The 72089-nt window shown below is 34.9% G+C and overlaps 4 protein-coding genes and 1 pseudogene across 5 annotated transcripts; 1 reads left to right on the top strand and 4 right to left on the bottom strand.

Moving 5' to 3' along the window:
- The first annotated feature begins 14274 nt into the window (after window positions 1–14274).
- On the top strand, window positions 14275–21184 carry LOC107878132 (protein ROLLING AND ERECT LEAF 2). 2 transcript variants are annotated; one of them, XM_016725032.2, is made up of 5 exons: window positions 14275–14527; window positions 15617–16873; window positions 17501–17712; window positions 18175–18398; window positions 20259–21184. In XM_016725032.2, the coding sequence occupies exons 2-5, from the start codon at window positions 15745–15747 to the stop codon at window positions 20971–20973; spliced, it is 2280 nt and encodes a 759-aa protein (XP_016580518.2). In that variant the 5' UTR covers window positions 14275–14527; window positions 15617–15744; the 3' UTR covers window positions 20974–21184. The 2 variants fall into 2 exon arrangements, with proteins under 2 accessions (XP_016580518.2, XP_016580519.2); XM_016725033.2 differs by having other exon boundaries at window positions 14280–14645.
- A 1616-nt stretch (window positions 21185–22800) lies between these two features.
- Window positions 22801–24181, bottom strand: LOC107878136. The gene is made up of 2 exons (XM_016725036.2): window positions 23951–24181; window positions 22801–23214 (listed from the first exon to the last, which is right to left on the bottom strand). The coding sequence occupies exons 1-2, from the start codon at window positions 24064–24066 to the stop codon at window positions 23013–23015; spliced, it is 318 nt and encodes a 105-aa protein (XP_016580522.1). The 5' UTR covers window positions 24067–24181; the 3' UTR covers window positions 22801–23012.
- A 1708-nt stretch (window positions 24182–25889) lies between these two features.
- On the bottom strand, window positions 25890–28685 carry LOC107876671 (annotated as a pseudogene).
- A 6393-nt stretch (window positions 28686–35078) lies between these two features.
- Window positions 35079–36925, bottom strand: LOC107878133 (chlorophyll a-b binding protein 5, chloroplastic). Its single transcript, XM_016725034.2, has 2 exons — window positions 36439–36925; window positions 35079–35841 (listed from the first exon to the last, which is right to left on the bottom strand). The coding sequence occupies exons 1-2, from the start codon at window positions 36582–36584 to the stop codon at window positions 35190–35192; spliced, it is 798 nt and encodes a 265-aa protein (XP_016580520.1). The 5' UTR covers window positions 36585–36925; the 3' UTR covers window positions 35079–35189.
- A 462-nt stretch (window positions 36926–37387) lies between these two features.
- LOC107878131 (nuclear pore complex protein NUP133) lies at window positions 37388–46986 on the bottom strand. Its single transcript, XM_016725031.2, has 8 exons — window positions 46543–46986; window positions 46330–46454; window positions 44289–46118; window positions 40877–41595; window positions 40518–40670; window positions 40058–40388; window positions 39749–39816; window positions 37388–38347 (listed from the first exon to the last, which is right to left on the bottom strand). Exons 1-8 carry the CDS (start codon window positions 46743–46745, stop codon window positions 37793–37795), a joined length of 3984 nt encoding a protein of 1327 aa, XP_016580517.2. The 5' UTR covers window positions 46746–46986; the 3' UTR covers window positions 37388–37792.
- Window positions 46987–72089: the final 25103 nt, after the last annotated feature.

Here is a 72089-nt window from a genome sequence, read left to right on the forward strand (position 1 = left end):
TGCTTTTTAAAGTTGAAAAGAGATCTTTCTTATTTGATTATATGTATGCTATAGTTTTGAACAAGTGGATTATATTTTCCAATTTCAATCGTTTTTAATAGTTGTGGAGTCCTTGTAGTTATCTTACTAAGCAAATTGCAAAATACTTTCTTTATAATCATCATTGATTGCGAAAAAGGAAAAGGTTACCTTTGTTATATATTTTGTTTACTTAAATTTACTGATGGATTGGCTTATAAATAGTATTTTAATCTTGTTTTACAGGAGAGGCACAAAATGCATGTTATCTTTTTAATCTGGCTAGCAACTTGAAAAGTGACCACCAATCAATTGATAGCAAGTACATGATTTTTTTTCATCACTTATAAACTGTGAGATGTTATCTTTTGGTTCTTTCCTCAATCAATCATCACAACATAATTACTTAGGGGTAGTTTGTTACCGTCTATAACTATAATGTAAAATATTTTATAGTAATATTTATATTAGTGATATTTGTGTTAGTTATATTTGTATTTTTCTTATGTAGTGTTTGGTTTAGTGTATTAAAACTAACATGAATTGCATAATTTTATTTTAAAATAATAAATTTTTACAAAAATATCCTCCACAAATATAGTGGAAAGGAAGTAGAAAAGATTTTGAAGGACAATTATAACTTTAATCATACTAATACATGAATTGGATTCAATTGCATTACTAGTATCATGGATTTTCATGCATTGATAATACACTCCTTAATACCAAATAGAGTGAACTAATGCTAACATTAGTAATATATAGGATGAAAAGTGTACCAAACAAGATATTAATAATACACAAGCTAATACAAACATCATTTCTTTTAATACACTCTACCAAACGACTTCTTAGGGGCCGTTTGGTTGGGAAAATAGTTATCCTAGAATTAACTATTTCGGGTTGGCTATGCTGAGATATCCATCTTAAAAAAGGAATAAAAATAATACTATAATTTCAAAATAACTAATCCCAAAATGAGTTATTCCATGCATTTTATCCCAACCAAATATGATATAAGCCCATCCTAAAATTAATCTCAAAATTAACTATCTCTTATTTCTCCTACCAAACTAATCGTTAGTGTTTAAATGTAAATTTTGGCAATTAATTTTATCTTCAAAATTGGAGTATAGGATTATAATTTTGGCAATTAATTTTATAAAGAGAAATTGCTATCCTATGTCATAAGCATTAAGGGGCAGTAGAGATCGACCACGTTTGTTTCTTAAAGAAAACAACATTTTAAAATATATAGTAAACACAATACGAATCAATTAAAGAAAGCGAAAATTCTGAAAGTAGAAGTTTAGTTCATACTATGAAAAGGGGTTGTGCATGAGTACCGCCAATGTTTCTTTAAGGTAAAAAAGCTTCTTAACAAAGTTAATTATTTATTAAATCAGACTCGAATTTAAAATCTCTGATCGAGAGTGAAGAAAAACTCGTTCCGCTTTACAATGACCCTCATCGATGCCACCTATGGTAAATGCAGGAATGTAGGAGCAGAGCTACAGTGTTATAAGGACCCAGTAACTTTAGGTTAGATTCTATATTTATACTGAAAAATAAAAAAGAAACATATTAATTGATTGCATGTGAACCCACGATACAAGAGATGATTGCAGCCCAACATACCAGCACATCCTGCAGAACCTTTTATTCCTTCTGATTGTGGGTCGCAACTCACTAGCAACATTATTTTTTTTTTATCAATTTTAGTTTCGCAGGAATGAAGAGGAATATGATTCCTCTACTCCGGCACCAGATTATTGCCTCACTGTCTGCCATCTTTTATTTCTTAGCCTTTTTCTTTGTTTTGTTTGTTTTTGGTAGTACGTTACTGGCAAATGAAATGTTAGCACTTCGCAGCAATAGGGGTCCTCTAGTGCTATGTTTGTGTCAAAATTAATAAATTTAAAACTAGTATACTTACATTCAGTTTGGATAGTGGTTTGTCCTGATTGCTGATTAATAATAATTTTTTTTACTTGATTTGATAGTATGGTACTGAATCGTAACGAGTAAGTTTATTAAAATATTTTTAATTATTACAAAATTTTAATTTTATTAATGTCAAGATATGATAGTAAATATCAAGATATGACAGGTAGTAAATGTCAACATATAGTAGTAAATATCAAGATATGGCAGGTAGTAAACGTCAAGGATATAACTGTATTTTTCAGATTTCAATTATTGTAGGAAGAAACACGATCTTAGGGATCTGCTCTTGACCTTTTGTTTCTAGCTTTGTGTATATATTGTTGATGTAATCTGTCATTTTAGGCATCAAGTGAAATACACTTACATCATTAACATGGTATCAAAGCTCTCTTAATTGCAGCCACTTCTGGCATTTTTTTCTTTTCTCTTTTCCATCCATCTTCCTCATTCATTCTAGTCTTACCCATCACTCCTATAATTTTGAGCAACCAGAAAAGTTTCCAACAAAAGCAGATCTACATCAGCTGCTTTTTTTTCTTCCTGCAAAGTTATAGATCTGAAAATTTTCTACCAGGTCTGCAGTCATCAAGAGAAGCCTTGATCTCCTCATTCCTTTGTTTCGAGGTCTTTTAACCAACCTTTTTCTTGGTATTTCGTTTTGCTGTCCAAACTATAATGACAGAGAAAGGCGAATCTCTAGTAACCGATGTAGCAGAGAAAATTGAATTAAGTGATGTTAAATCAATGTTGTCTTCCATTTCAAGTTCTCATGTTATTACTACCATGAAATTAAAAAGTAGTAATAACTACACACCATGATCTTCATCTGTTGAGATGTGATTTCTGAGACAAGGATATGAGGACCATTTAATTGAAAATACTAGTGATATTGTTGCTAGTGAAAGGACTAAGTGGACTCAAATTGATGCTCAATTATGCAATCTCTTATGAAACTCTTTGGATCCTAAATTATTCAATCTATTTCAATCTTGTAAAACTTGCTATAAAGTTTGGGCTAAAGCTAAGACTCTGTATACAAATGACATACAATGCATATACAAGGTTGTCTCAGACTTGGTCCAACTTCAGCAGAATAATAAAGATATGACGAGTTATTTAGGATAGATAGAAACCTTGAAAGATCAATTTGACTCTCTCATGCCACTTTCTAAAATGTCACCACACAAGAGCAACAAAGAGATTTGTTCTTTATTGTTCTACTTCGATCTGATTTGAGTCCTTTAAGGGATCAAATTTTAGCAAGTTCATCAATTCCTTCCTTAATCGATATTTTTGCTCGATTATCGCGTATTAGTTCAGAAACAAATGATACCAATAACGTCGAGACATCTGTATTAGCTGTAAAAAATACAAATCCACAGGATCAAAATGTCCAGCAAAGGGGGAACATTAAAAACTCTACACCCTTTTGCAACTATTGCAACAGGCTAGGACATACACGACAAACTTATTGGAAATTACATGGTCGACCACCACGTACTAACAATTCTAGTACAGCTCACGTGGTTCAGACTCGTAAGACATAGATGGTCAACCGTCCAATTCCATTTTTTTGTCTGGAGTAAATTATAGTGATTACTTGCAGTATAAAGCGGCTACACGGCAATCACCTTCATCTGGCACCTCACAAACTGGCGATTTCTTTGCTTGTCTTACCAGATCTTCACCCTCCTGCCAATGGATATTGGATTCTGGTGCATCTGACTATATCTTTGGTAATCAAAATCTTTTCTCAAATCTTATTCATTTCACAACCCCTAACGCAGTTACCCTTGCTAATGGATCTTGAACTACAGTAAAAGAAATAGGGGACGTGCAACTTCTTCCCTCTATTTCCTTAAACTCAGTTTTATTTACTCCTGAATGTCCATTTAATTTGATTTCTGTTAGCAAATTAACCAAACACCTGAACTGTAGTGTCACTTTTTTGGCAGAATCTGTTGTTGTACAGGATCGGAGAACGGAAAAGATGATTGGAACAGGATATAAGTCACAGGGACTGTATCACATGTCAAAATTACCACCACCAGTTGCCTTCACTTCTGCTGCCTCGACTGATCTTCTCCGCAACCGTTTGGGTCACTCGAGTCTAGCAAAGCTTCAGAAATTAATTTTTAGTCTTTCCACTTTGTCTTCATTTGAATGCAAGTCTTGTCAACTTGGAAAACATAGTCGCACTTTATTTTCTGAAAGAGTCAATAACAGGGCCACACATATGTTTAACATTGTTCACTCAGATGTATGGGGTCCTAGTCGAGTTGTTTCAAGTTTAGGATTTCAGTATTTCGTTACTTTTATTGATGATTTTTCTCATTGCACATGGGTATTTTTAATGAAAAATCGTTCTGAAGTTTTCTCTATTTTTCAAAAATTCTATGCTGAAATAAACAATCAATTTGGTGTTTCAATTAAGTTATTATGCATTAATAATGCAAAGGAGTACTTATCTTGACCCTTTGCAGGTTTCATGTCGTCTAAGGGAATCACTTATCAGACTTCTTGTGCATATACTCCTCAACAAAATGAAGTCGCCGAACGTAAAAATAGACATCTCATTGAGACAACTCGAACTTTACACATACACCATCACGTTCCTCTTCATTTTTGGGGAGATGTTGTCCTCACTACTTGTTATTTGATAAATAGAATGCACTCCACTATGTTGCAACAACAAAGTCCTTACTCATTTCTCTTTCCTGGTCAAAATCCTTATCATCTACCTTTGCAAGTGTTTGGATGTACTTACTTTGTCTATGATCAATGTAAAAGCAATGAAAAACTCCAACCAAAATCCATTAAGTGTGTCTTTCTAGGATACTATCGTCACCAAAAAGGTTACAAGTGTTATGATCCAAAATGGAATAAATATTTTATCAGTGCAAATGTGACATTTTCTGAAACTTCTCCCTATTTTACACCAAGCACTACAAGCAGAAGTTTAATTCCTTAAGTTTTGCCCGTACCCATACTTCTTCTACAACAAATAAGTCTTCTAGACAACCCCAAACCGTTCATTCCCGGCCTCTTCAAGTATACACCCGACGTGCTTGTCCTCTTAACAATACTAATGATAGTACTACTCCTAGTCCAGATGCACCGGTAGCTTCTGATGACTCATCTCATGCTCCTTCGTCACCTGCTCCGATCATACCTTCATCAGATGCAGTGACCCCACCCATTGCCATACGTAAAGGTATACGCACTACCCGAAATCAACAACCAGAGAGATATAACTGTTTAAATTAGAGGAGTCATGCATATTAAACTTTGGACATATTAGAGGAGTCATGCATATTAAATTGCAAACCAATTGACACTCTTATAGATCCAAACATCAAACTCGTCCCTGGACAGGGGAGCTATTGAAAGATCCTGGTAGATATAGAAAACTGGTCGGTAAATTGAACTATCTCACTATTACACGCCCGGATATTTCATTTACAGAAAGTGTGGTTAGTCAGTTTCTCTAAGCTCCATATAAAGATCATTGGGATGCAGTGATTCGCATCCTCAGATACATTAAAAAAGCTCTAGGACAAGGATTGTTATATGAAGACAAAGGCCACACAGACATTATTGGATATTCTGATGCGGATTGGGCAGGTTTTTCATCTGATAGACGCTCTACTTCTAAGTATTGTGTCATGATTGGAAGTAATTTAATTTCCTAAAAAAGTAAGAAGCAAGATGTTGTTGCCAGATCTAGTGCATAAGATGAATATCGAGCTATGTCCCTTGCTACATGCGAGCTTATTGGCTGAAACAACTTCTCTAAGAGTTAAAATGTGTTGAATTCAATCAAATGAAGCTTATACGTGACAATCAGGCTACACTTCATATTGCCTCAAATCTAGTTTTTCGTGAAAGAACAAAACATATAAAGGTGGATTGACATTTTATTAGGCAGAAGATTGAGTCCGAGTGCATTGCCACCAGCTTCGTCGGTTTAAATGACCAATTGGCAGATATTCTTACTAAATCCCTTAGAGGAGCTCGGATTGAATACATTTGCGGCAAGCTCGGAGCATATGACATGTATGCTCCAGCTTGAGGGGGAGTGTCAAGATATGGCAAGTGGTAAATGTCAAGATATGGTAATAAATGTCAAGATATGATAGGTAGTAAATGTCAAGGATATAGCAGTATTTTTCAGATTTCAATTATTGTAGGTAGAAATATGATCTTAGGGATCTGCTCTTTACCTTTTGTTTCTAGCTTTGTGTATATATTGTTGATATAATATATCATTTTAGGCATCAAGTGAAATACACTTGCATCATTAACAATTAATAATTATTAATAAAATAGATTTCTTTCTACAAATTTATCACAAATTATGTCTTGTAAATATATTACGTTGTTAAATTCATAAAACTTCTAACAAAATTAAAATTTTACATTCATAAAATAATCAAGAACTAGGATTTTGCATTGTTTATTGAAGGAGACAGCAGAAGAACGAAGAAAAATGCAGAGGAGAAAAAATGTAGAGGAAAAAGGTAAAAATAAAAATATAGGGTTGAAAGTAATATAGGAAAGGGTAAAATAGGATTAGAAAAAGTATTAAGCAAGGACATAATAAAAAAAAATAAAAAATCACAGGATAGCACTAAATGATGATTCTAAAAATTAAGATATTTCATAGTTATCAAAACATGAAAAAATATCCTATCATAACTTTTAGAAAATAATCAAAACAAATGTGTTTTCCTTTTCTTGATAATCATACCACGAGAAATCACCATCCAAACAGTCACTTAATGGGTTTTTGTTTTGTACCATAATATAGATGAGTCGGGTGGTACAGGCTGGTTATAAAAATCTAGGTGGGCCAATAACATGAACGTATTTGTCAAATTAAATGACTTATCATTGGTCATTTTATTTGGCTGTTAAATAAGGGCATCTTTAGACCTTAAAAAAACGTTGAGGATAATTTGAAAGTATTTTTGAATCATTTATAATAAGTTAAAAGGCATTTATAGCCCTTTATATATATACTATATGTCCAGGGCGAGCATATGTATATATTAAATATCGAGGGCCCTGCTGTTACGAACCTAATATATATATTTTTTTAGTTTTACATGTGACATAAATAAAATTTAAATAATCAAAACATATTTTTAATATGCTTTAGATATTTTAAATTGTTAACTATCGTAATTTATAGTACTTTTTATGTAATTTTTAAATAATACTACATGTTGCTCTACTTGTTCAAACTTTTATGACATCGATAGTTAATTATATTTTTAGAATAATTTAAGTTTTTAAGTATTGATATTTATAATATCTTTTTATAATTCAATTTAAGTGACGCAAATATAATTTTTAGAGTCAATCTATTTTATATCTTAAAAAAATTTTTAAATTGCTATATAACAGATTATGTTTTTTAGATACTTTAAGTTGTTATATCGTAATTTATAATATTTTTTACGTAATTTTCAAATAATACATATTACTCTTCTCGTCCAAACTTTTGTGGCATTGATATTCAATTATATTTTTAACTATTCCAATTTAAGTGACACTGATATAATTCTAAGAGTCAACCAAATATTTTATATCTTTTAAATTTCTAAGATGTTAATTATTGTGATCTATAGTTTTTTTTTTCGTATTTTTTGGAATATATAACAAATTATTTAGATATTTTAAGACGTTAAATATTGTAATTTATAATATATTTTATGTTATTTTAAATAATATGTTTTACTCTTCTTGTCAAAAAATTTGTGGCACAGATAGTCAATTATATATTTAAAATAGTTTAAGTTTTTAATTACTCTAATTTATAATACGTTTTCTTTCATTACAAATTAAGTGCCAATGATATAATTTCGAGAGTTGATCAAATATTTTATACCTTTAAAATTTTTTATTAATTATTGTGATTTGCATATTTTTTTCATATTTTTTTGAAATATATAACAAATTTTAAAAATAAGAAAAACAATTTAAAATGGATGAAAAAAATGAAGGCAAGGAAAAAAACCAATGAAGTTGTGCCAAAGTAGGCAGATTAACCTTTAAATTTTTTAAGTTGTCAATTACTGTGATGTATAGTATTTTTAAAAAATATATGATATATTTTTTTTAGATATTTTAAGTTGTTAACTATTATAATTTATAGTACTTTTTATTAATATTCAAATGATATATGCTATTCTCCCTGTCCAAAATTTATTGACATTGATAATCAGTTATATTTCTTAAATAATTTAATTTTTTAATTATTGTGATTTATAATATTTTTTCTTCTATTCCAATTTAACTGACACAATGTTTAGATGACCATAATAATTAATTAGGGATGATATAATAAAACCATAATTGAAACAATGAAGTAGACATGTCTTAAATGACTTATAGTAACTACTTAGAAATGATATAACAAAATTATTATAAGAAAATACTTGTGGAAAAAAATTAAATGGACCTCATATAAGACGTCAAGTTAATTCAACATTAAATATTATTAATTTTTTAGTACTTAAATGATTCTATGATAATTTTTTAATATTGATTTTAATACTAAAATAGCTTCTAACAATTGATAAGGGGTGATGTGGTTAAATTATGGTTGAAGCAGCTGAAACAAACATGTCATGAATGTTTATTTTACCTTTTTAATAAATATTATTAATTTTTTAATACGTAGATGACATATAATAATTAATTAAGGGTGATATAATAAAATTACGGAGCAAGCGGCTAAACGGTCGACAAGCAGAACGACTGAAAGTTGCTCACTCCCTCTCTCATTCATTCTTATTATATAGAGTAATGCCCTTTAAATATTTTAAATTATTAATTATTATTATTTATAATATTTTTAACATTATTCAAATAATTATCTCAATTTATGCAACATCACAAAATTTTTGAGAATAAACAATCAATTTTTTTTATCATATCTTTTAAATATTTTAAAATTAATTATTGTAATATATAGTATTTTTTGCAAAAATTTAAAATAAATATAATTAATTCTAAAAAAATTCTCAAATAATAATAAATGAAACTTTGAGAAGTTTAGTTGTCATTTTTAAAAAACGATCCTAAGCTCCTCAATAACTCTTATTCATTTTTCAGACTGACTCTAAGCTCATCAAAAAGATATAAGTGAGACTTTGAGGAACTTATTTATCATTTTTGAAAGTTGATCCCAAGCTCCTCTCATTCTTATTTTTTGTATGTCTTTTAAATATTTTAAGTTGTTAATTAATATTATTTATAGCATTTTTTATATTATTTTTAAATAGTTATCCCAATTTAAGCAACAGTGCAAAAAATTTGAGAAGCAATCAATTTTTTATCACGACTTTTAAATATTTTAACATTAATTATTGTAATGTATAATATTTTTTTTACGTTAATTTTAAATAAATATAAGTAATAAGAGTGAATGAGGAGCTTAGAGTCGTTTTTTAAAAATGACAGCTTCTGAGAATTTCATTTATTATTATTTGAGGACTTTTCTAGAATTACTTATATTATTGCTAAATTAACAACGTAATATTTTGAGAGAGAGAAGATTTTCAATTGATACCAAACTAACTTGATATTTTAGCCTCCCAAAAAGTTAATTCGGACTTGGCTTGGTATAAATCACAAGTACTCCCTTCATTTTTATTTTTGTTTTTACTTTTATTCTTTGTGCGTTAATTTGATTGATTTTTAAAGATAAATTAGATTAGATTTATTTAATATCTTAAAATTAATATTTATATAAAAAGTATTATAATTTGTAAATTTTTTCAATATAATCAAAAAATAAATGTCAAAATTATTGTTAAACCTTGTATTTTTTAACTCTAAAAAAGGAAAGAAAGCATTTAAAAAAGAATGAAGAGAATTGGGAAGTTTTCACATTAGAATTTAAAATCAGTGAATTAGAAATTAATGGAGAAAAAAAAAGGGAAAAGACATTGTTTCCATCTCAAACTATACCCGAAAAGTTGAAGCCACATCTAAACTATACTAGTGACCTATTACACACCTAAACTATAAAAAAGTGAAACTATTTACACCCTGTCAGGCTATCACCACTTGCATGTGGTGTAGTGTTTTACACGCACTGTCATGTCAACACCACGTCAGTAAAAAGTATCACTTTTTTATAGTTAAGGAGTGTAATAGGTCACTTATATAGTTTAGGTGTGGATTCGACTTTTCGACTGTAGTTTGAGGTGAAAACGATGCCTTTTTTCTTAATGTTTTTAGTCGTGTACTTTTGTTATTTAATAGGCTGGACGCGTCTAAAATAAGTGTAACACACACGCCTTCGAATGGGGGTCGCGGGGAGGTAATAATATCACTTTTATATAGTTAAGATGTGTAATAGGTTACTTATATAATTTAAGTGTTACTTAGATTTTTCTTGTATAGTATGGAGTGAAAATGATGACGTATTGTTTTTTCTTAAAAAAAATTATAAATAAATGAAGAATGTCCATAGCTAAGTAGCTAGCTAGTCCTCCAAGGTGCCTACAACAACCAACTTTTTTATCATAAAACAATATAAAAATAAAATAATAACTTAATATAAACAAGTAAATTAAGTACTTTGTAGGAGTCAAAACTCCAACTTATTTCAAACTTATAGGCGTTTTTTTTTTTTTTTTTTGGCTTGTTACTTTCTTCCCTTCCAATATGCACTAGTCACTACAATGGAGTTTTTTCTTTTTTCTTTTTTCTTTTTTGAAAGAAAAAGGAAAATGTGACATAAAGTCTCACCTCGTTAACAGTTTTTTCTATTGTTTCTTCGCCCTTTCAAAAAATGAAGTCATACTAAACCAGAAGTTTATATAGTATTAATGGTTCCACTAAGGAAAATAGGTGGGTAACTATGTGGATTGTGGACTTAAAAACAATCCTCACCTTATAAACTACTCCCTCCGTCCCAAATTACTCGTCTCAAATTTTCTAATTTAATTTCTCATCTTACTTGTCTTTTTTCATTAATCAAGAAGAGACAATTTTTTTCTTCATGTTTTACCCTTTGCATTGATTACTTTTTCTTTAAATTAAAATATAAATATCATTTAATAGGGGTACTATGATAAACTAGTCATGTTATTGATTATTTTTCTTAATCAATGTGTCATCTCAATTTGAGACGAGTAATTTGGAACGGAGAAAATAGTTTAGAATTCAAGATCTATTTTTTTTACAGGGCGACAAAGCTAAGTTCATCCCAATTCTTTGTTCACCGATATTAGACCCTCATATTATATTGTCCATGTGAGGAGGCTCAAGCAGATCCGTTGCCTAACACAAAAATCAAACGGAAATCATAATTTTTTTTTTAAAATTAATTGTTTTTATATAGTCTACTTTTAAAATAATATAAGTGATTTCTTCTAATAATTTTTTTTTTAATTAATAATAGAGTCAATGCATTAAATTTTTCTTGAGACATAGTACTCTAGATTAGATATATCAAACACCTTCTAAATTTTTTTTATATAAAAAAATTATTTTTCTACAAATAGTAATTAATATGTTTTTTAAAATCTGTAATCTATTATTACTAAAAATAAATGAGGCATCTCAAATTTGGGGGCATAAAACGACTGCCTTTTTTTACGAAAGGGTAAAGCCGCCCCAGGTCCATGCTCCAATAATTGAGGTCTGAACGTGCGATGAAGTGTTAAGAATTCACATCGAATATGGAATTGGACCTTATAAACTAACTTAATATCCATTTCTTTACGTATCGGAACACTATTTATGAAAATGAATAAAAGCAGATTAGAGGGCCATCGCTATTTACCAAATTAACCCTTCTTAAGAACATCAGAACAGTTCTATAATGACCAGTCCATATATATCGAGCTTTACAATAGAAGTTTTAAGTTATTGATTCGAAATTGATTCATTGATATGATACACAGAACAATGAGAGAGCTAAATAAATTTTAATTAAATTATTAAATTAAGTAAGATCTAATTCTTTTTGGGATAATATCTACGAAAATATCTGAAGTTTGACCGGATTATCAGTGGAGCATATTGAACTTTGCGGTGGTCCAATTAACCCCCAGATTATTTTTTTTCGTATTTTAATGGCATATATCTGCCATTTGGCACATTACGTGTTAGTCACGCGCATTGAGCGCGTGAATAAAGCTAAAAACGTTTTAAACTCTTTTTTTTTTTTGCCAAATAACCTCTTAATTTTATAATTATTTAAATTTTTATATTTTTATTTATTTAAAGTTTTGCATTCTTTTTCTCCCTTTTTCTTTCTTCTTTCTTCTTGAGTTTCAGTTTCTTCTTCCTCTTTGTTGCAGTCTTTTCGTTCCGTTTCAATTTTCATTCTTGAAGATTCCATCATCGAAACTGGAAACTCAATGGAAGAAAGTTTGGGGTTTTGAATTTAAGAAAGTTTGTTGAAGAAAGTTTTCAAGAAATTTGTGTTGGAATGGACTTGGAATTTGAAACTCAATGGAAGATTCAATTGAGTTGGCGTAATTTGAAAATGGAATTTGAAAACTTTTACGGACCTGGATGAAGAAAATTAATGGAAAATTTCATCCAATTATTGAAAATTCAATGTATGTTTTTTTATACATAAATTGGAATTCAAGTGAATTCATATAAATTCAATGTGCAAGAAAATTAATGTGTAAGAAATTTTTTGATTAAACTCAAAGGAATTCAAAGTTTGAAACTAGAAATTGAATTTGGAAACTTGTGTGATAAGAATGGACTTGGAATTTGAAATTAACTCAATGAAATTATTTTGAATTTGATTTGTAGAATGAATTTAAGTTGTAGAATCTTTAATATGGTTGTAATGGTGCAAAAATGTTGAAAATTGATAAAAAGGAGAAGACAAAGCGCGTGTACCACACTTTCCACCTAAAAAACTGGGTATACGTTTTGAGGGATCAATTCCACCTTAAAAAAGTCCGAGGGGGTGGGGTGGGGGGAATTAATTCCGATTAAAAAAGTATAGGGGTAATAGAACCTCCGCAAAGTTCAATATGCTCCACTGAAAATTTGGTTAAAGTTCAGGTATTTTCGTGGGTATTATCCCAATTATTTTTCTTTTATAGTTCTTGTTCTATTATTTTTTTCTTTGCCTTATTTTAATGATTCCCCAATTTCAGAAATTACGTATCATTAAGAAATTTAGGATGTTTGGAACAAAAAAAAAAATACAATTATTTGGAAAACATCAACTACCTATGCACATGTTTATCATTATTTCGAAATATTTCAAAACCTAACCACCCCTAAAAATACACTAACCTGATGAATTAATTATCACTATAGAACCAATATTAATCAAATAATCGAGGGGAAACACACAAAAATAAAATTGATGGAAAATTAGAAGAGAAGTCCCCCCACCCCCACCCCCACCCCCACCCCCCTCCCCCCCAAAAACACACACACACACACACAAAATCATACAAAATATTATGATTTTATGAACAGCCAAAAAGAAGGGAAAGAAAAGTAAAAAATCCCAAGTGTCAAAAGGCATATGAATAGTATGCCCAGCAAGCAAAAGCATATGATCAGGTACATCAGTACATCCATCCCATCTTAACCAATAACTTTAGATAGGGTTAAATGATAAGTATTTCATTTGTTGATTCAACTCATTTTTATCTGCTTAAATTCAAATCAAATCGTTCATTTACTACCATAATGAGTTTGAAGTGCACATATAGACAATTCAGGAACCACCATTTAAGTTAAATACGCGGTGTAATTTTTTTTAACAAGTTTATTCATTTTTAAATAAATTCAAACAAAGAATGTAGTTTCATATGACTAAAGTTCAATCATTTAAATCTCAAATTCAGACACATATTATAAAATTTAGCTACTTTAACGTGAATTTCAATCATACGTGAATGAATTTAGTTATATGAACTTCAATTATGTATGAAACTAGAAATATTTTCATTAAAGATATCTAAATGAATAAATATATAAAAAATATAATAGGTACAATCAAATTGCGATATCCAAATAATCTGCCCTTGAAATGTTTATTCCTGAGTCAAGGTTCCATCGAAAATAATATTTCTATTTATACAAAGTTTTTTTTCCTATCTATATAAAGTCGAGATAAGACTTGTGTACATTATACCGACCTTTTCATATTCGACTTATGAAATTAGATAGGGTTTGTTGTTGTTTAAAAGTTTACATGTAATGACAAAATATAAGGGTAGGGGAAAAAATAGTGGCATTAGGGAAAATAAATAGAAGATGAATGGCAATGAGTATAAAAGCATGAATATTGTGAAACCTGATATTCTTTACTTTTGCCTTATATTTGCTTTTCGGTGGCAGTACAATACTATTCTTCTCCTTCCTCTTTTACGGGACTTTGCTTTTCTTCACTTTAAAATCTGTTTTGACCGTTGTTTTCTCTCTCTTAATTCTCCCCACAAGCACAACGTCTCTCTGTTTTTTTCTTTTCTCTCTCACACAGTCAGTCACATACTTATCATCCACTGATCAAACTCCCACTTGGGTTCTTCTTACTTGCCCATTTTTTTGCCAGGTACATACAGTTTCATGCAGATTAGTACCACTTGCTTTTGTCTTCATTTTGGTTATTCGTGAAGTGCGTTTGGTAGGAAAATGCGAAAATCATGAAAGGAAGTTCAGTTTAATTTTGTGTGAGCTCCGTTTTTTTTTTTTTTTTCTTTTTATTGGTGATTTGGTAATATATATATTTTTTAGTTTATACCTTTCCTGGACGCGGCGCATAATGAGAACAACAGGCTGCCTTTTTACCTCCAAAATTAGTGTTTATTATGTGAATGGATGAAATTTCTGTGTTAGATTGTTGATTGTTATGACTGATTTGGAAAATGTTGAAATGGTTTTGTTTTATTTTTGTGATTTATTAGCTGAAAGCCTGAATATAATAAACCCAACTGCTATTTATTTGCTTTAATGCGGTGAGGGTACATTGCAAACTGAATTTTTACTTCTTGGAATTAATGGGTAAAGTGTAGTTTGCTTTACAAAAGCTTAGCTAGAGTATTTTGATTGTTTAGTTGGAATTTTGCTTTAATCCTTTTATAGACTGCTTACATAAGTTTGGTATTCTATAAACAGTCGCATTCTGTTCTTTCTTAATTATTGATGGCAATTTTTGTTTATATGATTTTTTTTTCTTTTTATAAAATTCAACATTTCCTGATATGGTCTTGATCTCTTGGAGTGCCTTGTTTTGTAGCCTTGCTTTCTTCACTCCTAGTATTTTTGTGAGTCGAGTGTCTATTGGAAACACAACCTCTCTGCCTCCCAAGGTAGGTAGGTAGGGGTAAGGTCTGTATACAAACTACCATTCCTAGACTCCACTTGTGGGATTACACTGGGTGTATTGTTGTTGTTGTATCTTGATCTCTTGGTGAGAAAGCATTTCAATTCCTTTAGACCACTGTTGCAAGTACTTTCAAGTTTCCTTTTTTTTTTTCTTCTGGCTTATTAACAAGGCAAAGAACCTAAATCTGTCATTGTTTACAATAATTGTATGCATATTGAATAGCTTACTTTTTGTTTCTTTTCTTGTTGGTTATATATATCTTATGATTCTCTCCGAAAATGGAACTTCTGAAACTCACTTTCTTGTTTTGAGCAGTTTGCTGGTTTCCATATGAATCTGGTGACCATATTAAGAGGACTTAATCTTCTTTCCTGTTTCGATTCAAGCCTGAAAAATTCTTAGGCTGTAAAGATTAGAAGAGAGAAAAAGCTAATTTGAGAGAAATGGGATGTTCTTCATCCAAGTTGGATGATGAAGAGGCTGTTCAGCTTTGTAAAGATCGAAAGAAGTTCATTAAACAAGCAGTGGAACAAAGGTTGCGGTTTGCTTCCGGGCACCTGGCTTATATTCATGCCATGGAAAGAGTTTCTGCTGCCCTTCGAGATTATGTTGAAGTCGATGAGCCTCGTGAGTTCTTGCTGGATTCTTTTAAAACTCCACCTTTTACACCCATTAAGAAAGTAAGTCCTGGTTTTATCTCTATAGAACCGAAATCTTTTTCCATAACACCCTTGAAGTCTGAACCAAAACCCAAATCGACGATAAAAATAAATTATCTTAGGTCAGGTGGGAATCCTGCTGTTTCTGTTGAAGAAAGACCTCAGTCACCTGAAACAGTTAGAGTCCAGGCATACTCCCCAGTGCATCAATATGGGATGGATGGTTTCTTTTCTATGCAATCCTCACCGATGAACTCTTCGTTTTTCCAATATTCCCCCAACAACAGGCCTAATTTGCCTCCCTCTTCACCACAAACATCATCACAGTGGGATTTTTTTTGGAATCCATTTTCTTCGCTAGATTATTATGGTTATCCTATGAGAAATAATTTCGAGCAAACAATTCTCGATGATGACAATGACGGGCTAAGACAAGTTAGGGAGCAAGAAGGAATTCCTGAACTAGAAGAAGAAACAGAGGTTGAAGAAACTGATCATGGGGAGGATGTGAAAGAGGAGAGGACTAAAGTAGCTCACCATTGTGATAAAGATGAGGTTATGGTGGAAGATGTCGATGATGATGATGATAGTGATGAGGAAGAAACCAACGATGAACATGAAAATGTTCCCTATATTCAAGAATTACTATCTAAGCCCAACCAAACCACAACAGTGGCAAAGACACAGAATGCAGGGCAACTTAGCAATAAGGAGACAGCAGTTGCTGATCCTGAAGCAAAAGAAGAAACACCTGGATTTACTGTTTATGTAAATAGAAGGCCTACAAGCATGTCAGAAGTTATTAAGGATCTTGAAAGTCAGTTTGTGATTGCTTGTAATTCTGCTAAAGAGGTGTCAACTGTGTTAGAAGCTATCAGGGCTCAGTACTCATTGCAATCGAGTGATCAGTCAGGTAAGGTGTTCACATGAAATGCTTCAAACACTTTTCTGATTTTCTTGTTCTTCATGACTATGCACCCCAAATAGGAAAATAAAGAGGGGATATATGAAGACATATATCATTACTTGTGGCATGGTGCTGCACGTGATAAAATGTATGCATGAAGTGGAAACAACAGTCACATTATTTTAGATGTTCAAGATCCAGGAGTTTTAGGTCCTTGCAGGTTTCCTAGTAGCATGGAAAATGCTAGTTTTTCTATTGCTTCTAATCTGGAGTTCTCTTTAAGGTCTCTTGCCAAAAGTAACTGATATATTCTGGGAGAAATGGGCAAGCTTCAGTAGAAAAGTATACAGTCGCATTGTTAGAAGAAACCGAGTTTCTTTGTGCAGGAACAATCTAATAACAAGAATTTCTTTTTCACTTTGAAGCTCAACGTTATTCCGAATTGATGTGCTTTCTATAGAAGTTTCTTTATGCCATTTTCTCGCGCAAACGATATAGAAGTCGACATTACTAGAAGCAGTGCCCATTTTTTCTGTTAAAACAAATTAGCCCATACTTATATTTCTAATTGTTATTTGGTCAAAGTTATGAAGTATTTATGTTTGGATGCTAATCTGCTTATTTTATTTGCAGCAATGAAAATGTTGAATCCAGTAGCTCTATTTCGCTCAGGGTCATCAAGATCATCCTCGTCGAGATTTTTGATCAATCCTTCAACTTTAAGAGATGAGGGTTATCAGAGCAGTAGTGACTTATCCGATGAATCTAGCATGTTATCAAGCAGTCATCAATCAACCTTGGATAGATTATATGCCTGGGAGAAAAAACTATATGAGGAAGTCAGGGTATGTTTCTGCTGCTAAAATAAAATTTAAGATATAAATCAATTTTGACTAGTTTCTGTCTAAAAATAGGATGAGACTCTAACCTATTGGAAAAAGAAGAATTTGAATATGACTCTTGAGCAAGAAGAATAATTATCACTGTTCATTCCAGAAATAACAGGAAAATGCAACGCACACTTGTACATATAGAATGATAGGGATGCATGAATTCCATTTGTTTAAGACCTGTTGAGAAGTAGAATGAATGAATATGACTCTTGAGCAAGAGTGATAATTATCATCGTTCATTCCAGAAATAACAGGAAATTATGGATAACGTGAAATTATGGCTAAATTAGAATTTCTTTGATCATGTTAATCTGACCTCCAAGCATGTTTCTCTAAGTGTCATTATCCTGTTAACGTAATTACTCTAAGATGTTGATCTGAACATGAGTTATTCACTATCATAATGTTTGACAGGCGGGTGAGCGGATCCGGTTAGCGTATGAGAAAAAGTTGGCTCAACTCAGGAATCTAGATGTGAGTGGAGCGGATCCTTCATCTGTGGATAAAATAAGAGCAGCCATTAGGAATCTGGATACCCAGATAAAGGTTTCAATCCACTCTGTTGAATCTATCTCAAGAAGGATTGAAACTTTAAGGGATGAAGAATTGCAGCCTCAGCTTTTAGAGTTAGTGCAAGGGTATGTATATGATATCCCTCTTGCTATTTTTAAACTCCCTGTACTAACCAACCATTCCAATGCCATGTTAATTTGCTCAAACTGTCATGTTCTTGACGCTGGACCCATATCTGTACATATGTACTATCTATGCTGTACGTACTCACATAATTGTATATATATGTTACCGAAAAAGATTTAAAAGAAAACTTGGGAAGTTCCTTTAATGATAGAATCAAGTAAGACATTTTACATTGATTTCTCTATTGAAAAAAACAGGTAAAGCATTTTACATTGTTAACAAGTTACTATCATAGATCATTATGTCAGTTTTTTAGTATAAGACAAGGGAACAACAAAGAGCTCCATCTATTAATTCTAAGTTGCTCTTAGCTGTCTATAGGGGTGGGCAAACGCGAGGTACGAGTCGGATAATGGGCGGATACAAAATAGTCATGTGAAAATGGATAAAATATCCGACCTGCTCATATATGGATAAAAATGGGTAAACCAATCTATATTGTCCATTGCTTCTTTTTAAGGTAAGCAATTTCTTCTTCTTTTTCTCTTTTTAGGGCCTGGTTGGTTTGAAGGAAAATATTTTCCTCGGAAGATGTTTTCCTAAAAATATTTTGCTTGAAAAATAAGTGGTTGGAAGTCGAGTCTCGAACGGCCGGGAGTCAAAGTTGGCCAGGATCAGAGTTGTGTCGAGGTTGAGAGACGGGTCTCGGGCCTAGTCAAGGTTAGGGTCGAGAGTCGGGTCCTAAGTCAAGATTGACAATCGGTGTCAAGGACGAAGTTAGGATCGGGTCCCAGGTCGAGGTTGGGAGTTGGGTTACAGTTTAGGTTGGGGAGTCGAGTCCTTGGTCAAGATTAAGTTCAAGTTAAGAGTTGGGTCCTTGGTGGGGGCTAAGAGTCTGTTTCCAAGTCGGAGTTGGGGTTTAGGTGAGGAGCCGAGTCCAATTTGAGGTCAAGGTGGGGAGTTAGTCCTGAGTTGGTAGTCGAGTCTTAGGTTCGAGTCGGGAGTTGGGACCTGTGTCAGGGTCCAAAGTCGGGTCCTAGGTTAAGGAGTCAGCTTCTGGGTTGAGGTCGAGAGTTGAGACTCGAGGTTGGGATTCTTAGGTCCTAGGTCAGGAGGTCGAATCCCAAGGTGGTGGGTCTAGGGTTGGGGTCGAGAGTTGGATCCCTAATTGAGTCTCTAAGGATGAGGTCAGGAGTCGGGGTCGAGAGAGTCCAGGTTCGAAATTGAGAGCTGAAGTCAAGAGTTTAGGTTGCAATTTGTGACTTGGGCCGGAGTCAGGATCGATAATCGAGTACGGTGTGGGGGTTGGAGTTAGGATTCATGTCCGAAGGTGGGGTTTTTGAGGTTGGGAGTTGGGGTCGGGATTCGAGAGTCGAGTCCCTGGTTTGGATTGAGGTCATGTCAGGAGTCGGGTCCTAGGACGTGGTTAGGAGTTCGGTCCCAAGTTGGGGTCGGGGTCCGGTTAAGGAGTCGGGTCCAGGTCAAGGTCGGGAGTCAGGTCTCGAGTCAATGTCGGAAGTCGAGTCCCAGGTTGGGAGTTGGGTCTTGAGTCAAGGTCAGGAGTCAGCTCCAGATCGGGATCGAGAGTTGAGACTCGGGGTTGGCATTTGGGTCCTGGGTTAGGAGGGAGAGGAGTCGGGTCCTAGGTAGGGGTCGGATCCCAAGGGTCTATGATTGGGGTCACACACAGCTTTCTCAATTTGTTTTTGTTAGTCAATTATTGGAGCTATAGTTTGACATCAATGTAACTAGTTGCTAAAATGATTCGAAGTGAGGTTTTTCCTGCTATCCATCATAAACTGTTATTTACTGCAATGTACTAAAAACTTACGATATAGCCCTCTTGATGGCAACAACAGGTTAGGAAAAATGTGGAAGGTTATGACAGAGTGCCACCAAATGCAGAAGCGTACTCTAGATGAAGCCAAGCTCTTACTAGCTGGCACACCTTCGAAGAAGTCTGGGATAAGGAAGTACACAGTCATGTCACCTTCTGAACCTCACAGGCTTGCCCGTTCTGCTGCTAACCTTGAGATGGAACTCAGAAATTGGAGAGCCTGTTTCGAGTCATGGATCGTTTCTCAGCGATCATACTTGCATGCTTTAGCAAGCTGGCTTTTACGCTGTGCTCGTTCAGATTCTGATGCATCAAAATTTCCCTTCTCTCCTCGTCGTCCAACAGGAGCTCCACCAATATTCAGCATTTGTATCCAATGGTCCAGGTTGTTAGATTCCGTCCGGGAGACACCAGTGCTTGAAGGACTGGATTTTTTCGCAGCAGGAGTAGGCTCACTCTACGCACAACAACTAAAGGAAGATTCCCGCCGGACTCCTGGTGGGTCAAAGAGTCATGGTGGAGAATCTGTTGGGAAGATGGAGATTGTGGAAGTTGGACAGCTTGATGAGGAAATAATGACAGCAGAAAAGATGGCGGAGGTCGCCATTAGAGTACTATGTGCAGGAATGTCAGTTGCTCTTAGCTCACTCACAGAGTTTGCCATAGCTTCAGCTGATGGGTATACCGATTTGCTAAAGAATTGTGAGAATATCAAACAGCCACAAAATGCAATGTAATTTACGTTAAAATATTAGGTTAGAATAGGAAGGAATGTGCAATGTAAATTATATGTTGAGTAACTTGAGAAGTTCCTTGATATTTACTACTATTACTTAGTATTCAATCTGGGGCTTCTGATTATGCAGAACACAGAAGGAATAGAAAGTGTAAATGGCTTTCTTTTATCTAAATAGTTGTAGATTCTAATCTACACCAACTTCTCAGGAAGGAATAATCTCATTAATAACCAAACCAAGTAAGCATTCAGGTTCTTACAACTGGATGTTGTTGTTGTTGGGTTGGCTTTGCATATCAGGTTCTGACTAGACAGACATGTGGAGAGCAGTTTGATTAGCGTGTACTCCAAACGTGGTAATAAAATGTGGTTCCTTCGAATTCTTTGAGGCCGCAATAGCATTGTTCATGAAATGATGAGAAGGATGCTTTTTCTTGGAGATCGTTTTGATAGATGGCTTGTTAGAAAGTGGGAGAATTGCATTGGCAAATTTTTTTTGATAAAATGCCAGGTAAGAAAAATGACTTCTTGGAATGCCATGATTAATAGGTATTTGGCATTCAATGTAACGAGAAGATGGGAAATTCAGTGATAGTCGGGTATGTAGTGATATTCCGATATGTGTTGTTCAATCACACATGAAAACAAATGGGCTTGATTCTGCATGCTGATATTGGGTCTTAAGCCTAATTTCTTACTGCACTTCCAGGATTGCCAACTCAATAAAGGCAGGTGGGCTGCTTTCTGAAATAGCCAAGAATATAAACTACATGGTTTACTGAGTACAGTGTTGATTGAAAAATGCGAGAAAATTTTTTCGAGCTATACCTAAGAAGAGGGTGGGGTGGGTGGGGTATTTGATGGCAATGACACTTAATATATGATGAAAACTGAATATGGGCTTGAACCAACAGTTGAACATTATGGTTGTTTGATTGCCATTCTTGGCCGAAATGGGCATCAAATTAGTGCAGAAACAACTGTCTTATATTCTCGTTTCAAGTATGTATGTTGTAACAGGACAATGGAGCAAAATTTCACAGATAAGACAAAGCTCAATGGAGCACAAAAATTAAAGGTTTGCTTCATGATTTCATGGTATGTGATAAATCACATCTTAATAATGAGGAAATATACGTCAAGCTCAAAGAGATGAAGGAGAAATTGAGGTGCGCGGAACATGTAGCAGACACAAGCAAAGTTCTGTTGTACATTGGAAGGGGAGAAGGAATAGGAAGCTGAGTTGGAGAATCCCAGTGAGAGGTTGGGTGTTGCTTTCGGTCTGATTAATGTTAAGCCTGGAACTCCAACTCACATAGTTAAAAGCCTCAGTGTTTCCAATGATCGCCATGGAGTTATGAAACTATCATCTAAAATCCAGGAGAGTGAGATAGTTGTAAGAGAAAAAAACAGTTGTTTTCATCATTTCAAGAATTGGGGTCATGTTCATGCAGATTATTGGTGAATTCAAGCGCTGATCTTCTGGTAAAAACATTTGATAATCAAGCCTCCTTTCTCATTACTCCTATCAGGAAAACAATGTATACGGGTATCCCTTTTCTACTGTAAATGTGGTTTGATCATTTGCTGGGTGAGGTATTAAACTCTGCATTATTAGTCAGGTTTTTTATTTCTCTCTGTTATTTATGTCGAATTCAATACACTGTACATCCAGATTCTATAATAAAGAACCAAATCCTACATTATAATCCGTGTATATTTTATCTGTGAACCAATAAACCTACTAGTAAGTAACTGCACTGATGCCTTATTCGTTATATGGTTTCAGAATATCAGAAGAATCACGGCACACTGAAATTTCACTTAATGGTAAAAATTTCCAGGACTCAACTGCAATTATCTTGTAAGCATTACAACACGGGGCAAAGTTGCCGCCTCTCCATCATGCAAGCTGACAGTATAAGTTTTGTGTATGATCAAATCTCAACAGATTTTACTACAGAAGCATCATTTATCGTCTATATAGTAAAGAAGAAACTTTTCAAGAAGCATCATAAGCTTTGTATGATGTAAAGTAGATCAAGCCTGACTAAGGTTAGAACACTCGGGGCATTGAAAGTGTCCTCTAGCTCGACATTTAGTGCAAGAAGACGATCCTACTTTTGATTTGTCCTCCAAAAGAATGGAACTGAAAGGTCCTCCTTTAATAGTACCAGTTCCCTTGCAGCTTGAACATGCTATGAGTCTCAAATCTCCACATCTTTTGCACATCCCCAGTGAACTGTTCATAGGAAGAAAAAAAATGCAGCAAAACAGTGTACCCCCCCTTTCTCTAAAAAGACTAATACTCTATGCATTATGTAAGTAAAACAAAAAGCAGTTAGGTTCTTGATGATCAAATAAGAGCTATGAACAATAATTCGGTGAGTCCAAGTTGTATACACTAATATTCAGATCACTTATAAGGTAATTTCTTTTATAACCGAGAAATTCCAGAGGCAGTGTCACACAGTTCGAAACCCGATGAATAATTGATCTGTCCCTCTATCCTCCTTCCCTCAAATACTATTCCCTCCATACCAATTTAACTGTCTTTCTTTCCTTTTTTCGTATGTTTTTAAAGAGTGTCTCTTTCTATATTCAGTAAGTTTTCTCATTCCAACATCCTAACACGCAAGTTTAAAACCACAATATTTAAAATACTACATACACCTTTAATTTAAGACTATATGATCCAAAAGTGTTAAACTTTGTGTTTAGTCAATCCAAGACACTTAAATTGACACAGAGGTAATAGTAGTCTTTTGTGTGCAACAGAATGACGTGTAGTTAATCCACACATAAGGTAATTGGAGTAGTATTAGTTAGTAACATGATAAAACTGGTCCTATTCGAAGCCAAAAGTTTCTGATGATGTGTAACAATTCAATCCTTATATATGCAGTACAGTATTAATTTACTCAAATCCTAAGTCATTCAGGTGTTTATATGGATAAGTAGTGATGGGTGGATAGTACCTGCGCTGAGAAATAGAGATGAAGGAATCAATTTTGGGAGCATAAACAGTGGCGGCAAGTAGTAAACCACCCACTCCAAATCCTGCTATTTCACTTGCTGTTATGTGTTCAAACATTTTTCCTCTTTTTTCTGCTAAATGGAGTCAATGTATGGCTCAGCTGAGCAAATATAACGAGATGATGTTATGTGGAAAAGCATGGCTCTCTCTTATCCCCACCAATATAATGGATAACATATTTGGGGTTTATGTTCTGTATAATAAATGTCACTACTATTTTCTTTTTCACTTAAGGGTGTGTTTGGTATGATAGGAAATGTTTTTCATGGAAAATATTTTTATGAAAAATATTTTTGTTGGTGTTTGTCCGGACTTTCTTATCATAATTGGATTTTTCTTTAGGTACCATAATTGAGTTTTCCTTTAGGAAAAGGAAAACCTAAATTCTTCATATTTGGCTAATCCTTATTCTTATATGAAAAAGTTATAGACTCTATAAATAGAGACACCTTTCTTCTAGTTTATTAGCATCCACAATGTAGATCTAGGGGTTTGAGAGTTTCGTTTGGGGAGACTTTGTGAGACACAAGTGTTGCAGTATCACTTGTGTGAACCTCTTTTTATTCTGAGTGAATTGTGTGAGGTTATCTCTCTTGACAGTTTGTACTCTCTTTTATATAGTGAATTGCTCATCTCCTTTTGTGGATGTAGGTCGATTGACCGAACCACGTTAAATTCTTGTCTCTTTTAATGTATTTCTAGTTTATCTTCTTATGTGGCGTCTTTCGAGGTTTGTTTTGCTAGTTTCCACATGACACCTGATTATTTCGGTCCTAACAAGTGGTATCAAAGCGAGGTTAAATCGGGTGTTCATCTTGGCGGATTCAGTTTTAGTCGCAACCTATTTGACGATAATGAAGATTTTGGTTTGAGAAATTTTATCAGAGTGTTACTCTGTGTAGAGACAAAAATTTAATGGAGGAAATTTTAGAGATGGAGATTGAATTTGATGAAGACTATATGAAGAAGGTGGATCAAATTTATTTTATCAGAAATTCAGGTCAAGGGGGAGAATTGTTGGTGTTTGTCCTGACTTTCTTACCATGATTAGGTTTTCCTTTAGGTACCATAATTGAGTTTCCCTTTAGGAAAAGGAAAACCTATATTCTCCATATTTGGCTAATCTTTATTCTTATAGGAAAAGGTTATAGACTCTATAAATAGAGGCTCCTTTCTTCTAGTTTATTAGCATCCACAATGTAGATCTAGGGGTTTGAGAGTTTCATTTGGGGGGAGACTTTGTGAGACACAAGTGTTGCAGTATCACTTGTGTGAACCTCTTTTTATTCTAAGTGAATTGTGTGAGGTTGTCTCTCTTGACAGTTTGTACTCTCTTTTATATAGTGAATTGCTCATCTCCTTTTGTGGATGTAGGTCGATTGACCGAACCACGTTAAATTCTTGTGTCTCTTTTAGTGTATTTCTCATTTATCTTCTTACGTGGCGTCTTTCGAGGTTTATTTTGCTAATTTTCGTATGACACCTGATTTTTTCGATCTTAACAGTTTTTATAGAAAATAAGTTGATTTTCTACTTATTTTCTCATGTTTGGTTGGAGGGTGAAAAATATTTTTCAAAAAATATTTTATGGTGTTTGGTTGGTGAATAGAAAATATTTTTCTAAAAAATGTTTTTAGTTTTTTGATTGGTTAGAGAAAAAAATATTTTTTGAAAAATACTACTAAACAATTAACTAGTATATCAGACAACTCAATATTCTTTTGGAACTAATTTAAGCATAGCAAATAATACCAATATCGAGTATCAAAATATTATAAGACGCTAAACTATTACTTACATAATTCAAGCTTCCTAATCAATTCCCACAAATGCACAAAAGAGAGAAGTTTGGAAGCAAATACACGATACATTATCAAAAACAAAAGAAAAGAGAGAAGTTTGAAAGCAAATACACGATACATTATCAAAAATAAAAGCGTACAACTAATAGTTGCTTCCAAATCCTATAAAGCTAAACCAACCAATAGGTGTCACTATTGTTGTTGCTTGAATCGTTCCAACCACACTTTACGAAGATTTTGATTTTTGATCATGAATGCCTTAGCTAAAGTGTCGCTTTGCACAATAATCAAAAGCATCACCGAGGAACTCTTCATTATAACCTTCTATTGCCATAACTTCTTCATACAACTTTGTCACATCTAGACGACTATCAACCATTCTACCAATTGCCGTTGTCACTTCTCCAAACTTTATTGATATATCACCTGGGACATCGTGCGCCTCAAAAGAATGTTTTCTTTTGCGACTTGCCTTGATTTGAGAAACTTCAGTTACTTGTACATCCTTTTCGATAGATGGTCCTTCAAGTTCATTATCATTATCTTTCTCAGAAAAATTATCAAAATCTATATCTTCAAATGATTTAGCACAATCTCCCCTAGCCCGATCATTTTCACACACAAGAGATATTTTATCAAATATTTTAATTTTTTTGTTGATGAACTTGTCATGATTGGGATGTGCCTGCAATACAAATATTAGAGAAAATTTGGTATCAAATTTATTTGGTTCTAATATGTTAATGTAACATAAACAGACCGTTACAAGTACAATAACTAATTGTTAGTAACGTATCAGTGTAATAAGACACAATGCAAATTGCAGATCGCAACGCCCATCAATCCTACTGCTAAAGCAATAGTGTCGCACCAAAGACAACAACACAACAACAACATACCTAGTGTATTCCCACATAGTGGGGTCTAGGGAGAGTAGAGCGTACGCAGACCATACCACTACCTCCGAATAAGTAGAGAGACTGTTTTCGATAGACCCCAGCTTAGGACCGATAACAGTATAGAAAATCATAAAACATAAATGTTTATAGACTAGTACAGTATGCAAAATAAACTAACATAGACTAGTACAGTATGTAAAATAAACTAACACCGGTATCCCTGTCTTATTCATTGTATTGATTGATGAAAATATAAAGGAACTCAACACATATAAATAGTAATACAAGAATTGACCAACTTCTTCTCCTGAAAACTAGTTGGATGGTAAATATACATACCAATATACCGCACAATCAGTTCCCCATATCTATATGATGGATCAGACTGTACACTATCCAATAGTATGAAAGATTATTCACAATTATCCACCCACAGAAAGTAGCATTAGGATTAAAATCTTTTTAAAAGAATGGTAAGAATTCTTAACATATGCACAGTAGAAATTAACGATTTAAGCTTTTTCTGTTATGAACTCCTTGTTCTTTACAAAACACTAAAGAAAAGAGAAAAACTTGGCATAACGATTTGCACAAAATTCTATTTTCTATTTCAGGGAGAGCAGAACCTAAATTTTAGGCTTATCGCTGAAATTCAACAATCGAAAAACAATCACTGATTTGAACTATAGTTAAGTATCCATATGACACGGGTGCAGGAAGAAGAACCAATGTTCTCATGCTGTATATATAAAGTACAATTGCACTGCATGGTTCTTATACATATTTAGGCACCAGGAAAACAAAGAATTTTTGCTCCGTGTTCACAAAGTGAAAAGTAGGTACACTCTGTTACAAGAAATTTGTATTCTATTATCAATCATGAACATTATAAAGTTAGAGTAAACATTTCACACATACACCAACTACATATATTGTGTTGTAGTTTAATCCTTTTATCTGAAGCCTTATTGAAAAACAACTCAGCTGCATATATTGTCCCATATTAGAAAACTTCCAAATCACAGAATCATAGTCTGGTGCCACATTTTTTGGGAGATATTCTTTTACTTTTACCACCATGGAGCTCATCACCGATTCAATCACCTCTTTTGATATTTGTAAGCACCATCAAGAATTGAGCTAAAAGTACTAAAGGTAGGATCAATACATTTCCTACACATATCATTTAAATAACCAAATGCAGCTTCAAAATCTCCTATCTTGGAGTAACTGTCTATAAGTAGATTATACATAACAGGACTACAGACCCTCTTGTCTAGAATACGAACAATTTGCTCAAATTTCTTATCTTTACAAAGCATCAGAGCAATTAAAGACCATGTAATCATATTCTCCTGAACCCCATTATGAATAATCGAACCATAACAACACCAACCCAGTCTTAACTCATTCTTACTAAGCAAGCAGTAAACATAACCATAAAAAACTAAAATATACCAGTTTCAGGTAAAACATAACCAATCAGATTCTTCAAAAAAGCTACCAGTTCCAAGTAAAACAAAGAAGAAAAGCAAGGAAATAATCGTTAGCTCGCCACACTGAAATGTACACACAATTTTATTCAACAAAATAAAGTAATAGAACTACCAATCATCATAAAAGAAATCAGTACAAGGTAAAGAAAATAAGCACATTTTACCTGAATATGGACCACATAGGCTTTGGAACTGCCGTAATCATCTTCAAGTTGTCATCCCATCCAAGACCACTTTTGTTTAGTAGAGTTTGGATTGTACTCCAAGTGTTTTTTATTGTTTTAAGATGATTCTCCACATGCTTAGATGAACAATCCATTCCTATTTATTCGTTAATGACATTTGAAACACGATTAAACGAGCTGGCCTTAAACTGATTTGTCAATTTATTCCCTTGCTTTACTTCATCAGCTAGAATCTCCAACATCAAATATTCCATTGATTTTGACCACCTAAACTGCTTCTCTCCTTCCCCCCCATAATTTACTGTTACAAATCAAGAAACTACGTGAATAATTCATACTCAATAGAACACAAATACAAATTAGCAGAAACCTGTGAACTCTACCTATACTAAAGAAAAAGAGCAGTAAAAAGAACTCTTAAAGTTAATAGAAAAACAATAATGAGCCATAGGAGTATTTCTTTCATACAGGATCTGCCCAACTACTACAACAAGATGAAAAGAATAAGAAAATATCAAAAGCAAAAACAAGCAGCATTATCTATTTAGCTATCAAAGTTTCTTAATACACAAAAGTCCCTTATTCCTCCGCCTTTCATAATTTATAAACATGGCATGAGCAATTGCATCTCTTTTTTATGATCATTGTCTAGCTTCTTCACGCCTTTATCTTTGTGTTTGATAGCTTTGACTTCCTTGAGAATTTTGAGTAATTTGAACATTTTGAGGTTGAATTACTGCTTCAACATCTACTTCTTGTATTATCATGTCATTTGTCTCCAAATCAACTATGTGATTATGTAAAATGTGCGACGCTAATACCATATTCACTTATGTCTTAAAGTCCCAAAAAGGTTCATTGTCAATCACACGAAATCGTCTCTTTAGAATAGCAAAAGCACGTTCAATCGAGGATCTCAATAATGCATGATGAAGATTGAATAGTTCTTTTTCATTTTGGAGAGGACAATCACTATACTCTTGCAAGTGATAGTGTATACCATGATAAGGAGGAATAAATCCTTTACAAAGTCTATATCCCGCATCTACAAGGTACTATTTACATTGTTCACCTACTTTTCATATAACCTACTTTATGTTAAATAAAATACCTTGTGGGATTTGGAGACCATGTGGTCTCTCCAATGCATCATTTAATATGCGAGAATCATGTGCAGATCCTTCTCAACCAGTAAGCACATACGTGAACTTCAAATTAAAGTTAATGGCAGCTAATACATTTTGTGTTGTTGTGTCTTTTCGACCACGAAATCTATTTTGTTGTTCAATAGGAACAGATGCAAGCATATGTATTTCATCTATTGCTCTTACACAATCTTATATACAACTTAAGTTAATAATATGTAGTATTTTTAATAAAATGACTTAAAATATAAAATTTTAATATGTCACTTACGGTAATCAGGGATAATACCAATGGTTGTTCATTATCTCCAGTTGGATGGTTCCATCCTGTGATTTTATAAGGATTGGATAGAGCTTCAAAACTACTTGAAGCATAGTGTGAAAGCATCGATGAATAGACTCGATTGACCTATAAAAGTGTGATCCAATCTTCCAAAATCGTTTATTAAAACCAACAATCTCTAAAAATATCAACACTTTTTCTTGAACAGATATATTTTTGATTAAACATAAGAAACTATTCCTTCTAAGAGCATTGCATAGTTCATAAAATGCATGCTTACTCATTCTTATCTGACCTACGCAATGAATATGACTTCCATTTAAAATACTATTCATGTAAAATTCTCTTTCTTGATCTTTATTAACATATGGTTCTCTAGGAATGCTACTTTTATGTTCGTAGGCAACAATTATTGCAACTCCAAAAGCTAAAACAGATGTAGCCGCAGCTCCAATTATTGCATCATCTTCATCTTGGTTAGTCGAACCCATCTGTTGTAGTGACCAATGTAATTTCGTTACATTTCGTTTACTATATAAAACAACAACAACAACATACCCAGTATATTCCCACCAAGTGGGGTATGGGGAGGGCAGGTGTACGCAGTCCATACTACTACCTCAAATGTGAGATAGAAAGGCTATTTCCGATAGACTCCGGCTCAAAATAAAGCAATCTAAGTTCAAAATTCAAATTATCAAAAAGCATATAATTGAATTATAACACTTGGTTTAAGAGAAAAATATAGTATTATCTGAAAACTGGAGATCAAAAACACCATATCTTACCCCAACCAAAGTTAGAAAAGACCAAGCATACTAACTTTTGAAGCAACAGTTAAGATGAAAACAAAGACGTTTCATCTCTTTGTTACACCCTACCCCCATATTGAGATATTAGGTCTTAGAAAGTGAATGCATGCCACTCAACAGCATAAAGCATTTCACAATCAAAATGCCTGCAGCATGTGGGATGTGGTGCAAATATACAATCAGAAGTAAGACATATATTTTGCGTTAGGCAGCAAGAACTAATATTAGGACGCCGTGCATATCATGAATGAATAAGATGACTAGCACTAACATCCAAAGTGTTCATGGCTTGAAAATTTAGGATGGAAGATACAAAAAAAGCTAGAGATAAACAAGTAACTAAGATCTAACATCGAACTGCAAAAGAATTTATCAACATTCAACTTTCTAGGACACTGCTATCTGAAGACCACATTTGGAGTATCTAGGACATTTCATTTCATTTCATTGCTTTCTTTTGCCCCTCAACGAATTAACTTACAATCAAATTTCAAATAAGATAGTCTACTAAAGATATGGATTACATCAAAAACTCTACGCACTGAATTCTACCAAGATAGTTAACGGAATGTTAGGAATATCAATCAACTATAAATAAATGCATACAACACTTATAATCCAGATGATTTGTTACATTCAAAATTAAAATATCTTAAACTTTGTTATAAATATTTTTTTTATCAGTATTAGGAATCAGTTATAATTTTGGAGGAATAAATCACAAATTAATACCTCTAAAGCTCCGGTAATTTCCTAAATGAAATTAAAACAAATAAAACACAACTTACCATAAATGTAATCAAGATCTAGGAGATTTTATTAGTCCGAATTCGATAACATTGACACAACATTTTTGGGAAACAATATTGTTACTGAAAATACTCCCAAGTCAACTTCATAAAATTGGCGTCAATTATTATAACTAAGATACTCATATAGCTTCAGTCTAATGCTAATCGCTCAACTAATTCATAATAAATTATCAATTTTCATAGATAAGTTAAACCCAAATTTTAATTTTTAAGCAAAATTGAACTAAAATCAGAAATTTAAATTTCAATTTTTGAATAAAATTGGACTCAAATCAGAAACCCAAACAAGCAAAAGAGAAAAATTAAAGAAAATTTTGACCAAGCACCATAAAAGAAATTAGTTAAGGACATACCTTTAAAATTCTTACAGTGGAGAGAAGAGGGGGGAGGGGGAGAAAGCCCTAAAATTGGAGACGACGGTGATATGGTTGTGGGTGTGACTTCGATTTTGTTGGGGTGGAGAAAAGGGGTGGGAGAAGGGTGGGGGTATAAGCATATAAGTGTCTCAAACTTTTTTATCTGAAAAATGACTTCCCTTGGCTTATCAGGGAAGTCATTTTCCCTCAAATGAAGAAAAATAAGTCACTTTGAAAAATATTTTCTCAATATATCTTTATAACCAAACAAGGAAAAATAAAAAAATATTTTCTAGAAAATATTTCCATCATACCAAACACACCCTAAATTTGGTGGAGACAGATAAGGATCTGGAAGACGGACCCGAGACCTGAGCCCCAAACATTGGCCTGGAACAGGAATACGAGACCGACAATCCGACCTTGAATCGGGACCCAAATCCCACCTCGAGACCTATCCCCAACTCACGTCAGAGTCAAGGTGGGGCTAGGGTCGAGTCCCGAGTCAAGGTCAGGTTTTGTGGAAGATCTAATAACGAGTCAATTCTAATATGAGGGTCGAGGATCGAGTCATGTGTCGAGATTAGTTCTGAGTTCATGATCGCGTGGGGGTTAAGTCTCTGATTGGAATTGGTCTTGGTTTGGGGTCAAATGGGGGTTAAGTCTCTGATCGAGATTGGGTCTCGAGTTAGAGTCAATCAAGGTTTGAGTTTCGGGTAGGGTTAGAGTCAGTCTAGTGTTAGTTGGGACAGGTGCCATAATAATGCCAGGGTTTTATCAAAATGCTTTTGGGATAATGTTTTCTCCTTACTAATTAAAACATTAGAATATTAGTAAAAAAAAAATACACTTATTTTTTGGTAAAATATTTTCTTGATTTTCCTTCATATCAAGCGTGTGTTGAAAAAAAAATCAAAGTAAACCCTAAACGGTAAATATTAAAAATAAGCTAGACTGTTAGTATTTGAAAAAATTTGAGAATGTTTTTGCACAAATTGCCTCTATTTTAAAGTGGTCTTTTATTTTGTCCTTCAAATTAAGGATCTTTAATTTTTGTCCTTTTCATTTAATATAAGTTTGTGGGTCAAAGTATCCTTAGCTACGACCTAGCTTTGCAAGACAAAGGTTTAAAGAATTTTTACTTGTTCGATATAAGTTTTGTAAGAATAAATTAGAATTAATATCTCAAAAAGTGATTGAATTATTGAAAATTATCTTGCAAAATCATTTAACCTTGTTTTTTTAATCAAAAGTTCTACTTAACTTAAGGTTTTCATTTTCTAATAATGTCACTAAACTACATTTATCATTTAAAGAAAACTGACATGACAAAATAAATTATTTATTTATGTCATGTAAATAACTAAATATGGACCTCATATTAAAAAAATCTATTCATTTTCATTTCTATTTCCCAAGCCTTCTCATTATTATTTCGTTGTGTTTTTTTTTTTTTTTTTAACTTGGTGTCAATTTCGTATTAAAAAATTGATTATATTTAAATTCACGATATTTAGATATTATAGAGCTTATTTATCATAGCAATACCTTTGATAAAAAATTTGAACCTCTAACTAAGAATATAAAAATTTAATCATAGCAAAAAAAAGAAAACGATACATATTGATGTTATCTCTTTGTTCAATTTCTTAAGCTCTAATTTTTTTTTTTCTTATAAAATCTCTCTTTCAGAACATTTCTGATGGAACCAAATGTGACAAGGACAAGACTCAAGTTGTTGTCATTTCTTTGATTTTTTCCTTGGTTCTATTTATGTTTAAGCTCTAACACCGGGGAAAACAGCTACATATCGATTTTTTATATCAATAAATACTTCTTCATTTATTTTTATTTATAATATTTTGACTTGACATACACATTAACAAAATAATAATTGACAAGATTATTTTACCTCACTATCCTTATTAATTAATGTTTAGAATGAAATCTTGAAAAATCATTTGAAGAATAACTAATTAACGATAAAGGTTATTTGAGAAAAAAAAAATTGTAATGAAAATTTATTTTAAAAATAAATAATAAGTAAGAATGAACGGAGGAACTAATTTATAGATAATAATTTCACTCTAATTTCAGAAGAAGCGGTAAATCGAGCTTGGAAAATATGTTTTTAGGTCCTAAAATCCAATTGTAGTCTGGATGAGGTATAGAAATGAAAAGAAATAATTTTTTTTAATGTAGGGTCCATATTTACATGGCAATAAATAAGTTATTTGTCATATTATTTCCTTTTAAATGATAAATGTAGTTTGGTGACTTTTAGAAAATAAAAATTAAAGTTGAGTGATACTTTTGATAGAAAGCAGATAATTTTTAATAATTCAATTATCTTTTGAAATATTAACTCGAATAAATTATGTAGCTTTAGACATAGCTTTGTTGATTCTAAAACTAAATTTATGTCTTGTAAGACATAAGTTATCAGTTTTGAACTCTTATGCCTTATGTCTTATAAGTGTTGAAGGGCAAAAATTTAGTCACCTTTTTATCACTGTTAATGTCAAGTCACTGTTTTTTAATACACAAAATGTTGAAGAGCAAAAATTAAAAAACAGTCTAAAATATAAACATTCCTTGGAATAACTTGGAGAGAGTTTAAATGGGTTGAGCTAAACATCATCCACATACAAAATTATCTTGTGCAAAACCGTAAAATTTTAGGTGAATTGAATGGACCATCAATGTTTTAGCCATAGTTTACTCCCTTGATCAGGGATAAGGCATGGAAAGGAGAAGTGAACCAATGTACTAAATCAATTTGGGACTTCCATTTTACGAATCGTTAATTATAAGTGTTTTTAGTATTAGTTATATAATAATCTTTTTTTTCTATTTAAACTGGTTATAGAAGATTATTTAACCAATCATTTATTTTCTTCTTTCTTCTTTTAGGGAGAGGGTTCATCCAAAATTTATAGATTAACTTGAACACACGGGGAAATATGTTCTTTATCAAAAGTAATTCTGCATTGTGGTTCAAAATCTGAGACCTTTGATTGAGTGGATGATATTTCGCAATCCTACATACATCCTTTCACTAATACAAATTCAATATTTTTATTTGAATTTGACATATACCATATTAACACATTATGGCATTTCTGATCGACTCCCATTGGTGAGAATATTGAAAGAAGGTTTCTAATCTAGCTTTGGAAGCTAGTGGACAAATCAGTAACCAAAATGTGATAACTAAAAGGGAAGATTATATTTAGGGGTACAAAAAACAAAACTAGAACAGTGAGAAACATTACTATATGTTGGTAAATATCAGAGCATGTTAAATAGAGCATCAAGGTACAAGGCAATCTTTGACAAGCATAAAACTTCATTAGCCCAAAGTTTACAGATTAGATAGCCCTAATTACTTCACTTTCCGGGAACAAAGTTTGTGGCGTAAGCCCAAGCGTTGTTGGCGACGGGGTCATTAATGTGGTCAAAGAGGTTCTCAATTGGGCCCTTTCCAGTAACAATGGCCTGAACAAAGAATCCAAACATGGAGAACATTGCCAAGCGTCCATTCTTGATTTCCTTGACCTTCAATTCAGCAAAAGCCTCGGGATCATCAGCCAGACCAAGTGGGTCAAAGGCACCTCCTGGGTAGATCTTGTCAAGACCCTCACCAAGTGGGCCTCCACCAACCCTGTATCCTTCAACAAAGCCCATGAGAACAACTTGGCAGGCCCAAATGGCGAGGATGCTTTGGGCGTGGATAAGGTTTGGGTTGCCGAGGTAGTCAAGTCCACCTTCTGAGAAGATTTGGGATCCAGCTTTGAACCAAACAGCCTCACCAAATTTGACACCGTTCTTGGAAAGTATTTCAGGGAAGACACAGCCCAAAGCACCAAGCATGGCCCAACGGCAGTGGATCACCTCAAGCTCACGGTTTCTGGCAAACGTCTCTGGATCAGCCGAGAGTCCAGCAGTGTCCCATCCGTAGTCACCTGGGAATTCACCAGTGAGGTATGATGGGGTTTGCTCAGAGAATGGGCCCAAGTACTTTGGGCGGTCTTCTCCGTACCTATTTCATCATTAATCAGGTGTTATTAAATATTTTTCTCTTCTCTGTGTGTTAACTGCAGATTACATAATAGTGTAAGCATATTGTGCCTTGTGGGAGTGCAGATAAAGATGTTACATCTTTGAAGAAAGAGGCAGATGTAGAGCTTCCTGCTGAAGAAGTCATACAAGAGCTTGTTTTGTAAGAATATTTGGGTACAGCGATGTCATTTTGAAAGATAAGTCAAGGTTATAATTCGTTAAGCAATAGTGTTGTCACACACTGATGCATTTATGTGACTTAATTTTTTGTATAAGTAGTAACCATTCTTTTTGTTATTATCTGTTTGACTCTTGTACCTCCATTACTATCTATTGTTTTATCTTGAGCCGAGTGTCTATCGAAAACATAATAGTGTTTTTGAAAATAATATGATATGTGCGTATATAGACACTTCAATTTAATATGTACTAAAAATCATGAAATTTCACACGAATTCCAAAAAATATCAGGTGATTTCTTCTTACCATGTAACACAACATGAAGATTATCAAAAAATAGTACTAGTATAAAAGGTATGAATGGAGAATTAGATTTGAACTATAATTAAAGAAATACCAGATGCTTTGAGGAGCACTTTTGACAGTACGCCTCATGGTAAAACGGCCTCCATTGAAGCTGCCAATTTTCTTAACAAGCTCATTCTGTGATTTACCAACTGCCTGTCCAACAAATGCTGATTGTTGAATTGCAGATGTGGCCATTTTCCTTAATTTGCTAATAGAGAGAAAAAAAGCTCTTCTTTTACTACCTTCTTCTTTCTGATATGAGAGGGAAGAAGAGTGAACTAGGGGCTATATATGCAAATTAATGGATTTTTGAGGATTACAAGATGTACAACTCAGCAATGGCTGATTGGTTCTTGTTATGTATTTGGATTTCCCTTGTGATTTTCATATGGTAGACAGAGGCCTCCGTTCTGCCACGTGGCGTTGCTACATCCGTTGAGGTGAGATTTTCTCTCAGTTTCAGATATGTTTTGCCACTCAAGAATTTTCTACGGTGGGTCACAGACGAACAGTCATTATTTCAAAAGAATCTTTCGCAAACAAATGTACCAAGTTTACAAGAACCGATCGATAATGTGACAACTTGTAATTTCCAGCTCAGCAAATGGAAATTATTTTATGTGGGTATTAATCTGATATGGAATTAGGTTGTAATTTTGGTGTAGCAAGACGTTTAGGATAACGCAAGAGATTAAAAAAATATTAAAATCAACTTTATACATGAATAATTTACCTTCTAACCGGCCACCAAGCGATCATAATAGTTTAAGGATTTTTAACCTATTCATTCATTTTCTTATTTTGAATATGTGGGGGTAATTTTGATCCTTCTCCCATCACGCCCCATATCAGGTGTGAATAGCGTTATTCTGTCAAGAAATGCACTCTTTTTGCTATAGATGTACAAACAACACAATCCATACGAAATGCACTGTTTATTTTTCCTTTTGAAAAACTCAGTAGAACTCTCTGAAACTCAGATGCCTGACAAGTAGTTATGATCGGCAAAGTCAAAATACCTTGGATATGTGATAACACGCAGTATACCTGACTGACAGCAAAACAGACTGCTAGGAAAGTAGGCAAATCATAAGTACATTTTAACTAAATTTACAAGGCGAAATCTCCTTTGCTTGGTGGACAGAGAACTTTTGAACTCTTAAAAGAACCAAAAATCTTCTGACACTGCTCATCAATCATTCTACCAACGTCATTGAACCACCAAGCACTCACCCTATATTGATTTAACTACAACGAGCACTGATACATGAACATGACTGCCATATACAATTTCATCTTCAGTGTTAAAAAACTGCAGATCAAGCTGCTCAACCAGCAAAGAAACATTCAAATTATGCAGGGTAAGCACAAATTTCCCACAATCATTCAGAATGCTAGGACAATTACTCCATTGGGGTAGGTTCCTCCTCTTCCACAATACTAATAGTATTGGAGTGAACACTTCCTAGCATAACTGCTGTCAGCATCAACTTGCCGGCCTCAGGATAATCCTTGTGCTGCATCAGGATTGTTTCCACCGAGGATCCCATGTTCTTCAACGTCACTTGCTCAGAATTTTCTGGCCTCAGTGGCAGCGCTTCCTGGAAATTGCCCTCAAAAGTTTCAGCTTTGGGGCCATAGCACCTGCTGGAAGCCTGGAAAAGGATGGTGTCCTTTAGAATGCTCAAAGTCTCCTCATCACCCCACCCCTCATCTACTGATGCTTGATACAGCCTCTCCCAGTCGTCTTGATTGGAGGCATTTCTCCAGCAATCCTCCAAGAGGCTTGCGTTAGACTTGATAAAAGAGGAGCTGGTCCATGCAAAAATGTCAAAAACTCTCAATGAAAGCTCCCTATCCTGAATTTTAAGGCACAATTCAATAAGGTCCACCGGAGGAAGAAGCCGCTGGCTAATATTTTGCCTTTCACCGTCAGGAAGGAGTTTCATTATTTCTTCCTGCAAGAGAAGTAAACTTGACAATAAGATACGCCTGAGCATACACAGAGAGAGAGAGAGAGAGAGAGAGAGAGAACAAGTGATCAAGCACACAGTTAATATGGTTAACAGAGGCACGCAAGGGCCTGGCTTAGCATTCAATGAATTGGGTGAAAACTTTGGAGGCCAGGATTCAAATTCCAGCAGAGACAAAGAAGCACACAGTTAATATGGTTAACAGAGGCACGCAAGGGCATGGCTTAGCATTCTATGAATTGGGTGAAAACCTTGGAGGCCAGGATTCAAATTCCAGCAGAGACAAAGAAGATATTAGGTGATTTCTTCTCATCTGCCTAAGTCTTTAGTAGGCAAAGCTATTGGTGTATGTGCTAGTGAGAAATGATGGAATAGTTGATGTGTCTGCGAACTGCCCCGAACAGCACCATTATTGGAAAAAGAAATCGTTTACAGCGACTGAGAATAGGAGGATATTCATCCGATAGTTCTTTCTTCACAACAATCTGGACCATTAAGAGAAAAAACCGACAAAACAATAAGAAAAAGGGGAAGTGGGGCACTGACTGGCTGCATTTGCCTGGTTGGGTTTTGGGTCACTGAATTTGGCTGTTCAACCCACAGCGGAAACCTCTCATTTCCTATTAGCTTTTCATATATTTCTTCTAGAAAAGCTGTCTCTGGCTGCTTCTAGTGTTTGTAGGTGTAGAACTTTCGAAGTTGGTGAAGATACAGTTTAAGCACTTTGTCCAGACTTTGAAGGAGAGCCTTGGAGTAACTGGTAAAGTTGCTGCCATGTGAACAGGAGGTCATGGGTTCAAGCCTTGGAAACAGCCCCTTGCAGAAATGTAAGGTGAGGCTGCGTACAATAGATCCTTGTGGTCGGCCCTTCCCCGGACCCTGTGCATAGCAGGAGCTTATTGCACCGGGCTGCCCTTTCCTTTGTCCAGACTTTTACCTCAATTATTTCATAAATTTCAAACAAGAACTTTTTCTTTTCCAATTATTACCAGACAGTAGCCTGCAATCATCTACCTCAAAGTTAAAACGTTGGAAGTTTTTATGATAACAGAAGTCCATATAAGCTCCTATGTTCTGTTTAATCTTGTTGGTCAAATGTTGAACAGTCATTTTTCAAGCCTGTCATGACGAAAATTATTACTGTCCCTCAATTAAATTATGGCAGATAAACAGTAAACCATACAAGACATTTCCATATCAAGAGATAGATGGGGGCCGTAATGGTAAAAACCCACAAGATAGTAAGCTAGAATTTGAGTAGTCACTGCCAGTATTATCGCTAGATGTCCTAATAATTTGTATTGTCGTCATTGTACAACTTCTGTTAACAAAAGACCAACTTATACTGAAGTGAGACAAAATCCTCAGCTCCAATTAAAATGATACCTGCAAGTTCAGAATCTTTAAATCAGCCTCTATTTGCTTCACCTTTGTTTCAAAATTAGCACTTCTTCCTACCAAGAGATGAAGTAAATGTGAGTCGGCACCAGTAAAAAGAATATAATTGGATAGATGAAATTTGTTGAATTCTAAAGGTCAAACGTCCAAATGACACGGAAAATGAGGAAGATGAAGAATGTCAGCAATCTCAAATAACTATAATGAATCTGGAATCAACTGATGTAACTTAATTAAATCAGTCATTTTTACTCAACTTTAAAATTTCTTTATTTACATAGTTAAAGGAAACAATACCTGCCAACGCAGCTACCTTCGAGAGATTCAGAAACCGCCTTCTTTCCACCAAACCTGTTTCAATGGTGGTGTCAAATGACTCGGCTTCAATTTCCATAGCAGAGGTATCCTTTGGTGAAAGAGCCAAAACATGTAGATTTTCAGAAGCTTCATAAAATTGATGAAGGAATATTTCATGAAGCCAAAGGAGATCCTGATGCTGTTTTAAAAATATTGCTAGGTCTTCCTGAAACTCCTCCCCAAGTCTCATAAGCTTAGAGAACTGTCTGTTGTCATACAGTTGTTGAAATACGAAGTAACTAAAGCCTCGTTTAGGTCCCGTGCTGTCATGCTGCACAAGAAAAGGCTTTTTAAGCAGAAGTAAGAAAACATCTAAAGAAGCATGTGATCTACAATCACTTTATTAAGACGAATAAGAACAAGCAAACACACTCAGAAGTCAGAACAGACAAATTTTTACCATAAGATTTTTAAGTAGTTCAGAATTATTGAGATCACAGCATATACTCCATAGAGTTTTGTAACCTTCATGTCTTTTTGCAATAGACAACAAGCCTGAGGAAAGCTTTCCAAAAATCTCTAACTTTTGCTCCACAGCTGCTTCACCTAAATCCTGCATGGATGAATATGTTTGAGCTAACAAAAATGGCTGGGATAAGACTTCATGCCATATTCCTTTTCAAGAATATCTTATCCTTAGGTAACTCCTTTTGTTATACATACACAAACACAATAACAGACGCGATAGGGGAGAAAAGGTTTGATCTATCTCCTGGTATATAGATCAAACCTTCCAAGAGAAATGAATGAGAGATCAACCTGCAGTTTTCCTTCAACTAGATCTTTCACTTGCTGGTAAAGACATTCCAAGAGTGCATCTCTTCTATTACAGTACTCATCTAACAGATTTTTGTGTCCTTCCCCACGCTCAACTTTTGCATTGATAGCACCAGAATATGCTTCCAATAATACATCAGAGAGAACTTCAAGGTGCGCATGAAAATCTAATTTTATGGTATCATCCAAGGAATTATTTTCCTTTACCAGTTGAAGCATAAAATATGCAAGGCTCCAGAGCCCATTCCGCACCTTTTCTTGACAAGTCCATGGCGTTAAGCCCTCGGATGGAGGATACCAGAGGTGGTCTTTGTTTCTACAAGTCATGGCTGTGCGAAGCAAAGTAACACAGGCACTGGAGAGTTCATATGCTCTTTGGAAGAGAACAGAATCTGTCATCTTTTCACTGATAATGTAATCGAGGTCTCTCTCTAAGCAATAAAAAAATTCTTCAAGATCCGAGACCTTGCTGTAGAAAACTTCAGCATTATCCCTATCCATCAAAAGAACTGTTCTTCGGCGAGCTCTTTCGCCTACCAATTGGATGACATCCCACAGGGAACCAGAAGCCGACATCTCAGTAGTTGAATAAGTGCCAGCTCCTGAGGCACGGTTCTGATTTAGCATGTTCTGCAACTCCCTTAATTGGATCATGCCAGCAAGCTTTTCACCATGTTCCATGATAATATGCAAAGCATGCCCTGGCATAGAATTTAAAACACTTAGGCCTATGGTTTGTAAAGCATGTAGATGATATGCTTTTGCAGGCATTAACTTACGCTGTTGCAGTGAACAGATTTAAGACAAGCAAATAGCATTCTCGCAGTAATTGATCAGCTAATTTAGACCATTCAAGGACAATTGAAAGCTAGATGGTCTGACTTGCTTTGTCAGAATCTATGATCTCCAAGAGCAGTGATGGCAACAAGGCAGGTTTGACCCTATGTTGAAAACCTAATGTGGGGGAAGGGGGATGGGTGGGGAGTGGGGGGGGGGGGGGGGGGGAGTTGCTGCTTGTAGTACGTGAAAACAAGGTTCTAATGGAATCCCTAAGAAGCTTCACTCCTATCTCCTGTTCAGTTCCCAGTATGGAATTGCAGCTTTATGCTGTAAAAAACAAATTTTTAATTGTAGCATAAAAAGGATGCTTATGATTAGAGGAGGTAAAATTAGCCAACGAAAACATGATCCGTCCAACCCGTCCGCCCATTTAGTAGCTCAACTCATTTTGACATGTTCAATTCGGTCAATCTAAAATTCGTACTGACTCAGCCCATTTTGATCCACCCAAATTCAGTCCAACCCGCCCATTTGAACTCTACTTGTGACAAACCTTTGTCAATAAAACCAATAGACATATAATCCATATTTCTAAGCATAAAAATTTTCATCCTAAATAATATAAAGCATTTTGTTGGCGTTCATAGAGAGATTAAGGATATGTATGAGGGAGCGAAGACTCGGGTAAGGACTGTGGGAGGAGATTCTGAGCATTTCCCGGTCTTGACAGGGTTGCACCAGGGATCAACTCTTAGTCCGTTTTATTTGCCGTGGTGATGGATGTGTTGACGCGAAGCATACAAGGCAAGGTGCCTTGTTGTATGCTTTTTGCGAATGACGAAGTTTTGATTGATGAGTCGCGGTAAGGTGTTAAGGATAAGCTGGAGGTTTGGAGACAAACTCTGGAGTTTAAAGGTTTCAGATTGAGTAGGACCAAGACGAAGTATTTGGAGTGCAAGTTTAGTGACTCGAGGCAAGACAATGAGGTAGTAGTGAAGTTGGACACACAGGCGGTTTGCAAAAGGGATAGTTTTAAGTTTCTTGGATCTACGATTCAGGGGAATGGAGAGATAGATGAGGATGTCTCTCACCATATTGGGGCAGGTTGGATGAAATGGAGGCTCGCTTCGGAAATTTTATGCGATAAGAAGGTGTCTCCCAAGCTTAAAGGCAAATTCTATAGAGTTGCAGTCCGGCCGGCTATGTTGTATGGAGCGGAGTGTTGGTCGGTTAAGAATTCTCATGTCTAAAAGTTGAAGGTGGCGGAAATGAGGATGTTGTGTTGGATGTGTGGATTTACAAGGGCTGACAAGGTTAGGAATGAGATTATTCGGTAGAAGGTGGGAGTGGTGTAGGTGGAGGATAAAAAGCGGGAAGTGAGGTTGAGATGGTTTGGTCACGTGATGAGGAGGGGCACGAATGCTCTAGTTCGTAGGTGTGAGAGGTTGGCCTTGGATGGTTTCAAGCGGGGTAGGGTAGACCGAGGATATACTGGAGAGAAGTGATTAGACGTGACATGGAGCAGTTACAGCTCACTGAGGACATGACCCTAGATAGGAAAGTTTGGAGGAAAAACACTAGGATAGAGGGATAAGGTGGGTGGATGTATCGTAGTCAGTAGTTAGGAGGACTTTGGTGTCCTTTGTTTGGCAATGTGCAATATTTTTGTGGATGTCGTACATATGTTAGTTTTATCATGTTTCATGCTTTTGATGTTTTTGTATATTGTCCTTTGTCTTGAGCCGAGGGTCTATCGGAAACAGCCTCTCTACTTTAGAGGTAGTGGTATGGACTGCGTACATTCCACCCTCCCCAGACCCCACTAGGTGGGAATATACTGGGTTTGTTATTGTTGTTGTATTTTGTTAGTCACATCACCAAATTTAAATGGAACTATATCTGACACATTTTATTGGAACCATAAATTAAAATAGATTACTATAATTTCAAACAATTTTATGTTTTGTAGTTGCTATGCGCTTAGTTTCATGAGAGAAGTTTGTGTGTTTGAATCCCCAATCTAAACGAGGACAATTATGAGAAAGGTCTTTTTACAATGCCAGGAAGGCTCTGCCTGCAGGGTTGAATGGACTTTCCTTGGTAGTGAATTAAGTCATACCAAAGCAAAAGAAGAGTTAAAAATAGAACACCCATTGTAGCTGATCCTACATATAATAAATCATGTCAAACTTAGTGTGTCGTTGGTAATAGCGAAAGTCATTTTTCAAGAAATGTTTCCCATGAGGAAGTCATTTACTTGTTTTCCGTTACCAAAAAATGTTTTCCAAGGAAAACATGTTCCATTAAAGGGGGAAAGGCGTAAATTATTTTCTGTCGAACTACCTTTAAATTTTAACTATCACATAGACAATTATTAATCTTTTGTACACAAAAATCTCAACAGAACATTCACCGATTTGCGAATATTATTATTAATTTTTAGCATATAGTTTTTCCAAAAAATATTTTTCACTCACCAACCATATGACGAAAAATGTTTTAGAAGAAAATATTGCCATAGAAAATTACTTCCGGCATACCAAATAAGCTTGGTTCAACCACACTTTGGGGCCTAAGAGGAAGAAGCAAACATAATATGGCAAAGAGATCATACTCTGTCTAGAACATAATTCTTCATGGCACTTGGATAAAGCCAGGAATTGAAGGAATCTTTTATGCTTCTGCTGCTTCTCCAAAAGTTGCGAGGACATGATAGATGAAGTCACAATTTCAGCACCTTTGGTGGTTGTCCAATGTTTTGCAAGGGTATCCACAATTGATTTGCTTGTTCTTGCAAAAACATTTGTTTCGCCCTCTCTTTCAAATGCCCCTGAGGTCTTCAGTTTATCGAAAGCACCATCAGTATGCCCAGATAAAAGAAAATCATGGAAAAGCTGATTTAGTAAAGTTTCAGCTTCTTCATCTTGAGCACTTCTGCGCGCAATTCCCGTTAGACCAGTCCTTTGTCTATCTCCAGAATCCCATGCCTCTGAAGTTGCCCTTCTAGGAGCAATATTACCTGTAAAAGATAGGTTTTTCCTCTCTTCCAGTGACGACCTCTCATTAGAGCTTCCTTTACGTGATAAACTTCTCTCTGGTGGTTCAACTCCACCAAGTAAAACCGCCCTCTCAGGTATAGCCCAAACTCCAGCTTTTTCAGTAAGTACAGCCCAAGCTCCATCCTCGCCATCATCTGAAGGGAAAACTGAAGCATCAAGAACTCTTCCAGCATCATATGGTAGATCAAATTGATAAAGCCTGGTAGAATTTCTCCAGTAATGTGAAACAGTTGCGGTGCCATCACCAGCAAGTATGATCTCTGAACCAGCTGGTTTACCCCCAACCTTCAGTCTCATAGAGAATAAAAACTCTTCATCCTCAAATCTAGCTTTAGGAATTATCACTTGGATAGGAGCCTTTTTCTCTAAAACCCTTTCATGTGGCTGCACACATTCTGAGGAGACGTTCACCCCAGATTTATATTGCATAGTTAAAAGTGAATACTCAGTGTAGCTTGAACTGGTGACCCGGTCCTTGCAAAAAATTGCAATGAGAATAGTAATAACCTTGCCGTCATTATCAATCTGCAAGTTCAAAGGCCAGATTCGCTTCTGCCCAGCCAGATCCTTCTGGATACCCAGATCACCATCAGTGCCAACAATTTCATGAGTCCAGATCTTAGAAACATTGAAGGAGGGAGAAAATTCAATGGAAAAACATTGTATTTCATGATCTGTCAATAAAAGAAACTGTCTGTTGGCCTTGTCCGAAGAATGGGAAAGAGACTGCCAAACGAGTGACCTAGGGTAGCCCCTGCCTCCAGAGAATTGCCCACCATCACTTCCTTGAGAGCTCTTACTTAAAATATCCTGAGAAATCTTTCTGCGCTGAATACCACTGGGGCTACAGACAAATTGCCAAAGTTCGCCATTAGAACTACAAGCAAGAGCAACAGAGGCATGACTGTGATGAGTCTTAGGGACAGCACAAGCAATCAAACAGTTGAGAGAATTTGAACGAGTAACATTGCTCCCAAGCTTATTCTGCTGCCGCAACTTGGTTGGGGTGCCCTTCACATCAGAGGTAGAAAAACTCACCTCAGACTCCTCAGGGAAACTTACTACTGGTTCATTTCGAGCTGCAGAGTAGATATCTGGCCAGTATATGAGATTTCGAGTTTTCCGATTACAGGCAACAACACCAGCAGAACGGCATTGTGGAGAAACTTTATTGGTACTCCTATCCCAATTGATGAAACAAACTAACCAATCATTAGAAGATTTTCCAACATCTTCATTTTCAGACATTGTCAAAGGAAGATCAAGAACAATGCAGTTCCTAGAAGCTGCTGGTGATAAGTAACTCCAGACAAAGAGTTTGTTGCCACATATAACCCACGTCAAGGACGTTTCCTTATCCATTCCACCGGAGATGGGCACATTACCTTAAACAAAAATACATGCGCAGTCTCAAAATCAATCACTTGAGAAGATAACACTAGATTGTAAAGCATGAATTCAAAACACTGGAATATTGGAACCTATAACTCTATCTTAATTATGGAAAAGTGGACACAACTAAGAATAGCAATCTCTGAAAGCAGCACTGACAGAAAGTGAAAGCATACAAGTTAGATTATCAGCTCATTCACTAACCAGGAGCATGCTTCTGAATCAAAACTGCCTGTTCATCACGTAGGACTTGTGGGAAGTCTCCAACATAGACAGGTTGAATTGGATCAGTCTCTTCACCTTTATCACTCTTCTTCGCAGGCGGGATTCTATGACAATTAACAACAAATACTATCTTAATCAGTTTCCATTCACATATAATGAGATAAACATGTCATTGGAGTGTGTGTGTGTTACCTGGTGAGAGCAGAAAGACGGGAAGCCCAGGGAGCAGGTGTACCAGTAGTAGGGCGATTAGGAATAGGAGAATTGTCATCAAGAGGTCTTCTATTCTGGGTAAGCGGCGTGACCGGTGAGCTAGTAGTAGTAGTAGTAGTAGGTTTATCGCGGCCACTCTTGCGAGCATTCAGATTTGATCTCTTTGTACCTGGAGAGAACATTTCTGGGAGTGAGAATAGGGTTTTAAGGATTTATAGGTGCGTATGGGTGCTTGCTAGCTTCTCTCTAGTGGCCAAAGCATAATATAGGGCACAAGTTACAACTCCAGTAGGAGATTACAAAGTTGAAAGGAGAATCAACAGACTTGAAACTTTGAGGATTTTTGAAAATCTTGCAGCGGTTAGGGTGCTCTTTTTCCTTCACTTCTCTTTTTTTTTTTTTTTTTGCATTTTCTTTCTCCCTTCTTTTTTTTTTTTTTATTTTGAAGGGAGAATCTGATTTTTCATTAAGTATTTGGTATTTTTATTAAAATTTGATTAATTTAAATTTACGCTATATAAAATTCTTTGAATTAAGAGTTTTTTTATATTCAAAGGTTGTATGCAAGACTTCTAATTAAGAGATGAACAACTCTATTCACTGCACTACATCCTTTGATAATTGTAAACGTGTTTATATTGACTTATAGTAGTTAAAATTTAGGTTATTTTTTTTTTCTTAAAAATAAATGGTTTTAAAATATTTCTTTTTATTTTTTATCACTTCCAAACAATACAATTTTTTTTTTTAAATTGACTTACAATTTTTTTTTTTTAAAAAATCAATTCAAACAAGCTCATAATCAACACAACAACTCCATTCACTGCATTACATCCTTTGGTAATTGTAAGCGTGTTTATATTGACTTATAGTAGTTAAAATTTGGGTTATTTTGTTTTTTTTTTTTCTTAAAAACAAATGATTAAAAATATTTCTTTTTATTTTTTATCACTTCCAAACAGTACAATTTTTTTTTAAAAAAAATTGACTTACAATTTTTTTTTTTAAAATCAATTCAAACAAGCTCATAATCAACTCAATAAATCATAATAACACGTTCAAAATTTGATAAATTGAGTAAAAGTTATATTTCTGATGAGCTAAGATGGGGAATCCTAAGTTAATCCACTATATTCCCCTAGTCCAAGCTAACTCGTCACGCAATCCAAACATTCACGTGAATAACTTAACTTATTATCTAATGAGCAAGTTTAGAATATCTATTACTTTTTTATTTGAGATTCTACCACTTATATTTAGAAAAGTAAAATTATTCATAGGAAAATGGTCGATTGTAATTGAATTTGGGCGAATAAAATAGGTTCAATTATCAAATGGGTAGGTTAATGATCCGCTCAAATTTTATTTAAAGTAAGATAATCAATCAAAATAGGTTAAACAATGATCATAATCCATCCAACTTGATCATTTTTTCTTAAATATCGATGGATATTCTCAAACAAATCTTCATGTGTATTAAATGTCATGTCCATATAATTAATAATAGGTACATAAGCTATTTACATTTTTGTACCAATAGGTTTTTTCTTGGTGAGGAGGATACCATACTTAATTAAGTAGTAACATGTATTACATAATATCCAGCGATAACCCCATCAAATGTTTGGGCTACATCATGCTCATGAGTATTTAAAAAAAATAAATTCGATCTTTGGAGCTTATTTCATTAATAATCAAATAAATGCTAACTACATCCAAAAACAATCAAAAGAAAATAAAGAAAATGCAACTTGAAGTATCATCCCACAAATGGACTGAATATTACTCCCTCCGTCCTATTTTACCCATCCCAAATTGGTTAAGTTGATGTCACATTTTACTTGTCCCATTTTACTTATCAAGATAAGACAAACTTTTCTTTTCATGTTTTACCCTTTGCATTAATTACCTTTTCTTTAAATTAAAATGTAAACATCATTTAATAGGAGTACTTTGATAAACTAGACATGTTATTTATTATTTTTCTTAATTATTGTGCCATCCCAATTTGGGACAAGTAAAATGGAACGGAGGGAGTATGATCCAATGACATAGAAATCCGACCCACCCTATTCTTCTTGTATTGGGACATAACTCAACAAAATAGGGTTGCCAAATCTCTATCTCGCAGTTTTTCTCCTGAATAGTGATGGAGCTGCACTTCTTCAACTCCCATTTTATCTGCTTGTTGTTGTGGGTGATCAATCAACCTCCTCTTTGGTTTTGTCTTGAGCTCCTTTCTCAGCTCACAGAACTAAGACTTTTTCCATTATCCTTCATTTGGTTCTGCTTTACATCTTTCCTCAATCAATGTTTCTTTGTAGATGCATTTTTCGGTGGATGCGAGACTCAGGTGATGATTTCAAAAAAGGCACAAGGTCGCATATTTCAACTCTGTGGTAACGGGTATCCATCTCTCCTTGTGATTTACACTATTTCTAATCCTATACCAAGTACCAATCATTTTGTTCTGTAGTTAAAGCAGCAAGAGGGAAAAACAAGTTACTCCAGGTCTCCTTCTTTTGTCACTCTTTGTTGGATACGAGAATAAAAAGTTCCATAAGACCCTAAAGCCCCGTCTTTTTGCTGGTGACTCTTTTTGTAAGATGTCATACCGTAGACTAGCTTAGATTGGCTCACAGTTATATCGCTCAAGAAGTGGCAAAACATTAACCTATAAATATCGTAACCGTGAGTCCAATTTTTATGCAGTGTGTGATGACTTATCCTGACTTCTTGTTGATGTAATCCTTCTTGTTCTGGTGTGTATTGATGCTATTTGTGCTTTATCTGTGTTTAAAATTTGCCTGCATGTTTTAGGTATCTGTTGTAAGCTCCTATAGCAATATATTCCATTATGATTGTATGCATTGTTAGCCATTTAGTCCGCTAATTAATTTTTCTCTCTTAAAACATATTTAATTTGGGTGTGTGCTTTATTCATCATCTCGTGAATTTTTTTCATTGTGCATGTTATATCCCAAGGAATTTTCCATTCCTTAATTAACATATCTTAAAGACTAAGTGAATCAGTCTCTAAAATGATGTTATTTCTCTAACTTCTTATGCAATAGATTAAGGCTATTTTGATTGTTGTATCTTCTGGAATCATATTTGTAGTCCATCGAATCTCCTTAGCTTCAGCATACATCAAGTTTCCTTCTTCATTTCTTAAATAGAAGTCACAGATTCATATTCTAGGATTTTCTCTACATGCACCATCTATGTTGCATTCAATCCACCCTTTACTAGGAAACTCTCATTTTACTGTTTTATGGTATAATCTTGCTTTGCGGATCTATAGATAATTCACAACATTTATCCATTGTGGGGGATAAATATCAATGCATACTTGTGCTTAACAAACATATGAATTGTTTGTTGACAAAGCTGAAGTAGTATATGGTAATTTATCTCTTTCTTATGCCTTTTTGAATTTCTCCTTTTTCACAACTTCTATATGATGATAGCTAGTATTGCAAGCAAGACAACTTTTAGCTTTGTGGGAGCTAGGTGACTCCACCATCTCCATATGACTTTTGAAAATTGTCTCCATAGTCTTTGAGCAATGAGGGTTGTATAAATAAATAATTCATAGTCTCCTAATTATAGTTCTTACAACAATAACATCTTGAGACTATTTGTATCCTTATCCTTTTTAGGTTATCATTAGTAGTAATTCTCCCTTTTCAAGTTCTCCATAAGAAAAAAATATCTTAAACGGGATTTTTTTAATTAAGATATTTGACAACCATTCATTCTCTTCCTTTTTCTTCTCATAATATTGAATGCAGACTTAACAGTGAACCCTTCTTCAATTCTACCCCTCCACCATGTCTTGTTATTTTATTCACTCACCATTGGTTTTATATTCTCAATAATGTGACCTGTTATCTCTTCTGAAATACAATCCAATAATTTTACCTTGTCCTATTTATCAATTGTTATGAATTTTTTTTACCTCTATCTCCTCTTCCCTTGCATTTTCTTCAGTATAGTATAAAACATCTAGTTGGGTTCAGTTATCAAATAAAAAATTGACAGTCCTTGCTCTTATTTGACACCAAATTTCATGTTATCCCTCTTCCTTTACCTCTAATATTTTTCTCCAAGCATGAGAGGCTCCTAATCCTTTAGCCATAAGGGGATGGACCTATTTGTAATATTTGTTCCACATGAAAGTACTCTATAAGGATGAAGTGGATCCTCTGAAACTCCATGATAATTTTGTAAAAAGAGCCTTAGGCACATCGACCTGAATTGTAGTCCTCCTTTAATTCATGATTAGCATATTTCTTCCTAAGAAATCCAATATTCACTTTTCAACCCATCTAATTTACTTAAAAAGAATTGTACAAAGATTATATAGATTTGATTAATAATGTTATTGGGATGGTTCATGGTTGATAACAAGTAAACATGCATGGTTTGAAGCACATAGGATATTAAAATATGTTTTCCTTCAAATAATAAGAATTGGTTCTACTATCTGAATATTATTCTTGCTACTTTTATCACCAAGTCTTCAAAGTGACTCTTCTTTTTCCTATCATAAAATATAGGACAACCAATATATGTGAAAGGGAAATATCCTTGATTAATTCATGTTTATTTTCTTAATTTTGCTTCTATGTATGTTGGTGTTTCTCATTGATAACAAACGATCTACGAAGCACAAAATAGTCCACAACACAAGCCACAAACTGAGAACAACAAGGAACCAACTTCTTCCTCAATACACAAAATCAAGAATAACAAAGACCAAACCGAGAATAACAACACAAATACAACAAAGTAAAGGGATAGGCAAAATGACATAAGATCTTACTAAACAAAGAGAACCGAAACATATATCAAACGTAAAGACCCTCAAAGTTGCAACATCAAACACCCATCTTCTTACGGTGACCGCTAAGGGGATCAACTCACCTTAAGAACAACTGTTTCTAAGCAAAAGTCAATAATGGCTTTTCCAAGCCCTACACTAAGATGACTTTTCCAAGCCCTAAACTAAGAACTACACTAAGGGTGTTACATTCTCAAGAGAGAGAGAAGTCTTTCACATATTCATCATTTAAAAACTAATGAAAAAAAATCCTAAAATGTTCTACTTATAGTATATTATAAAAGAAGATAAAAAGATCCAACTACCTTTAATGAGAGGGGCAACCATGGTGTGTTAAAACACTATGTGCAATCTTTAAAATGCCTTTAATGAAAGGGCGGCCTTGGTGTGTAAATTAGGGGATGCCTTGGAGTGTTTTGGAGTGTTTAAAGCTCTTCAAAACATTTCTTCACTTGTGCTCTCGGATAGTCATCAAGGCAAGACTCCAAGCAACCCTTCACACATAAAATTGCTCTCATGAATGTCCAAAACGGGTCCTCTATGCATGCTCTTGTATCCTCAAGGTGACCAAAGCTTGAGTCTTTAAGTGTTGGCCCCTAAGAATGTCATCAAAATCTATGATGGTTGTTTGGCTCGTACTATCTCCCCCTTTTTGAAAAGGATTCGACGTCGAATCTAAACCTTGCAAAACCAAAGAAAGGACAAACGACTACAAACTCCTTATGGAATGAGGGTTAGGATTATCGCAACCAATCATCTCAACATGCGAAGGTTGCACATATTTACAATATAACCAAGGATCCTTTGAATTAAATATCAAAAACTTATTAAAATATGCACAAAGGATTTGGTTATTAAAATCAACAAAAGATAAGGAAACTATAAAGGTCCCAATGGCATCAAATAATTCACAAGGTAGAGCTATCTTTATCTTATGAGCCATAAGACACAATTACTTCTTTATCTCTTCAAGAGACCACACCAAGGGTGGTGTTTCAATTAGTTCTAAATTCCACAAGACCCATATAACATTATCGCTCACACACGTGGACAAACCAACAAACTTCCTACCTCAATATAAAACAAATCCAAAACTAGCACGGATGTCATCATAGGCAAAGAGGTAGTATAGGAAAAAATCATGTGTAAGGGCATACACGGGTGAAGACAACACATTTAGGCACATACACATTCTTTCCTTCAAACAAATACACAAATTGGCATCCACAAGTTGAAATTCATGTAATTTAAGCACACGTATGTCTAGCAAGGATGCATATTTAGAAACATTACCCCAAGGAGTCAATGACACATTTGTCCTCGAGTTGTCAAGAAGGACTACATATTTCTTACACTCAAGAGTACTTTCATCTTTCAATAAGAGATTTCCATCTTTAGGAGGAATGTTGTCACACCATAGTGAGTTAGCATATAGGCTATAGCCTTCAAGACAAGCTATACCATCATTTTCACCACTAGGTTCATTAGGAGTATTTATGTCATCTTCAAACAAGACATTATACCTAAAGAGAGCATGACCTATCTCGTAGGCAGATTTGGAACAAGTAAGTTCTTCACTCTCTAAAGGATAATTATCAAGTTACAAAGAGGTTTCAAGTACAAGATTATCCCTATGAGCTAAGCAATCATTAGAATCAAATAACAAGCTCACGGGTTCACTCTTATCTTGTTGACCAATATTTTCACATTCTTCACTCACTTGAGTTCTATTAATCACATCACATACATCCTTAAGTGGTGGAAAATTTTCACACATAAGTTGATCAACACCATTTACACAAGATGATGTAGTTTTATTCAACATATTGGCTTCAACACTAGGTGGACATAAATTGATCTTACAAGAAGAGTCAATTTGGTCATCAATAGGATCAACTAGTGTATCCACACTCACAACATGTACATCATCAACAAGCGGAAAAGAATCATTAGACTCACAAGTAAGTAAGCTACTATTCACTCTCAATGGATTACTAGTCACACAATTATTGATCACATGTACAAAAGTGTAAGAGTTAGCTATTTTACCTTGAAGTTTTTGAGTAGATTCTTCCTTGCTGTGTTGTGAAGGTTTCCCACATGCTTCGATAACAACTTCTCTTTGGCCTTGTGCTCCTCCGCTTGCCATGTTGGCACATACATAAATGTCTTTAGAAATAGGAGGACAAACATAGTTAGCACGGTTTGGTGGTAATCCTCTCACTTCGCTCCACATAACCCTCCTTTTCCACTCTCAGATTACTACCTTAAACACCTTTACTCCTCTCAATTATCTATCTTTTATAATTGTTAGGATTGGAGTAGGTGAACACTTCTCTTTGTGGCTTGGGCAGAATACACGTCGTGAGATGATTTCCCCATCGGTCTCTTACAACATTAGGCCAATTTTGCACATCTGAAACTTTATGTTGTGCAAACTAATTGGAACCCAAGCTCACATGGCTGTATGTTAAGGGAAAAATATCACACCACACCTTCCTACAGTAATCAAATTGGGAGAAGACAACCTTTACCCTCTTGATAACCTTAAACTTGTCTAAGGAATATGGAACAAGTAACGGTTCTCAAAATAACTCCAAATAGTCAACCATGGATGGAAAGATGTAGTTTCTATAACACCTATCATCTAGCACAATGAGTCATCCTGGTACCCCACAAATGATCACCTTTTCGGAGTGAACACTCCTTCTAGGATCAATATTGTAAGACACATGAGTATCCTTCGACTTTGGAGATGCATGTCTTCTTATTCTCATGGGAAAACCTCCACTATAGCTAGTATAACCATTCACACCACTTCGACCTTGAAAAGAAGTACTACAAGGTGGAGAGTATGAATTTTCACACGTCATATGTGCGCTCTCACTATAACTTTCATAAACTTCACAAATAAATGGGTTATACCTAACTCCAATTCTAGGTTCAGCTTGGGTAGTGCAAGACTCCCCATACATCCCATTTTCAGCATAAGAACCATCACAAGGCCCTACATCATCTCCATACTCACTATAAGCACTAGGCACTTTATTCATCTCAATTTCTCCCTAAAAATAGTAACTTTCAAATCTGCATGTACCTTGATCTTAGCTATTTTCATAGCCCCCATAATATCCATCAACTATGCAGTTATAAAATCCTTTACTACAATCATAGTCTCCTATGTTGTAGTCACAATAATCTGCGGCTATCGAAGACATATTTCCCTTATACATCCTTGTACCTACAAAATAAACAATCAAGATAAGTAGTAAAAGCTCCTCACCAACACTCGTATGCACTCACCATTGTGATCCTCATAATTGGAGTGGTGAATATTGGAAGTTGCTTATACTCCGGTAGTTAATAGGATGTCAATCCTAATCAGCAGCCGGAATAATTTCTTGTTTGATCAACTCAAGACATAAAACAAAAAATCTACTTACGAACTTGAAATAAAAAAGTTCACTGAGGCAAACGAGAAAAGCATACAAGTAACAAAAACACGAAAAAAATAGACTCAACAACTAATCTACAACTAAGTAGGTGATTACTAGTTGCTAATTAGTTTTAGAATCAAGACATGAAACTAAGGAAACAAGAAAAGAAACTAAGAATCTGAAAGTTTGAGCCTAAGGTGATGTTTGGACGTTGATGATATGTTACTTTGATGATGTGGCAGTTTAGTGATGTGGCAATTTGGTGATGTGGTAGCTTGCAATTTGGATTGGTCAAATTTTAATTTGGAAGATTGGAATTTAGCTAAGGGAGGGAAACAAGACTTGGAACCATTTTTTTTTTCAAATTTCAAAAAGGTTTGACTTTTCTTTTGGCAAGAAAGTCTTGTACTTCTTCCTTGAGACACGGAAAAGTGGTCTTCCTTAAAACATGGAAAGTGGTTGTAAAAGTCTTTGAGAGACCTTAAAAGTTGAAAGGTGTAATACCCGTGCTTTTTCTTAGCTTGAAAATCATCTCAAGGATGTTAAAACTTGCTTTGAAATAAGAATTCATTCTTATACACATGGTATTTCGATAATTTTCACTTCCTATAACTTGGGAAATTGAACAAGCTTTCCATCGATATATAATTCGCCTAAATTCGACACCCGAACGAAGAGTTAGAGCCTTTTTAGTGAGACAGTGTTTGACTTGAGCCTTCAACGCGTCGCGGAGATAGCTCAAATGGCAATTGTCGAATTCCAGTGTTGCTTCGTGATACTGTCGCATCGCGCCAAACTTCCAGGTCATAGACAACGTGGCAACGCGATAGCTCCGCATCGCGCCGTCGTGCAGTTTCCAAATTATCAATTTCTAGTGACACGGCATGATAACGCCGCGTCGTGCCTAGGGCCCCATTTAGGAAATTATACTAAAAATTAAATTACGTGTCCATGGTTAAAAGGATCAATTCCCCCCCCCCCCCCCCCCCCCCCCCCCATATAAGCTTCCAAACACAGGATTTAGCCCTTATTCATTCAAAATGTTAATGTTTTTCTCAAATACTCTCAAGAACTCAAGCTAGGGTTTACATATAAGGTCCAATTTTAAGAAGCTTTCACCATTAATCTTCATGAAATCACGAACTAAGGTATGCATAGTGTTCATTCATGAACTCCTTTCGTTCATGAAGTTCAAGAATCCCTTTTCTAAACTCAAGTTATGGATTTTCTATATGTTTTCATGTTTTGGATGCTCATGTTCATGTTTGATAAATGTGAAATTAGATTCTACTCCATGATTGTTTATAGTTTCTATGTAGGTTTAATTACTATAGCCATAGATCCATGCAACCCTAAGATTTAAACCCTTGAATGATGAAATTAGAATTGAATAATGATGTTTACATGTACCATGCCTGTCATATGTTTGATTAAATGCCTAGATAAAAGAATATTGTCTAACTAGAATGATATCATGAAATCCCCATGTATGTACAAATTTATGCCTATTACATGTTTGATGGAAGGCTCCTATGGTTTTAGTATGTATTATGATGTTAGTCAAGTCTTCAAGTAAATCATGCTATGTCAGTTTCCTTCTATCGAGTCCTAGGGGTACTTGTACCCAAAATATTAGCTGTGTGCCTAGAGCTATGTCATGTTTTTCACGATACTCTCAATCAAGCTATGAACTCTTAGACTTCAGATAGTCTTATGACTCAGGAAAAATCTCCATGATCTCATAACTTAGTCAGTTGTCAGATATCAGTAGTATTTCATCGGCTACGGAAATTCAGTAACTCAGCCCATGCTCAGTTCAGTTCAGTAAATCATGTTTAGTGTCTATTTAGATGGGAGTAGGAATTAGCACCGAGTGAACCCAAGGATGGGGACTCACCTGTTATACGAGGGTGTGATTCCTAGAAGCAATTCTTGCATTCTAGAACTATGTAGCCAGCATAGGTTGAGAGATCGTAGCCTGCTATATGAGGGTAGATGAGGTGGCTTAACCTGTTATGTGAGGTTTCCCACCATTCTTGCTAGAGTTACCTATTATATGAGGGTTACTCACATGTTGTCCTTACCAGTGGCACGGTATTGACACCCTTCCAATCAGGGCATAGATTGGACCCCAACTCAACTATCATAGCACCTTTGGGGCATGTCAGTTAGATACTACTTCCCATAGTTTCATGTTACAGAATCAGGACTGTCAGATACAGTCAATCAGTCTCAGTAATAGAACTCAGATAGTTCTTCAGATTTTAGGACTGTCAGATACAGTCAACTCAGATAAAGTACGGAACTTAGATAGTTCTATCAGATTCAGGACTATCAGATACAGTCACCCATGTTATCAATATTATTCAGATATAGTCCTTCATGTTATCAGTCATATCAGTTACTAACATGTCATATTATCAGTATTCAGATTCAATAATCACGATATCACGTTGTCAGTTATAGTTACGTAATTATGTATGCATTCTCACGTTCATGCTAGACAGTCAGCTAGCATTAGCATGCATGTGAACCCTTGCATTTAGCCTACCTCACATGTATACTCAATATATATGTACTGATGCATTCGCGCTATGGTGCTTTCTTTTTATGTTACACTATAGGTTAGAGACACGAGTTTCAGATCAATAGTAGATTTCAGTTTCAGCAGTCAGAGTAGAAGTGAGTCCTTATCCTTCGAGGACATAATGATTTTCTAGTACCTCATAGATTAGCTTATTAGTTGGAGTTAGTTGGGGACATGTCCCATCAAATCCTTATTCAGATTCTTCAGACAGTAGAGGCTTTCAGACTAGATGCAGACTTGATGCAGAATAGATACAGACTAGATACAGACTATCATATTTTAGACTTCAGTTTTGTTTTAGGTATTCTATTAGCCCACACAAATGTTACATTATTCAGCTATGTTCATGATCAAACCTTATGGCCTTTCAGTGCATGTTTCCACATTATTATGTTATCTTATGCAGTATACAGGTACAGATATCAGTCATGGGTTAGCTTGTGGTCCTTTAGGGTCATGAGCACCGTGTAGCATTCCAGTTCAGCAAATTGGGTCGTTATAGTTGGAAAGTCTTCCAAGACTAACAATAAGACACACTCTCTTTCTTCACCTTTTTTGATCTAATAACCACTTTCTCCTCAACAAAAGATGAAGGTGGTGAAGAACACCAAGAACACAACTTTTTGAATCTTGGAGTTCTATGGTTCAAGTTGGATCCCACATATCAACAACACATTTTCAAGCTTTAATTTTTCAACCAAAACATCAACACAATTTTTTAGGCCTCTAATCGACAATAACAACACATATACAAGCTTAGATCCACAACAACACCACATAGCCAAGAGTGAATCCACAACAACAACCTTAAAAGTTCAAGAACAACTTGGAAATGACTCAAAATTTAGATTTAGACTCTAGAAGTGTTAGTGAAGAAGAGACTAACACTAGAAACAACCAAAAAGCATAAAAACACCAGAAATCCAAGACCAAAGTTTTGGCCAAGGCAAAACAAAAAGGGGACAAAATGTATTCTTTTTGGTTTTTTGGTTTTTCAACCCTTTTTTTCAAGTTAACAAGCCCAAGATTGATTCTGTAGGAGAGAAATAAATCCTTGCTCTGATACCAAAGGATAATGATGATCTACGAAGCACAAAATAGTCCCCAACACAAGCCACAAGCCGAGAACAATAAGGAACCAACTTCGGCCTCAACACACAAAACCGAGAATAACAAAGACCAAACACAGAATAACAACACAAGATACAAATGCACAAATCCAACAAAGTAAAGGGATAGGAAAGATGACATAAGATCTTATGAAACAAAGATAACCGAAACGTATATCAAACGTAAATACCCTCAAAGTCGCAATATCAAACACCCTTCTTCTTACATTGACCGCTAAGGGGATCAACTCACCTCAAGAACCACCATTTCTAAGTAAAAGTTAATAATGGTTTTTCCAAGACCTACAATAAGATGGCTTTTCCAAGCCCTAAACTAAGAACTACATAAAGGGTGTTACACTCTCAAGAGAGAGAGAAGTCTTTCACATATTCATCATTTAAAAAACTAATGAAAGAAACCCTAAAATGTTCTACTTATAGTATATTATAGAAAAAGACAAAAAGACCCAACTACCCTTAATGAAAGGGGTGACCATGGTGTGTTAAAACAACATGTGCAATCTTTAAAATGCCCTTAATGAAAGGGCAACCTTGGTGTGTAAATTAGGGGCTGCCGTGGAGTGTTTTGGAGTGTTTAAAGTTCTTCAAAACACTTCTTCACTTGTGCTATCGGATAGTCATCAAGGCAAACCTCCAAGCAACCCTACACATACGGAATTGCTCTCTTGAATGTCCAAAACGGGTCCTCCATGCATGCTCTTTTGTCCTTGAGGTGACCAAAGCTTGAGTTTTTAAGTGTTGGTGTCCAAGAATGTCATCAAAAGCTATGATGGCCATTTGGCTCGTATCACTCATGAATGTAGAAAACTTATTCATGTTGATCATTTGTCTGAATATTTATTTATATTCACTTAATACCCCCATCATATTCTTTACTTATGTAGTATCCCCTGACTAGAATAAAATGGTGTCATCAGCATGTAACACCCTATATATTTTAGCATTTAGACGGCTAGGTTAAGATCGATAAAGGTATTTAAACTTGAAAAGTAAGGTGGTTTTTGAGCTTAAAAGTTAGAGGTGAGTGCTAAGATTAAGTTAAAAGATTAAAGTATTTATGTGCATATAAGTATTAATCCAACATCTTAAGACTTAGGATATTAAATAAAATAAGAGAATTGTTTGCTTGACTTAAATTAAGCTAGTAGGTGACAAGTAGGTGCATTACATACTTTGACTTATTGACCAACCTAAGAACTAAGTAGGTGCATCACCTACTAAGACTTCCTTGACTAGCTTATTAGGCCAAACACACTACCACCTACTTGAATTAATTTTGACCCAAATTAAATAAAAGAAAAGAAGAAGAATGGGCAACCAAGGCCCAATAATTTTAGATCCACAAGACCCTAGTCCAATGACCAAGTAGGGGCATAACCTACTTAGACTATTTGACCAAATTAAGAGATAATGTAGCTACATCACCTACTTAAGGTAAATGGATTTTTGACCAGCTTAATAGAGCAAATAGGTGCATCACGTACTTGGACTATTTGACTAGCTTAACGAACTAAGTAGGTGTATCACTTACTTGGATATTTTGACCAAAAAAAAATTTGGTCCAAATTAAAGAGAGAAAGGAGTCATTAAGGTTCATTTATAGACCAAGAAAAGCTTATTTCACTATAATTTCATTTGGAGAAAATCAGATTTCTCTCCAGCCCCTCTCAACGAAAAATAACCGCCTAATTTCTCCTAGGGTTCTTGAAGAGACCCTCCTTAATTACAGCCAAGGTAAGTGAAAATAACTATGATTTATCTTTAATTATATCATGGAAAGTTATGAAAATCAAGCTATTTTTGTTTGAAGTGTAGGACAACCCTTTTTTTTTCATGCTTGGAAGTCCACCTCTCTTTAATCTCGAAGACATTTTCCAGTAGTATTGGGTTCAACTTGAAGGGAAACTTAGAGTCTTGATGGAGTACAATTTAAGAAAGCAAATTTCAGAAATAAAGATAAGGTTACTGCCCTAATTTTTTCCCTCTTTATGTATACGTATTGATGGAGGATTTTATATATATTGTTATTAAGAACTTATGGGATGGTGATCGAAAGCCGTGAGTTCATTATCTTGTATTGTGTTGAAGGATTTTTGGATTGCTTATGTGATGTCTATTTGTGTTGTTATTGGAGGCAGTGGGTAATGTCTATATGTCTCAAAGTATATATCAAGGTATCACATGTTTCTCTTATATGGGTCTACAAAATCCTAGACTATACATGTTAAGAGTGTTCATATGTTGGATACACAATTGGTCTCTATACTGCTAAATTACTTCAATTTTCTAATTGCTCATATATTTTATTTGACTCGCACTCTCACATGTTCCATTCTTTGGATATTACTCCCACCGTGTCAGGATATAAGGTGATCTTATAGCCCTTACTTGTTCAAATATATAGTTTATACGTCCTTACTTGGATGTGCATTTGTTCCTAATTGGAATCTACCCTCGTGCCTCAATCGTACCCAAGCTCACATACCTTTCTAATTCTTATTACTTAGTAAGTATTTATTGTACAGTAAAAACCTCTTTAATTGAGGAGTTACATGTCTCTACTTGGTATGCAGATATTCCTCTATTTGAAGCATCTAAATTTCTCCACTTGAATCAGCTACAATTGCTATATGCTTTCTAAAATCACTTGCTCAGTAGGATTTGTTACAGTTCCTCACTTGTCACATGTCTTCATTGCTTATTTGTGAAAATATTTTATACACAAGGATGAGGTACATTGTGTCATATAGGTTCCTAAGTTTTACTACATCGATCATATATTTGTTTCCTATTTAATTATTGTTGCCTCAATCATAATATTCACATGTCTTCTTCTATTCGTCTATAGCTCCAAAGTTCAATAATGTTATGACCACCAAAAGAACAATCTCAAAGATTAAAACATAAGGTAAAGTAAATCTATGTAATTATGAGTGTCAACTTATGATACCTAGCATGGACTAATCCCAACTGATGTATTTATGGGTGGCAGCTCAGGGGTTATGATACCTAGCATAGGGCGATCCCTATTTGTATATTTATGAGGACCGTATCCCAAGGGTTAAAATGCCTAGCATGGTTCATCCTCTTCTATCACTGATCAACTGGTCATTTGTATCACATACTAATAAAGTTAATAAAGCAGAGAAGAGCAATAATGTAACATACACAATTCCTCATGTATAAGCAAAGGTGTTCTTCTATCATTATCTATACATTTGAGCTTGGTTTCATTTGAGCTCTTGTTTTACACATGGTTATTTTATGCCTTACATATTCAGTACATTCTTTCGTACTGACGTCCCTTATAGGGGACACTATGTTTCATGCCACAGGTACCGATATTCCAGCGAATAGATCTCCCTAAAATAAGCATAAAATACTCAATGACTATTGTTGAGCTCTAGGGTGCTTCAGGGATTTTTCAAGTCTTTAGCGTATATTTGATATTGTATTATAGTTAAGGGTATGGCAGGGTATTGTCCCGACCTAAGCTAAAGTTGTTTATCTCTTAGAGACTTTATAGACTATTATTAAAGTAAAGTACAATGGTTTTTTATTCTCCAGTAATCAAGGCCCCAATGACCATGTCATGTATGTCCATTATTGGCCTATCTATGTCGGTCCTTTATCAAAGAATCTTACCTATACTTTTCAAAATCTTAAAATTATTGCAGTTACATGCATAGTAATCACAATGTATAAGTTGGTTCCTCAAGCCTTTAGGACATCGGGTGCCTGTCCGTCTCAATAGGATATGAGGCGTGACTGAAGTGGTATCAGAGCAGGTCATCCTATGGAGTCTACAAAGCCATGTCGAGTAGAGCCTTACTTATGAATTTGTTGTGTGCCACATTTATAATTAGGGGGCAACTTGAACATTTAGAAATTCTAACCTTCTTTCAAAATCAAAATCATGCAATAGAGTTGTTATAAAATTTGTTCTCGCATAAACCATGACCCGTGTCATCTAGACTGTGCCTACTATGGTTAAGGTCAAAAGGGGAAAAGTTTTAGTATTTCCTTAGAGGTAATCTTCAGAAAAAGGTCTCATGATATTAAAAAAAAATAGTAAAATGCTTGTAGAGGTTTTGCATTACTTGCATCCACATCTACATTTGTACCACTTGTATCATCTTGGTTAATCTGAGCAGGATATAACAGGGTCATTCACATGCTACCCAATAAATAGTTATCCAATCACAGAGATGGGTTGTATTTCCTTATACATCTTTTTAGAAGGATGTGAGCACTTACTGAGTCCATAGTTTCCACAATGATAACTCCTCCAGTGGTTATAGGATCTAATCCTATAGGGAACATTCAGTACTTTATAAGTAATATACATAGAATCTTTAGTTTTATGTATGTATTGAAAATAAAAGTTGTTGATTTATCTTTGTACTAATTAAAAGATATGGCGGTAGTATAGTGCTGTAGGTGAATATACCACAATGGTATTGGTTGGATATAGTTCTAGTAGTCTAATAGAACACATTGCAAATATGCTTAATCATTATCCTAATTATGTTAGTAGTTGGAATTATAAGATATCTGCTTATGACCACCCCAATAGGTTAATTATGTAATCCTTTTGTGGTTAGAAAATCTCTTGGATAAGTGTTTAAATTGTTTCATATATAAGTATACGTATAATAGTTCCATGTATGATCTATGTTTTGGTTGTAGAAAAAATGCAGCTAAAGATTAAGGTTGTAAATCTTGAGGGGTTAAAAATTAGTGATGATCTATTAGAATATTTAGAGTAGAGAACGACAAAGTGTCAATTAATCACTAGTAGGAGAGTATTTAGTTGCATATGAAATAAAGGAAAATTACAGTTATATATTAGAGAATGGAGATATGAATTATGTAAAGTTGCCTAATAGTACAAGGAGACAACATATAGGAGTACTATAAGAAAAGGTTCTATACGTTGTGGTCTTATTAAAGAGAATGCTAACTAACCATGTGACGTAAGAAAGAGATATTGACTCTTTAACTTTAACTAGTTTCAAAGACACATTCAAATTATTCTGAAGTAACTTTTTTTAACTTTTGATAGATGGGAAGTCATTTTAGTATCAATCTAAATTTTTGTGTATAATTAATAGTTACAAGATAGAGAGTGCAATTTAAAGGTCACTTTGATAGCAGAGACATTTCACCTAGTGTGGTAGCCCAAAATGCACTTGCATCATTTGTATGAAGGAAATATGGTTCTTAAACATACATAGTGACTACTGTCAATGGAGTAAATTTACTATAAGTTATAGGTATCACTTAATCATTTGATTTTCTATTACCAAGATTTACTTGTTTTTGTGTAATGATGTCCTTAATGTTCATTTGAATTTCCCCTTTATCTTTTCCCTATTATTTATACTAACTTAGAGCGGCCATGTAACACCACAATTTTCTGAACCAAAATGCTACACGGTGCTTATGACCCCGAAGGACTACAAGCTAACCCATGACTGATATATGTACCTGTATATTGCATAATATAACATAAAAATGCAGAAACATGTGCTGAATGACCATAAGGTTCAACTGAAATAAACATCTGATAAGAATAATGTCTGAAAATGATATAACCATGCCAAAATAAATCTAAAATAACTGTCTGACATGCTATAGTCTGGAAATCCTCTAAACTGTCTGAATAAGGAGTTGATGGGACATTTCCTCAACTAACTCCAACTACTTGAATAAACTGAAAACTGAAATAGAAATGAAATCATCATATTCTTGAAATATGAGGACTTACTTCTAACTCTGATTGCTGATATTAGAATCTACTGCTGATCTGGAGATCGTTCCTCTGAACCTATGGTGTAACATAAGAGAAAGCACTATAGCGCAAATGCGTTAAGATGTCTCAACCTACGTTGGCTATGTAGTTCTGGAACACAAGGATGACTGCTAAGAATTACACCCTGAACTGGCAGGTGAGTTCCTATCCTTGGGTTCACTCGGTGCTAACTTCTACTCCTATCTGAAGGACACTGAACTGAATAACTAAGCTGAACTGAATAACTGAACTGAACTGATTAGCTAAACTGATACTGATTAACTGGATTGATACTAGTGGTATTGTTTAGCAGAGCTAAACTAAGTTTACTTGATGTCGATGACTGACGGAATGTACTGAGTTTTGAGGACTGGTTGAGAGTACTGAAGTTACTAAGATTAACTGTGAATACTGAGGTTGCTGAGGTTACTGAGCACTGAAATTATGAGATTACTAGACTACTGAGATTACTGAGATTACTAGAATTACTGAGATTTTTGAGTTTTTTTGAGTCACATGACTGACTGATTTCTATAGGTCATGGCTTGAACGAGAGTATCGTGAAAACATGACATGGCTCCAGGCACACAACTATATTTTTTAGGTACAAGTACCCCCAGGACTTGATGGAAAGAAATTGACATACATGACTGACTTGATCGTAAGAATAACATTCACAATTCATAATACCATGAATAGGGGATTTCATACTACACATGGTTATATATTCTTGAACATGGAAGATACTACATATAACATGTACATACTTGCATGGTTCTAATTTCATGAGCATTCCATAGTACAACAATAATACATGACAATTTGCGTGGAATTCATGTTGAGTCATAAGGGATAGAGCATGGGCTTGTCTTTTAAGTTCTATGTAGCTATACATGATTTCTAGGCTCTTAGCTATTTTATCAAACACCTTGCGCATAGGTTTATTCATGAATTCAACCACCCAAATCACCCAAAGTTCATATATTTCAACTAACATGCCATCCTAGTTTCATACAAATCCATAAAGATTTTATCTTGACATCATTCAACACATAAACAAGATCAACAATCAAATAAAAACATAAAAATCATGGAATATAATTTAAAATAGGGTTCTTGGACTTCATGGATGAAAGGAGTCCATGAATGAACACATGCATACCTTAGTTCTTGATTTAGTGAAGATTGACGGAGAGATTCTTGGAATTTGATGGTAGAATTTGCTTGAACTTGAATCTTCTATGAAAAACCCTAATGTGTTCTTGAAAGGATTTTGATGAAAAAGAGTATGTTTTGGTGAAATAATGGCTTAATTCCGTGCTTATGGAATATATATATAGGGGTGGGAAGATGACCCAAATACCTCTCTAGATGCGTCTTTTAATTTCTATGAAAATTTTCCATTTTGGGCCCCCGGCGCGACGCAGAGACATTGTATTGCCACTTGTTTATAATCTGAAAAATCACCGCAATGCGGTGGAATCACGGAGAGACACTGGAAATTGACAAACGTCATTTTTGCTTACAGCGCGACGCGCTACTGACTGAAATGACACTGCTGAAACTTTAAATTGTCATAACTTCTTCACCGGGTGTCCGTTTTAGGCAAATTTGGTATCGACGGAAAACTTATTCAATTATCTAAAATTTGAAGGGTATAAATCTTCCAAAATACCACCTATAAACCAAGTTATGCTTGTTCAAATATGACCTATGTGAAATCACACACGAAAATTTGGTGGATTCAAAAGTCCTTAGCTTGACTTACTCTAAGTGAATCTTATGAACATGATTAACACATCATAAGCTCTATTATCACTAGGATACTCATCCTAATTCATGTACTCAAATATGAATCACAGGAGAGGAGGTTTCATGCGTAGGAACAATGGTTCATTTTCTAGCGTAGAAATATACGGGGTATTACAATATCTCCCCCTTGGGAACATTCGTCCTCGAATGAGACTGACTGAAAGGGGAGAAATATAAACTGGAGTACATACAAGACATACACTATGGAAACCTGGGTTATTGACTGATATGACTGAAAACCGAGCATATCATACTGAACATTCATATCTGATGCATGGGTAGCTGATTTATGAATGAAGGACTGAGTGTTCTGATGGAATAAGTTTCTTAGAATGCATATGTGATGCAAAAATTAATAAGCTGAATCCATGCATATCTGATGCATGATTATATGACTTACATGATACATGAATGCATGACTTGAAGTACTGATAAGTTGATCACGCCTATCTAATGCGTGAATACATGACGGAACTGACTCATGAACATACAACTGATTATGCAATGATAAAGGTACCAAGTTTGAACTGAAAACTGAGCATGGAATAGGATACCAAGTTTGGTATTGAAATTTGAACATGAGAATGAGTAAGCTCAAACAAGACTGTTACCTTGAACTGAAAATACTGATGAGTCCGAGATTAATTACTCAATATGCATGAGCGGGAACATAAGAACATAACTGAGTCGGGAACATGATACATGAATTGAACTGAGATATTGAGTACATGGCTTACTGCTTAGTTTTAAAGTTAGAGGGGTGGCTCGTAAGTAACACTTTCTCCAAGATAGATTCATCAAAGAAACGACATGTTTAAGTCATAAAAGTTCAGGGGTTGTAGTGTATCTCCCCCTTGAGACACTATGTCCCTTGAAGGATGCTGGTCTGACCTTGCTGAGATATTAAAGAAGTTGAGGCGATGCTCAAGGCACCTAGGAATAAAATCGTGATTGATTATCTGAGATCTAAAACTAAAGCGTAATGCACGAATGTAGACATACTAACTTATCCGATTAACTGAGTAACTGGTAACTGAATGTTGGGTATGCAAGACAGAATTGTACTTAATCTGAATAGTTGGGCTGAGGCCATAAAGTATTATACATATGAGAAGGGACTGACTGAGTAACATAAGCTAACTGATCATGGATTTCATAAAAGCTATACTGTGTAAAAAATGTAGGACCTAGCATATTACATGATTTGGAAATATTCCATAAACTGAGGTATTGAAATACATATAACTGAGTAGCTGATAACTGTACGCTATGGTAAAGCAAGTCTAAAAGTGAACTGAATTTATGAGCTGAATACTGATCTAAAGTTGACACTATAACTTAAGACTCTAACTGGGATCCATACTGGAACTAAATGTTGGGTCCTGATAGATAAATACTGAAACTGAGGTTTAGACTGATACTAAAGTACTTAATTCTAAGATTGAACACTAATTACAGAGTGTTAAGTACTGAAACTGTAACTGAGATGGCAACTAAGTTATGATAGTCGCATAATGAAGGCTGACATAAGTCAAGGATCTGAATACTCATTCACACTCTGTACTTTCCTAATCTCTAATTACTACCTTTTTCTAGCCCTTTGCTTGCATACAAACAGGATATTCAAGCCTATCTTCGTATCTACAACATCATATAAAACATGCATGCAACAGTCTGCCCTTAATCATGAAACATTAACTCTCTCCCAGCTAAGTGACTGCTCACCACTACACTGTTCCACAAGGAGAGCTTACTGAAGGATTAAATTAGGAGGACCTGAAGCATGAGTGGATACTGATTGAATTTGACACATGACTGAAACTTGAGGAATGGAATGTCTGTGGCATAAATTTACTAAAAAGGTCTGGACTGAGGATATATTTGACATATTCTGAACTTATCTGATCAGTGGAGGCGTAGCATGAGTTATGGAAGCTGAGTATACTGGGGAGCATGGTACGTGTACATGAGTCATGAGCTGCATGACCTGAGTCTGTAATTTCTGAGTTCGTGGAACATGATTTATAACACTGAGTGAGCTAGAATTGAACTCCCTATGCTGGGAACTAAAAGCACACATGATTCTATGGAAGGCATGTGAACATAAGCTGTATTCATGGAAGCTGAGACATGAAGCATGCATAGGCGTTACACTGACTAAAGTATGAAGCTTTACACTGAGATAAGGATGGATCGGGAACCGTTTTCCCTAACTGCTTTTCTATACATACTGACGCTACTTCTGGAATATAAGAGCTTAACTGGGTTACTTGATCTATCATCTTGCCCTTAGCTTAAAGCCATCATCATAAGCCTGTGAACACTAAACTAATATCTGAACTGAACTATAATCTTAATCACATACTTACATTCTGTCAAACACATGCTTGCCTTACTAAGCCCATTATCTACCTCTGTTCCCTCACATACTACTAATATGACATTCACACCTTCATGCTTAATTTTAAGTCAATAAACTTAAATTTCTAACTCACATATTTCAAGCCTACTGATTCATTCTGGCACAACTATCCCCATGAATACATAATCTAATCAAACAGGATGATGCTATCCTAATTCTACCACTGTTAACTCCTGAGTTCATGCTTAAAAATTCTAGGTCCATGCTGTCATAGGATTCTGAGAAGGGATTAGATGGCATATCTAAATTTGGGTTCAAGAATAAGTTCTTATAATCATGAATAAGATCCGTACAACTTTGGAACATAAGGGAGCTGAGGGATACTTTCTGAGAAATCCCTATCTTTAAAACGAGCTTTACTAGTTTCGTTACCTTGGAAGTAAGGTAAAGTTGACATGAGGGGAACATGATGTGAATATGCATGGGTTCCTTAGAGAACCTTTCTATAGTATGATCTGAGGCAAGAAAGAAGGGAAATTATTCCTAAAACTTCTCATAGCTTCTTACACATAAATGTGGTTCACAACACATGCATGTACAAGACTCTACTAGATGTTAATTTCAGACTTCCTAGGACTCTATTGAACCTTAGGCTCTGATACCAAGTTTGTAACACCCCAATTTTCTGAACCAAAATGCTACACGGTGTTTATGACCCCAAAGGACTACAAGCTAATCCATGACTGATATCTGTACCTGTATCTGCATAATATAACATAAAAATGTGGAAATATGTGCTGAATGGCCATAAGGTTCAACTGAATAAACATCTGATAAGAATAATATCTGAAAACGGTATAACCATACCAAAACAAATCTAAAATAACTGTCTGACATGCTATAGTCTGGAAAATCTCTAAACTATCTAAATAAGGAGTTGATGGGACATGCCCCCAACTAACTCCACCTACTGAAATAAATTGAAAACTGAAATAGAAATGAAATCATCATGTCCTGGAAATATAAGGACTTACTTCTAACTCTGACTGCTGATACTAGAATCTACTGCTGATCTGGAGCTCGTGCCTCTGAACTTATGGTGTAACATAAGAGAAAGCACCATAGCACAAATGCGTCAGTACGACTGAATGCACTGAGTATACGAGTGAGGTCGGCTAAATGCAAAGGGTTATATGCATGAACAATGATGATTGATATAAATGTAAGAATACATACATACATGAGAAACTATAACTGAACTCATGATGATACTAACTACTGAGTCTGAATACTGACTTCATGACTTTACTGACAATGAGGTACTGCATAGATGAATGACTATTTTGATAGTTCAAATTATGAAGAACTGGTCTGTTTGACTGTGTCTAACAGTCCTAAAACTGAATACTGAGTATATAAATCACTAATAATTAAGGAACTGACACTGTATTAATAAATATTGAAGGACTAGTGTTATGTTATTGATATATGACTAACTGTGTATGACAGTCCTAATTATGAAGGACTAGTCTGTCAACTATATCTGATAGTCTAATTATAAAGTATTAATCTGATTGACTATATCTGGTAGTTATAAATGCGAATATTGATAATATGAGTTGGTAATAATAATAAAATGAGTGACTGTGTATGACAGTCATGAATATGGTGGAACTAGCTGAGTTCTGTATTGTATTTGAGTTGGTTGTATCTGACAGTCCTGATATTCTGAAGAACTATCTGAGTTTTATTACTGAAATTGAGACTGAGACTGAAACTGAGACTGTGGGGAGTAGTTGTCTAACCGACATGCCCCAATAATGCATATAGCTAAGTTGGGGTCCAATCTCTACCCCAATTAGAGGGATGTCAATACTGCGCCATTGGTAAGGACAGTTGTGAGTGACCCTTATCTGGCAGGTACTCAAATAAGAACGGTGGAAACCCTAACCTGGTAGGTTAAGCCACCTCATCTACCCTAATCTGACATCTTAAGATGTCTTAACCTACGCTGGCTATGTAGTTTTAAAACACAAGTATGACTGCTAAGAATTACACCCTGAACTGGCAGGTGAGTTCCCATCCTTGGGTTCATTCGGTGCTAACTTCTACTCCCATTTGAAGGACACTGAACTGAATAACTAAGCTGAACTGAATAACTGAACTAAACTGATTAACTAAACTGATAATGATTAACTGGACTGATATTAGTGGTATTGTTTAGCGGAGCTAAACTAAGTTTACTGGATTCCGATGACTTGACGAAATGTACTGAGTTCTGAGGACTGGTTGAGAGTACTGAAGTTACTGAGATTAACTGTGAATACTGAGGTTGCTGAGGTTACTAAGCATTGAGATTACGAGATTACTGGACTACTGAGATTACTGAGATTACTAAGATTTTTGAGTCTTTCTGAGTCATATGACTGACTGATTTCTATAGGTCATGGCTTGATCGAGAGTATCATGAAAACATGACATGGCTCCAGGCACACAACTATATTTTTTAGTACAAGTACCTCCAGGACTCGATGGAAAGAAACTGACACACATAAGTGACTTGATCGTAAGAATAACATTCATAATTCATAATACCATGAATAGGGGATTTCGTACTACACATGGTTATATATTCTTGAACATGGAAGATACTGCATATAACATGTACATGCTTGTATGGTTCTAATTTCATGAGCATTCCATAGTACAACAATAATACATGACAATTTACATGGAATTCATGTCGAGTCATAAGGGATAGAGCATGGGCTTGTCTTTTAAGTTCTATTTAGCTAAAATACATGATTTCTAGGCTCTTAGGTATTTTATCAAACACCTTGCGCATAGGTTTATTCATGAATTCAACCACCTAAGTCACCCAAAGTTCATATATTTCAACTAACATGCCATCCTAGTTTCATACAAACCCATAAAGATTTTATCTTGACATCATTCAACACATAAACAAGATCAACAATCAAATCAAAACATAAAAATCATGGACTATAGTTTAAAATAGGGTTCTTGGACTTCATGGATGAAAGGAATCCATGAATGAACACACACATACCTTAGTTCTTGATTTAGTGAAGATTGACGGAGAGATTCTCGGAATTTGATGGTAGAATTTGCTTGAACTTGAATCTTCTATGAAAAACTTTAATGTGTTGTTGAAAGGATTTTAATGAAAAAGAGTATGTTTTGGTGAAATAATGGCTTAATTCCATGTTTGTGGAATATATATAGGGGTGGGAAGATGACCCAAATACCCCTCTAGATGCGTCTTTTAATTTCTGTGAAAATTTCCCAATTTGGATCCCCGGCGCGACGCGGAGACATCGCGTTACCACTTGTTTATGACCTGGAAACTCACTACGATGTGGTGTAATCGCGAAGAGACACTAAAAATTGACAAACGTCATTTTGGCTTACGGTGTGACGCGCTACTGACTGAAATGACACTGCTGAAACTTTAAATCGCCATAACTTCTTCACCGGGTGTTTGTTTTAGGCGAATATGGCATCGACAGAAAGCTTATTCAATTCTCTACAATTTTG

This window comes from Capsicum annuum, chromosome 7 (assembly GCF_002878395.1).
Source record: "Capsicum annuum cultivar UCD-10X-F1 chromosome 7, UCD10Xv1.1, whole genome shotgun sequence".
Classification (NCBI taxonomy): Eukaryota; Viridiplantae; Streptophyta; class Magnoliopsida; order Solanales; family Solanaceae; genus Capsicum; species Capsicum annuum.

What these genes read in the sequence shown, in the direction of transcription:
- LOC107878132 (XM_016725032.2), top strand. Translation starts at nt 15,745, where the DNA reads ATGGGATGTTCTTCATCCAAGTTGGATGATGAAGAGGCTGTTCAGCTT. An exon ending in AACTATATGAGGAAGTCAGG is followed by an intron (nt 17,713 to 18,174) that starts GTATGTTTCTGC and finishes AATGTTTGACAG; the next exon opens with GCGGGTGAGCGGATCCGGTT. An exon ending in CTTTTAGAGTTAGTGCAAGG is followed by an intron (nt 18,399 to 20,258) that starts GTATGTATATGA and finishes TGGCAACAACAG; the next exon opens with GTTAGGAAAAATGTGGAAGG.
- LOC107878136 (XM_016725036.2), bottom strand. Translation starts at nt 24,066, where the DNA reads ATGTTTGAACACATAACAGCAAGTGAAATAGCAGGATTTGGAGTGGGT. An exon ending in ATCTCTATTTCTCAGCGCAG is followed by an intron (nt 23,215 to 23,950) that starts GTACTATCCACC and finishes TCCTATGAACAG; the next exon opens with TTCACTGGGGATGTGCAAAA.
- LOC107878133 (XM_016725034.2), bottom strand. Translation starts at nt 36,584, where the DNA reads ATGGCCACATCTGCAATTCAACAATCAGCATTTGTTGGACAGGCAGTT. An exon ending in AGTGCTCCTCAAAGCATCTG is followed by an intron (nt 35,842 to 36,438) that starts GTATTTCTTTAA and finishes ATGATGAAATAG; the next exon opens with GTACGGAGAAGACCGCCCAA.
- LOC107878131 (XM_016725031.2), bottom strand. Translation starts at nt 46,745, where the DNA reads ATGTTCTCTCCAGGTACAAAGAGATCAAATCTGAATGCTCGCAAGAGT. An exon ending in AGAATTATGTTCTAGACAGA is followed by an intron (nt 41,596 to 44,288) that starts GTATGATCTCTT and finishes ATTCTATGCCAG; the next exon opens with GGCATGCTTTGCATATTATC. An exon ending in AACTACTTAAAAATCTTATG is followed by an intron (nt 40,389 to 40,517) that starts GTAAAAATTTGT and finishes TTTCTTGTGCAG; the next exon opens with CATGACAGCACGGGACCTAA.